Raw genomic sequence first — 68,177 nt, 5'->3', positions numbered from 1 at the left:
GGGAGGGGAGATGAGTAGATAGAAATTCCATCCTTCCTCTTTCTTTTTGCTTCCATGGGGACCAGATCTACTTGGACCAGTGTAGGATGCCGAACAGGCGCAGGTCAGACACCTGGATACAGGTCTGGCTGGGCCAGTGAGTGCTCAAAGGTGGGTCTGCAGAGAGAAGAAAGCCACTTCCCATCCTCCTCATCCTAGAGATTGGGAGTTCTCTTAAGACAGCCCCCCCCCCCAAGCCTGAGCGCTTGGTGCAGAAAGAACGGAGGGGGCTGAGAGTTCAATCCTTTGTTTAGGGCCAAGCTCCCAATCACATAAACAGACACTGCTCAGCTAGGCTTGCTGCTTCCTAGGCCAGAGGCTTGCAGGTTCTGACCATAGAACAGGATAGGCAGGAGCAGAGGCCAGGCTATGGCTGGGGCTATGGCTGTGCTCATAGATACAGACCTCACAGGAGCTCTGTGTTTTCTGTTCAAATGTTTGCACGTGCATAGAATGGTCCTTAGCCTCTGCCTTCCCTCTAAAGCTCCATGTCTGTTTTATCATTCAGGCTCCTTCATTCCTCCTTGCTCTCTCACAGGCTGTTCTAATTCAGATACCCACTTGAGGTTCAATTTTCAGACTCATCTATCCTTATCCAGAGCTGTGGAACTCCCTATTTACCCACCACCGCCGCCAAGGAGCCAGTTGTTCAACAGCTTTTAAAGTGTGTCTCCTTGCTGCCGCCCCTCTGGCCTTGACTTTGCCCCTGTGAGGACTTGGAGGGTTTTGGCAATGTCGTCCTCACCTCTCTCCGCCATTCCGGAGCTCCAAGCACCTCACTCAGTCTACCTCCTTGGAGCACCTCTATGTGCTTTGGGCGCTGTGGTAGTGTTGGCTTCCCCAGGGTGCACTATGATCATAAAATGTATAAGAATATCACATGATGATGGAGCCTGATGAGTTGGGAGACTGTGTGTGTGTGTGTGTGTGTGTGTATTGAGGGACCTGGGAAATGGTCAGAAAATGCAATATGACAGCAGGAACATCAGCACATTATGTCAGGTGCAGTAATTGTTTGCACTATAGAAACCAGATGCCCTAGATGTAGCCTTGAAGTCAACCAGAAGCCAGTCTGCAGAAAGGTGCTTTGAAAGGAGGGCACCCCACAGTGTTCCTGAGAATCAGCTAGAATGAGGACCGTTAATATGAAGGGGAAGGGAGCTGCTGTGGGGACCTCTGTTCCCAGGCCAGTGTCCAGGAGACAGCCAGCCCTCAATACATGATAGCCAGATGTCAACCAGAACTGAAGTTAGCATCTTGACAAATGGGGGAGGACAAAAATGTGCAGGCTATTACTTCCTGACAGTGATGAGAGATTTGATTTCCCTTTTTAGTTCTCAGAGCAATGCTTTTCGGTAGGGAAAGTGGGGAGAGAGTCTTGCTTCAGCTCTCACTCAGGATTCATTACATGAGGGCTCAGATGTGGCACACTCTTCAGAGAAGGAACAGAGGCATGGCTTCAGTGGGGGGGGGCTAGCACACCAGCATGAGCATTGAGCAGGGAAGGGGGGGGCTGTCTCAGAGATTAAGTGCATATTGGGGGAAGGCTGTGCCTCAGGTGTCAGAACGTAACAAAGGCTCCATGTGGGGACCAGAGATTGCCACTTTCTCTTACCCACCTGCAACATAAAGAAATTGGCAAGCCAAGCTGGAAACCTGGAGGTGAGGGAAACCAGGCCACTCCATTTGTAACATGTCAATTAACTGATTGTATTTGAGACATGCCGGTGTACACCTGTATATTCCGTGACAAGATTTTCCTCAGGGCTCGAGGGGGAAGAGCGTCAAACGGCAAAGGAAAGATCTGCTGTGACTGGCCTGGAAAACAGATTCCATTATGACATGTTGTGCTGTAGTAGCATTTAGTTCAAAGTGTGCCCAGCATTTTTAGGAAGACTTGACATTTCCAAAAGCCATTCAAATACCCTGTGCTAAGTAGATCAAAATTGAACGTATTGGGTTAAGTCAGTCTGGTGAGTGAGCAGTTGGGAGATAAGACGCTTTCGAAACTGCTTAGTGTGCGTTCTTTGTTTGGACAAGTGAATGAACGTTTAATAACTAAATTTTAGTCCGTTTGGAACAAGGAGAAGAGAAACATTTATATCTTTTTAATCAGCTGTTTATGGCTTAGCTTACTTCCTTGTGTGTGGAGCTAATTTGGTTTTGGGCAAACTACGTGTGTTTTCTCTTAACAACACTCTGTTGAACTGGCCCTCAATTTGAGTCCAGGAACCATTCAGAGTATCCAATCATTTAAGAGAAAAACTGCCAGAATCTCAGAAATGAGGGGGGAATTTTCTAAGAACTGGTCAGTGTTGAAACAGAGAAAGAATAAGGATGGAAATTAATTACCAGCTGTGTTTTTATAACAGTGACTCGCTAAGCATTTAAAGTGGATATTCTGGTGATCACCACCTATTATTAACACAAATAATAATAACACCATTAATAGCCAAAGCTAACCGGTTGAATATTCACCATATTCCCATATTCCAGAACCACATTACGCTTTACAATGATCATTTTATTTATCCTTGTGGCAATTCTTCCAGTGACAGTATTATTATTCCAATAGTCATTCAAAGAAACCAGAGAACAAGGAGGGTTCCTAACTTGTTGAAGGTCACACAGCTGGTGATTCTCAGAGCTGAGGTTTGTCTGGTTCTCTGACTCGAGTTGAACTCCTCCTGAGTCTCCTAGTAATTTGATTTTACAAAAGATACTATGTTCTGTATGCAGTTAAATTTACTGATAATTGTGGAGTTAGTATTTTAAAAAAAGGTTTATTTTGCTGTCTTTTATTTCTCAAAATAGCATTCTATTCATGACAATAAAAGCAATGCCCACTTAAGTCCAAGACAGGAGGGTTATTATTTTGAAGCCATTCTGGGATGCATATTAAGTTTTAGGCTAGTTTGAATGACATAGCAAGACCTTCTCCAAACAAAACATACAAACAAACATTTAAAAATATAAGTTTAAATTAAAAAATTCCTGCTCAGACTATTGTCATTGCTCCTGATTTCCCACTGTAAGTTGATGGTAGGACCCTATCGCGGAAGGCAGGACACACTTCAGTTGTGGCACACAAGCAAAGAGAGCGGGAATTAACCCGGAAATCCCTTTCCTATGGACTGTCATAATACCAAAAGGTGATATTCAGGCCAGTGGGGAAGAAAAGTCACCAATGGACTTACCCAATGGTGGACACTGCATGCTGCAATACCAACCCACAAGTCAAGATGTGCTCATGGGTACTAATGGCGTGATTGTTATGGGGTGACCAGCTACATTCCGACTGGATTTCAGTCCTGCTCCACAGAAGGGAAACTGTGCCTGCTACCTCAAACCCGGTCAAACTCCCATGACTGAGGAGGTCATAGGCCTTGGAGTGGGGACATACTATTGTTGTTTTTCTAAACAGACATGTTGTCAAACTGTTCCCTAATATGTATGTTTGAACCCATAGACTAGTGCTGCTCTTACACTTAATCAGAGAAACTGAAATGGCCGATAGTCAATACAGACTCAAACTGTAGAGAAAGAAGTGACTACTGAGGGCTCATCCCTAAATGAGACATCTGTTTCAAACCCCAAGGCTCAGAGCACATTTCAGAAGAGGGGGCAAAGAGAATGTAAGTGAGAGGATGGGGAGGAGGGTTTCCTGATACCTTTTGGACATGAAATGGCTGCTGCACCTATGAGCTCACTATGGCTGTGGGCTACCTGCACTGATGAAAATCAAGCCGGTCAATAATTCTGGAATGGGTTGGGGAAGAATTCGTGAGACTCCATCCCTAGCTGAGGAGTTATTTGATGGCTGTTGAGAGTGAGCCATCTTTCTTCAGGGGCGTGGCCTCTAGTAGGCTGTCCATGCTCATGCACGCGGCACTAAGTGGACTCAGTGTGTGGTGATGATGATGATGCATAGCAGTAGTAATAGTAGCAGGGGTAGTAGGAATAGTTAGCAGGAGAAAAAGGAGAAGGAGAAGGAGGGGGAGGAGATGTTGGAGAAAGCCTAGGGGAAAGGAAAGGGAGAGTTAGAGTAGATGTTATCGAGGAATAAATGCAGAATATTTTTAAAAAGGTAAACATGCAATTCCCACTTAAACTAGTTCCCTTGTGTTGTTACTGAGAATGGGATAGTCACCTCTTAGGAAAATGCTAATAAATGCTAATAATGCTATAAAATGGCAGTATATGAAAGTCAAAGGAACCTCAGGACTTACCAGCTTCACTCTTGGATATAAACCCAACAGATCTGACCTCTTACATTCATCAAAAGAGTCTACTGGTGGACATAAACACACAAATGCTCGGAGTGTCATTATTTGAAATAAAGTATAGAAAAGAACCTGTAGTCTATAGTGGGATACTACTCAAACATGAAGAAGAGCAATGCAGCTGGGCACAGCCGTGATGTCACGGTGTTGAAGGAAGGAGCCAGCCACGAAGGAGAAAGCAATGCCTGGAGTCGCTCGCAGCAAATTGAAAAGCGAGTAAGGTTAATAAAAAAAGAATGTTGGTTGGTGGGATGGCACTGCGCACTGTGGAGGGACTCTGAGGACTTTTGAGGTGCCAGAAATGTTGCAAATCTTGATCTAAGTGACAGCTGCCCATCAAGCTGCACTTAAGATCTATGTCTTTCATTGTATTAATACACTGTACCTTTTAGCTTTTGTATGTGTGTATGCATGTTTGCACGTGCATGGCCCATGTGCACATACATGAAGGAGACCAAAGCTGATGGTGTCTTCCTCCATTACTTCCTCTGTACTTTGTTTACTGAGTCGGGATCTTCTAATCCAGCCTAGAGTTTTGAAGATCAACCAGACTAACTACTCTGCTTATTCCAGTTAGCTCCTATCCTTATGTTAGCTGGGGTTGTGGGTGGCCACCACTCCTGCCCACATATTTATGTGGGTTCTAGAGATTGATCCCCAGTCTTCATGCTTTTGTGCAGAAGTACTTTATCCACTAAGTCACCCCCTCCCCAATCCCATACCTCAACTTTAAAAATGGAAAAATAATCCTCGGGCCTGGATGTAGTGGTGCGTGCCTTGGATTAATCCCAGCACTCTAGAGGCAGAGACAGGTGGATCTTTGTGAGTTTGAGGCCAGCCTGGTCTTCACAGCAAGTTCTAGGCCTTCCAGGGTTATGCGGTGAGAACCCCCTGTCTCAACGAAAAATGAAACAAAATGTAAACATAGTTACTTGTGCTCATTTTTGCTCTAGCCAGTCCAAGAGAGCGCCATCAGCCACTGGTAGCTGTTTTTAGCTTTTGGTTAGTTAAAATTAAATATGATCAAAATGTCAGCAACAAAATGTCAGCAACAGCTACATGTGGCCAGTGGCTACTGTGCTTTGACAGAAGGGATAGAGAAAGCTCATGAAATACACAAAAAAATTATTAAAAATAAATTATGATTTCCCCCGCCAATAAAAGCCGCAGTTAACACTTTACATTTCTGCTAGACTCCTTCTAAGCCATTTTATTGTATTGCATGAGTGCCATCTGAATACATTTTTGTCATGAAATAGTTAACACCACTACCCCACCTCATGTGGTTCCATTCAGTCTCCCCACGTGCACCCAAAAGCAGCTTCATCCCACCAGGTTCCTGGGGATTCTCTCTTCCTCATCTCTAGCTGCAGCGGTCCTAGGATACTGTGAGACAAAGCAGATGGGGAGCAAACAGAACTGACAGGCGAAACTCTTACTGAGTGTCCCACAGCAAGGTACCAGCTGTAAACCCAGCAGAGCTATTTTACGGCCTTCCTTTTGTCCTCTAAGACGAGATCTCACTCGGTAAACTAGACTAGCCCCAAGCTTTCTGCTCCCTAAACGCTGAAGTCTCAGGCATGCTCAACCGCGCCTTGCCCCACCAGTCACTGCTCTGTGAAGACTATCGGGAGTCAGCCTGTGGCTCAGGGTCAGACAGAAGACCCAAAGGAGGCGGTGTGTAAGAGGCTCAACTAGCTCCCACTGGGTAGGGTTAGAGGTCCTTGGTGACCTTCGTGAATGCCACAGTAAAAATCTGGAGGCTACTGACTCCTGTTGTGCCCATGTGGCAATTCTCTCTGAGGTTGGCACTGCATAGACAAAAGACAAACGCTGTCTGGTCAGTTCATCCTCCTCTTCTTGTTTACCTTTTGAGTTTGGTTTTTAATTCATGAATTTTTAAGCTTTCTTCACCTTAATATACATGTGTGTAGCTATTAATGCCCTCTTAAGCACTATTCCTACAAGCCCCTAAGTTTTGATAGCTACTGTTTGCATTGTCATTCAGTCTTAAATATTTCATTCCTGCAAGATTTGCTCTTGGGATCATGAATAATTTAGATACATGCTTTTACATTTTTAAGTGTATAGTTTTTCTGTCATTTTAAAATCATGTCTTTAATACTAATTTCAATGCACTTCAATGCACTGTTGTCAGAGAATAGAGGTTGCGTGTTGCAACCTCTATTTGGTTGGTGATTGTTAGAACCTATTCCAAAGGGATGATACATAGCCAGTTTCTATAAATGTTCATTCAGCTTTGAAAAGGATGTGTTTGTCTTGGCCCTGGGAAGATAGCTAAGTCCCTAAAATGTTTGGCATGCAAACATGAATACTTGAGTTCAATCCCAGAGCCCACATACAAAAGCCAGGCACGGTAGTGTGCCTTTATGATTCTGTTATGCTGGGAAGGCAGACAGCAGCCTGCGCCTGTCACTATCTATCCACTGGAGAGCTAGTCTAATGGTTCTGTGTTATTTTGCACTGTCAGATCTCAAGGTCCTTTCATAAGGCTCATTGTTTCTTAGACCAGTATAATGTACAGAAAACGAAACAAAACAAAAAAAACCAAAGCATCAAAAGACAAACAAACATAAAACATTGCCACAAAAAGAAAAATATGCAAAGCTGTCAGAAATAAGCTGACCTGGCCCAGGCCGCTCTCACCTTCCTTGATCTACTTCCCTCCTCACTCCCTAACTCTGCCCTGCTGGCCCTTGGCCTGTACTGAAACTTTATGGAGTGGAATTCCAGGCTCTTCGTCCAGCTTTCATTGTACAGCCTTCACTTCATGGGATTCACATGGATCTTCCACACTTGCTGTTCATTTCCTCACCCTGTTGTTGACAGACATTTGTGTTGTTTCCTGTTTGGGGCTACTACAAATAACACTGCAATGAGTGTTCTATTTGCGGCTTTGGGGAGTCTATGCGTTTCTGTAGGAGGAGAATGTCGAAGCTGTATGATGCATCTATGCTCAGCTTCGGCAGAAACTCCCAGTTTTAACTCGCTGTAGCTCCTGTCTGCTCTGAGCTTTAGGCATTCTGATGGGTTGGCAACAGCACGGGGTCGTGATTCTAACTGGTATCAGCTGATGTGAGGCCTCTGCTTGCTATCTATCCTGTTAGGAAATGTGCCCACTGTAGCTTCAAGGCCAGCCAGAACTATTTAGCAGCATTCTGTCTCAAACAACCAGAAATCAAAAATGTTTAGAAAGTTCCTCTCTCCCTTTGTTATTGGGTTGTATCTTTCTTTCTTTTTTTATTTTCTTTTACACTTACTGATCACATGCATGTGCTTTGGAGCACATATGAGTATCAGGGGACAACTTGTGGGGGGCACGACTCCTTCCACCACGGGAGTTCTGGAGATCAAAGTCACATTATCAGGTATGGCCACAGGCTTTTCCTTGCCTGAGGAATACTCTTACTAGGGCCATCTTTCTTTTTTCTTTCTTCAGACAGGGCTTCATGTCTTACCGGTTAGCTAGAGTTCCTGAAGCAGCCTTACAGCTCTGCTCTTCCTGTCTTCAGCTCACTCACCCCCCAAGCACTAGGGTTGCAGGCATGGACCACCACACTGTTTGGTGCTGAGGATGGAACCGCTGTGATGCAGAGTTTGGTGCACAGTGGGAAAGCACTCGACCGACTCAGCCACCTCTCCAGCCCCTGCCTACCTTTTTCTTGCTGTAGGAGTCAGTTACACACCCTGGTTATAAGTCCTTTGAATTTAAAATGCCTTCTTTCTGCCTCTGGTTTCTCTTCTCACTCTTTTATGATGTCTTCTATGGAGCTGCCTTCCATTTTAATGTATTCTAATTTGACCATTTTTCTCCTGTGGTTTTCCTCCTTTTCAGCCTGTATTTAGGAGATCTTTGTCTAAGGTCTTTAAAATATTCTCTTATTTTATCCTAAAAGCATTATTTGACATTCATGCTTACAGCCCATCTGGAAGTTGTTTGGTGTGTGGAGTGAAAGGAGCCAACCCCCCTCCCCGCCCTGCCCCGCCCCGCCCCCGCCCCTCCCCCGCAGTGAGAATCTCAAGGTGGGCCAGCCATTTTTATCACAAAGACCTCTTTTCCCCACTCTTAACCCTTTCACAAGTTTTTGGAATTAAGACAGATATCTTTGTTGGCTTGCTGTTTGTTGAGAAAGGGTCTTCTGTACCACTTTTAAGCTAAGGGCAGCTTTGAACTCCTGATTCTTTTGCTTCCACCTCCCAAGTGCTGAGGTCACGAGCAAGTACCACCATGTTTTGCTTTGTTGTTTGAGGCAGGATCTCACTGTGTAGCCGAGGCTGTAGTCAAGGCTTGCTTCAGCTCTGTGATGTTCCTGAGTGCTGAGATTACAGGTGTGACTCACCACACTTGGTGAAGACTTGCGCATCTTTGAAGGGTCGCTGCTACTCCCGAGGAGTGAACATGATCCGGTTTCTCCGCATTGCCATCGTTATTTTTATCATTAGTCCAATATTGCCATTATTTTTATTATCAGGCATTTTGGCAGGCGTGTACCAGAACCTCACTGTGGTTTTGGGTTTCATTTCTCTAGTGGCTCAAGCTGTTAGACAGCCCTTTAGTGTCATGGTATGGGCTTATAATCCTCGGTGCTAAGGCGGCTTAGGCAAGAGGATCTAGATTTCAAGGCCAGCCTAGGCTATAAAACAAGACCCTGTCATTTTAATAATAAAAAAAGTCTTGTTGTGTGTATGTTGTATGTTTATTTCTGTGTGTTTGAGTGTGCACACTGTGGCATGCACATGGAGGCCAGAGGACAACTTGCAGGAAATGATTCTGTCAGCTTGCCGCAGAAGAGCTGTACTTGGTGAGGTATCTCTCTGGATCGGAAGTCTTAAAATAAGATGTGCATACGCTTGCAGTCGTTTTCTGATGAGATCGTTAATGATGTGTTCAGCCTTGAACGTGGAGAGCACTTTACAAATCCCAGCCACACGCCAGTTAGATATGCCGTTTGCAAATCTCTCCTCCCATTCAGTAGCTTGTCTTTCGATCCCCTTTGCCCAGTCTTTCACAGGATAAACCCCTTTACTTTTTGTGAGATCCAATTGACCAAGTTTCCTTGTTTCTGCTGTTACATCTGAGAAGTCTTTGCCTAGATCTAGATCCTAAAGATTTTCCCTTCTGTGTTTTTTCCCCCCAATAAAGCTTTAAAGTTATAGGTTTTATCTATCTCCCAGTCCATTTCCAGTTGGTTTTTGCGTGAGGCGTGCAGCGTGGTGGAAAGCACTCCTATTGAAAGGCTGTCTCTCTCCAGCAAGCTGCCATGTGTCTTTGTTAGAAATCAGTTGGGCTGGTGTGGGTGGGTCAGCTTCCGGGTTCTTCGGTCTGGCCTCGGAGCTCTGTATGTAATCCTCCACACTGTATTGATTGCTGTGGAAAGTAAACTCAAATGTCAGGTGCAGCGATGCCTCCCACTTTATTTTGCCTGCCATGAGGCTATTTTAGCTACTCTGAAGGCTGTGTCTGCCTTTATGCACTGTAGAACAAGCCGTCTGTTTACGTAAGGCCTTGCTGAGACTTGCACAGAACTGCGTAAACCCACAGACTTCTTTACCAGCATGAACCTCGGCATCCACAAGCATGATATTGTCTTTCCCTTTCTTGAAAACAACTTTGATTTTGTAATTTGTCATTCTTAAAGACTCCGAATATAGTTTCAATGTGCACACACACGCGCGTTTTAGTCTCCACATGTTTCTTATTAGTATATAAAAGTATGCTTATTTTTGCATGTTGATTCTATATCTTACAACTTTGCTGCACTCACTAATAGTTCTAAAAATGTTCTTTCCTTGATTTTCTAAGCTATTTTTAATTCTATAATATTGGATATTATTATTACTATTTTACTTTTGAGATAGTGTCTTGCTGTGTAGCCCAGGCTAGCCTTGAACTCTGCTCCTCAGTGCTAAGATTAAAGGCACATGCCACCATGCTCAGCTTTTGTTTCTTTTCTTGTTTTGTTTTCATTTCTGAGGCAGAATCCCGGCAATATTTCATATTAGAGACAGAGTCTCACCCTGTAGCCCAGGCTGGCCTTGAATTCACTATGTGGCTCATACCAATCCCAAGCTCACGGAAGTCCTTCCTCGGCCATCCAAGTGCTGGGATTACAGGCAGGGGCCACTGTGTTTAACTTAAATTTAGTTGTAAAGACAACTCTTGTTTAGTTTTTGAGACAGAAATCTCATAATGTAGACTAACCAGCCCTTGACAGCATTCAGTGCTTCCGTGTTGTCTTCCTGAGAGAGAGCTGGGCTTACCGGGAGAGCCATCACCTGGGCTGATTCTGACTTGACTCACCCATGGGCCCACGTGCTCATCGTTTCTCCTGATGTTCTTCATTCATATTTGCTCTCTCTTGCTTTTTTTTTTTTTAATTAAAAAAGATCCTCATGTTGTAGACTGTTCAAAAGACCCAACTTTTGTGTTTGACAATCAGTTGTATTCCTTACCTAGTTTATCAATGTCTGGCTTTTATCTTTGTCAGTATTTTCCTTTCTATTTCCTTTGAGTTTATTGTTTCTCTCTCTCTCTCTCTCTCTCTCTCACACACACACACACACTCTCTCTCTTTCTCAGTTCCTTGAGAATTCAGTTACTTATAAAAACTTTTATTGTTTTGGACTTTTGTGTTATTTCTTTTTAAAAAAGATTCTATTTTATTATTTTTAATGATGTGTAGGTGTGTGTATCTGCTTGTGGGTCTGTGCATAGGAGAGCAGGAGAGAAGGTGCCCAAGGAAGCCAGAGGTATTGGATTCCTTGATCTGAGGTACAGATGTTCGTGAACTGCCTGACATGGGTTCTGGGAACCAGACTCTCGTCCTGTAGAAGAGCAGCAAGTGATTTTAACATTCTACATATTATTTTAGTAGTTTGTTGAAGTTTTACTTGTAATGTTTTAAGTCTTCTTTCAAAAAGTCTGCATTTTAGTATGTGGTAACTGATAAAGAAGACAGCTGTTCTGAAGACAGCTGGAATTTGTCTATCAAAGAGGTTAAATTTTTACTTCATGTGCATTGCTCAAGGCTAAAGATTCCATGTGAGCCTTTGAAATAATTGGATGTTAGTGATTTAGACTCTAAGTAAAGTGCAGTATCTGGAAAATTATCTCATGTATGTTTTACTACAAAGAGTTTATCATTTGAGTTTGAATTTCCTCCTGAGGCCAAGATTGTTTTTAGGTTCTGTTTTATGTTTAATTATGTGCTTGTGTGTGGCTATGTGCATTTGTGTGGGTGCCCTTGAAGGCCAGAGGCGTGAGATCCCCTGGAGCTGGAGCCACAGGTGGTTGTGAGCCGCCTCATCTGTGTGCGGAGCTGAACTCAGGTCCTCTGCAAGAACACTGTGCACTTCAAAATATTTCATATGTGTAGCTGCGTGCATGTCTGCACAGTATGTGTCCTCAGGAGTCAGAAGAGGGCTGTGGATCCCCAGAACTATAGCTAAAGATGGTGCTAGCCACCAAGCGGGTGCTGGGAACTGCACCCAGGTCACCTGCAAAAGCAATAAGTGCTCTTAGTCTCTGAGCCATCTCTCCACCTCCATGTCATGCTCTCTTAACTGATCTACCTCTCCAGGCTCTAAGCCAGTCCCGAAGCCAAGGACTTTTACAAGTATAATTTTTAATTTTTCAGGTGAATGATTTTGTGAACTGTTGTTGCTGGTATACCTTTTAGCTAATCTCCCTTTTTAAAAAGCTAAATGACTTAGTTAATTTGTACGTTGGGGAGCCAGTTCTCTGCCTCTACTATGTGGGTTCCAGGAATTTAACTCAGGTCATCAGCTTTGACAGGAAACACTTTTACTCACTGAGCCATCTTGCTGGCCTTTTTTTGGTTATTCTTTTTTTTTTCTTATAGAAACATTTAATTTTATAATATATGGTTTGTGGGTTTGTTAAAAAAAACACATGTGCTAATTTTTTGTGTGTTTTGAATTTTACTGATTGCTTTTTGTACCAGTTGATTTTTTAAGTGTTTGTTTTAATTTCATGTGTGTTTAAAGAGAATATACACTTTCTAACTATTGAGTAAAATACTTTAGATGACTTTTAAGATCAGGCTACTAAATTATTACTGAATCACTCGAATATTTGCTAATCTCCTATCTAATCTGTGGACTTCTGGGAGATTTATTTAAACCCTTCCACTTTAGCCAGCCTGGTGGTGCAGACCCCAAATCCTAGCTCCCAGCTACTCAGGAGTCTGAGGCAGGCAGATCACAAATTCAAGGTCCCCTGGGCTACAAAACAAGTTCAAAAGCAACGCTGGCAAAAAGAAAAAAAAATTAAATATTGAAGCTGGAGAGAGCTGAGTTGGTGAAGTACCAGCTGTGCAGAGGTGAGGACCGGGGTTTGATCCACAGAACCCCTGTAAAAAGTGAAGCGAGGTGCTGTGTGCCTGCACAGTACCCTAGTACCCAACTCAAGCCAGTGGGAGACCCTGCCTCAAGGAAATCAAAGAGAAGGAAGGGCGTTGCAGAGGTGGCTCAGAGGGTAAGAGCGCTTGCTCTAGCAGAGGACCAGAGGTCAGACACCAGCACACACATGGCCACTCACAACAAACTGGAGTTTGTAACTCCAGTCCAGGGGACCCAACACCCTCTTCTGGAAACATTAATACAAATAAAATAAACATTATTAAATAAAGTAAAATAATACATTTTGTAAGAAAAGCTTTAAAAGGAAAAGGAGGATGACATCTGAGAAGTGACCCTGAAGTCATGGGCACATGCGTTCGCGCGCACCCACACACCCCTATACAAACACACAAACAGACGACACCCACATCTATGCACGCACACACACATCTCTCACTGTGGCTGGAGATGTGCTCTTCTCTCACCTTTCTGCATCGCAAAGCTGAACTGTGGGAATGCGAGGTCTGTGACAGCCCGGGGAGCCACAGTGTCCGTCCACGTGTCATCACCATCGGCTGTGTGTGATTTTACCCCGAATCTGTTCTTTCCTGGTGTTAAGACTGCAGCTCTCATTTCCTCTGTTTTATAACGTATGCCTAATATATCCTTTTCTATTATTAAAATTTATTTTTAATCAAATATTTCTCAAAGGAAAAATCCAGCCCTGTGCCTTTCCTCTGATTCCAGTTCCCCAGGGCAACGATTCTCAACTTTTCCACCTCTGCTATTTCCTACCATATTAAAAAATGACATGATTTCCTGTATTTATTTTTTAAGTTTTGAATGCAAGATACTGGCTTCCTATGGAGGTTGAATTAATTTTCTTTCTCTCTCTCTCTCTCTCTCTCTCACACACACACACACACACAATCTCTCTCTCTCACACACACACTTTCTCTCTCAATGCCGCCTTCCCTCCTTCTAGTATAATTAAATTGCAATTATTGCTTAAATCCGTGTTCAAAGTTGTCATTATGATAATTATGCAAACGTTATTCACAGCTGGTCCATGTAAAAACCTACACTCCTGTTTCTTATACAACCTTCTGTTCTTCTTGAAGTTGGTAGTTACCTTGTTCTTTTTGTTTGCTCATTTTCTTTATTTCTGTTACTGTAACCAGCTTACTGTGGAAGTGAAAATTTCATGGGTGCTGGGTGTCTGATGGACCCAGGTCCTCACACTTATCAGGCAAGTGCGTACCCACCGAGCCATCCCGGCAGCCCCCACTGTCTTTTAATGAAGCAGGTAAGAATCCCAATTTTGTGAGACTAAAAATAGATGTATGTAATTACTGAACAATGAAAAGTAGAAAATTATGCATCACAAAAATATAACCTTAACATGAGTAGGGAAACAACATCAGATTACAAATTTTGAACATGTGCAATGAAAACAAACTACAAATTTTAGAAAATTATCAAGCTGCATGACATACCATTACTATAACTTATATATTTTCCTGAGTCTTAGTTATGTCTCTGATGGCCTCAGAGTTAGTCAAGGTTCAACTAGAAGCAGACCCCACTAGGTGGACATATTCCTGTCCATCTATCTTATCTATTTACCCATCCATCTACCTGTTTCTAGGCTCCGTCCTTTCCAAATCACGGAAGCTGCTTCAGGATGCATTGCAAGGCGTACCCTGGAGCCCAGTGCATGTAGCTCGGTGTGGGAGTGAACGGAGGGTTAGCTGGAACCCAGGGGCACACGCCGGGACCCACAGGACAGACGAGAACTCCCTGGCTTTGACGATACAGGCCTCTTGCTGGAGAAGCTGGTGCTCATGACACATAGCTAAATGCATACCTGGTCCAAGTGTCAGGGTCGCTGAAGAAGGACCCTAGGAGAGAGTGGAGCATTTTCAGACCTGCTGCTGCCTGCACGGAGGAGGTGACCTGGCAAGGAAGCACCCAGCCGGCTGCTACCTCTCTTCCATGGCCTTCCAAAATGTCACCATGCCCACTCCAACTAAAATTATTGCAGAAGAGCTCTGAGAAGCATCTCAGCCTGGTAAGCTGGCAAATCTCAAGGCTGCTTCTTCATGGCAATGACGCTGTCCTGTTTGGTTTTGTTTGGTGTAGCCCAGCCTCAAACTCCCTATGCAGCCAAGGATGACCTGGAACTCCTGATCCTTCCACCTCCAACCCCTGCTCACTGAGATTACAGGTGTGTGCTATCACACAAGACTGTTCGTTTGTTTGTAGACAAGATTCACTGCATAGCCTTGGTTGGTCTGGAACTCTCTATGTAGAGCAGCCTTGCCTCAAACTTACAGTAATCTTTCTCTCTCTGCCTCTCAGGTGCTAGAGTTAGAGGTGTGTCCACCACACCCAGCCACAACTTTGAGAGGTTTTGTGCGTGTGCTTAATTTACTAATTATTTATTTTTATGCATACGAGTGTTTTGCTTGCATATAGTCACGTGTAGCACATGTGTGTCTGTGCCTGCAAGGGCCAGAAGAAAATGTCGGATCCCCTGGAGCTAAGGACAGCTCCAAGACTCTTGTGGGAGCTCAGGTCCTCTGCAAGAGCAGCAAGTTCTCATAACCACTGAAGAAGCTGGCCTTGAACTCTCAGAGTTCTGTCAGCTTCTGCCTCCTGAGCTCTGGGATTAAAGGTGTGTGCCAGCACAAGCTGTGTTTTTGCTACAGTTACAGTGTTGTGTCCCATAGACGCGGAGATTTCATTACCAGCACTATTTCATGTGATCCCCACTTAAAAAGTGCCCTCACATTTAAAATATGGTTGTGGGGGACAATGGGAGTCTAGATTTGAAGCCATGCTCCCTTCGTATCTTAAGGTGTGTGTCATTTAGCAATCTAGAATACATTGTTGATAAATGTACCTGATTGGACTCAGCCTCAGGCAGGACTGAGCACTTTCCTGACAAATTGGCACAACGAAACTCTATACATGGATGCCCAGCAATGCGATCCAGTGGGCAGGGGATCGCTCCCGGGCATCACTTTTTACAAGAGAACAAGTCGCCTATTACCAACGGCCAGTAATGCACTGAGGACATCTGAGACTCTCTGGCCTGCTGACAACAACACTGTGGGCCAGCCTAGCAAGGCCAGCAGAATTTCCTAGATGGCCAGTTCCATAGGATTTCAAAAAGCAATAAACCACTTCTTTGTAAAACACCAAGTTCAGGGAGTATTTGTCAGGTAACGATAAATAGCGAAATACTATGGCACACATCTAACTGAATTCTAGAAATCCAGGGGAAATACCTCTCTTTCCATGGATAACAACAGAGGTTTACTCTGCATAAACATATGTGTGGTTGATTTTGGAATACCTTGAATTTTCTGTCTACCATGTCCCTCCCACCTTTTGAAAATTTTTATTGCAATTTTCCCCATCATGATCTGAATTGCTACAAATCTTGTTTCTGTTCATTCGGCCCTTTCTTATTCAAGGAACAAAGGAATATGTTGGAACTGGTTTCCTCATTTTTCTCTGGCTATTGGATGTGCTTCAGATATAATTAGGTTCATTTTTTCCCCCATCATGAGGGAACTACTGCTGAATGGCCTAGAAAACTATGAAATACAGAATAAAGCAATCAGAATGTCAGCAGGAAGGGAGCCCCATGGGCCTGTCTATAGGTGGGAGTGTGAAAGGACGTCTCCGGAATGAGACTGAGGAACGGTCTATCAGCAGTCACTTTGTCAGCCACCAATCGGACCCTTGCGGAAAGCATCAGCGCCCGATGCTGACCGACCCAGTGTTCACAGCCTCCTGTTTCTCACCGTCTGCTTTGCCTTGACCTTGCTGCATGCAGACTCCTCTCGCACAGGCCCTGCTTTCCTCTAGCCAAAGCAAGCTCGCATAACACAGCTGGTGCTCCTTTCTGCTCACCCTCCTTCGCCCTACAAAGCAAAACCCTTTTCTCATTGGATTTTGGGATGGTCTCGGATTTCTAAGAGGGGGGAGCCCACCGTATTGCAGCAGTCTCTCCTTCTAACAATGTCCTGTTTAAGAATAGATCTGTTTTTAAGTTGACAAATGGTGTTACAGTCACCATTTTCTGGGAATGAAAATGTGGATAACTTCAGAAAGCAACAGCGTCTGACTGAGCCTTATGGTCAGAACTACTACTGGGTCCCCTTCTTTCCTAGAAGTTAACCATGCCGGAGGCAAAGCCAGTGTTTCATATATATATGTTGAAGGAAGGAAGCAAAGAATGAAGGGAGGGAAAGAGAGAGGGAGGGAGGGTAGAAGGAGGGAGGGAAGGAAGGAAGGAAGGAAGGAAGGAAGGAAGGAAGGAAGGAAGAAGGACTTGTTGGATTTAAGAGACAGAGAAGGAAGCTGGGAGAGCTGGTGCCTGGTCCATCCTTGAACAGCTGTTACCGCTGAAGATGCTGGATATATATCCTGCTCTATCAGAAATAAATACAGTCACTAGATGTGCAAACTGACGTTATTTCTGAGCGTCACATCCTTAGAATTCTCTCTGTGTCTGCCTCCCTGTCTGAGTGTCCCTCTCTGTCTCCCTTTCTCTGTGTCTCTGTGTCTGTCTCTCTTGTCTCTCTCTGTCTCTGTGTCTGTCTCTCTTGTCTCTCTCTCTCTCACTAGTACTAGGGACTGGATGAGTATGATGGCCTCACATATGCTAGACAAGTACTTTACCACTGAGCTACATCCCCAATGAACTTGTTAAATTTTATCTCAAAACAATCTCACTAAGTTGCCAAGGCTTGTGGCCTTGAACTCACCCTTAAGCCCAGGCAGGTCTCTGAACTTTCCACCTCTGGCTCACCTTCCGGGTAGCTGGTGTTACAGCTAAAGCAGAGCCCTAACACTTTGCTGCTGCAGCAGCTGGTGACTGCTTGACAGTAACTGGGTCCATATGGCTAACTGTGACAGCATCACATGAAGCTAAAATAACTGCTCAGAAATTATATATATATACATATACTTTGCTGGTGACTCAAGGTTCCTGCCTGCTCATCTTACTTTCTCCATGTCTACTACCTCATCCAGGTTCTTGCCACTGAGTGTGTGTGTGTGTGTGTGTGTGTGTGTGTATGTGTGAGAGAGAGAGAGAGAGAGAGAGAGAGAGAGAGAGATTCTCAGCCCTTGGCTTATCCTGGTGACAGGCAGGAAACTGAACTATAAGCCTCGGCGTTCTTGAAAAAGCTAAGTCAACAAAAATCAAAACTACCCCTCTCTATCTCCTCTCTCCTCCCAGATCCAGTGCTCAGGCTGTTTCCAGCCCTGGCAGCTAGGCTTCATCTTGTTATCTCTTCATCGTTCCTGACCAGCTCTGTTCTATTTCTGGATCCATATCTGCCCTCTGACAAGCCAAGCATCTCTGCTAGCTTCCTGGTTCCCCTAATTCTGCTCCAGAAGCTTGGAAAAATGACATTGCTCAACAGAACCAACATCCCACTTGGGGAAAAAAAAATAACAAAACCAGCCTGGGCAAGGTAAATTGGGCACACATGAACATTACCAGTCAATTGCATCATGTGCCCCAGTCCTGATCCTAGTCTTTTTGGAAAGCTTTCACAAATATTTATGTATCTCTAAGGATTGTTAGAGTGTAATTTTCTTACTACTGATGGGCTCCTCTCCTCTTTGGTTAAGACGTCATTTAAGTCCATTTTTATCGGATTCCCCTTCTCTGTCACACCAACAAGCTAGGACCAATGTAATTATCCAGTCATGGGAGGCATTTCTCTTTCAGCTGGGTGATCTCTGGGGTTTGGGCTACAGGCCAAATATTACTAATATTCCACGGGCTACCCTGTGGCTCGGTGGCCCGTCTTTCCCGGGAAACTTTTCCAAATGCACATTCTGCTTGCTTGTTTCCAGGCTGGTGCAGGGACGACACCCTCAAAGCCTAGCAACTAAACAGACACAGTGGTTCCCGTGGGTAGCTGACGACGGGAGTCAGCAGATCTGTGTGCCCGGCTGAACCCCTCTGCCATGATGTAGGCTGCATGCTAGGAGCTGGATCTGCTTGGCTTCCCCACCCCCACCCCCACCCCCATCCCCACCCCCACCCCCACCCCCACCCCTACCCCCACCCAGACCCAACATGGAGCTTTATGCCTGTGACACCCTGTGGTTACCAGTAGCCTCCAGGACCCCTTTTCTCAGTCACGTGTAAAGCCAGGACCCGGATGATGATTACCTCACCTCCTACTTTCCCATTTGCACGGCTGAATAGCTGTGCATCAGTCTAGAAAAGTCACCCTGAGCGCTAGCTCCAGTTTAGGGAGGTGGCACACCCCTGCTTTGCCCCAAGAGATGCTGGTTTGGCATCCTTGTGGTGGGGTACAGCCTGTGCTGTGTGCTGCAGCCTGGCCTCTGGCAGGGAGAGGCTGCTCTCCAATACAGGAGTGAATTGCTGTCATCTAGGAGGAGATGGTTACATTTAAATCAATCAAGCAGGCTTTAGAATAAATCAAGGATTTTAATTCTGTCATTCAGGAAGGCACTAATGTCCTGTTGAAAACAGCAGCCTTTTTGTTTGGCTGATGTCCTGGGAGGCCTGGTCTTTTCTGGGGATGTATCTAGGAGAGAGGGTAGGTGAGGGGGAACTGGGAAGAGTAGAGGGAGGAGATGCTGCTGTCAGAATGTATCCTATGAGAGAAAAATAAATTTTCTTTGAAAAAAAAGGGGGGAACAGTGGCCCTAGTATCTGAGCACATCACACCAAGGACCTCCCCTTGCTATGTTGCTTCTCTGATGAGCTAGGAAATGGAGTAAAGGTAAAAGGATTCGCAGGGGGATGGAGAGATGGCTCAGTGGTTAAGAACACTGTCTGTTCTTTCACTGGACCTGGGTTCAACTCCCAGCACCCACATGGCAGCTCACAACTGTCCGTAAGCAGTTCCAGGTGGTCTGACACCCTAATGCCAATGCACATAAAATAAAAATTAAATAGATTATATATATAAAGGATTCACAGATTGCAGCTAAAACAGTCTGTGAGGGAACTAACGGGGATGTTTGGGTGATATCTGGGTCCAGCCTCCCCAGGTTGTGTGAGTTATTTCAACAAGTACACATGTTCTAGCAGAGTAAGCAATGGGCTGAATGATGGCAACATGTTTTCCATTGCTCCTGGGTATTTTCATTTGAAAAATACTTTCACATTTGCTGGTTAGTTTTTGTCAGTCTTGATACAAACTGAAGTTACCCGGGAAGATACAATATCAGTTGAGGAATTGCCCCCATGAGTTTGGCCTATGAGCCTATCAGTGGGGAATTTGCAAATTCATGGTGGAGGGTCCAGCTCACTGTGGATGATGCCATCCTCCCAAGAAGGTGGGCCGGGGTTGTACAGGAAAGCAGGCTGAGCAAACCAGACAACAAGCAAGTCAACGGCGTTCCTCCACCATCCAGCTTCAGTTCCTGCCTCCAGGTTTCTGTCCTGACTTCCTTCAATAGTGACTACAAAGTGGTTAATGAAAACCATTTTCTCTCCCACGTTGCTTTTGGTCAGCGTTTTATCACAGTAGGGTCCTCCATACTGCAAAAACTGGCTGCTATGGCACTCATCTGTTATCCCAGCACTTGTGAGGTGGAGGCAGGAACATCAGGAGTTCAAGGCCATCCTTGGTTACCTTGCAAGTTTGAGACCAACCTGAGCTAAGTAAGACCCTGTTTCCAAAAAAAAAAAAAAAAAAAAAAAGGTGACAATTTACTGTAATTCAAGATAGGATATGCTCATCTACCTGCAAGGGATATAAATATAAACCGAAAAACTCAACCCAGTCTGTAGACTGCCACCAAGAAAAATTAAAATCCACCTGCCAGCTATCTGCCACTCCTTTGTTAGCTGTGAGATGATGCGTTGGTACTGTGGTCTGTACCCACTTTTCAGCCTCCCCAAAGCAAGTACGTGGTGAGACTCTTTTGTTTTTTTCTTTATGGAAATGGAATGAGATAGCTTTCTCACACATATGCACACAAGATGTTTTGTAGGAAAGATGCTAAAACACTGGCCTCCTATAAGTCAGCTTTTCAAAGTGTAGAAAAAGGAAAATGTCTTTCTGTAGTGTGGAAACACATGGGGGTGAGACTGGATGGAAAGGTCACTGCCAAATGGAAGTGATGTGCTGTTTCTTCAAGACTGTTTCATCATTTGAGAGGCCAGATAAGAGATAAACTAAGAGCACCCAAAACTCATCTGCTGGTGGGAGGGGTCCTGACTCTTGGAAATAAGACTCCTTTGGAACAAAACGACAACAAATCATCAGAGAAGGGCAGGACTTGCTCAACTTCTTTAGAAAATCTGTATGTATATTTTTTCTAAATCAGGGTATAATGTTAGATGCCATTGTGGCATTTTTAACAATGTGTTTTGGGAGTCTTCTCCTGCCCCCATCTCCCCCATGCCCTTTACCTCTGTTTCTCCCTCTGAGCTGCTGTCAGACTATTTCTCCTTTCATGTCCCAGGAGTCCTTTGCTCCTCTCCCATCTTTTCTCGCTACCCGATAATACCCTCTCTTGCTCGCTTTTCTAGAATTTTCTTTTATAGACTTTACCCCTACTCACACCTATTTAAATATTTACGTTATAGGACAAGATCCCCAAATAAGGGAGAACACCCAGTTTTTTGTCTTTCTGAGTTTGGTTCACCTCATGTGGTGGTTGGAAGGATTATGACCCCACCCCCATAAATCTAGGGCATTTGAATATTTGGTCCCAGTTGGTGGCTGTGTGGGGCTGAGAAGGGGGTGTGGCCTTGTTGGAGAAGGTGTGTCTGATGGTAGGCTTTACCATTCTGTGTTAACTTTGTCTATATCCTGTTTGTGGTTTGAGCTGTGGGCTTTCAGCTGTCCCTGCCACCAGCCTTCACTCCTCCATCATAACTCTAACCTTCTGGACCCATAAGCTCAATAAAGCACTTATTTTTTTTTTTAAAGTTACCTTGGTCATGGTGTTTTAACACAGCAATAGAAAAGTAACTAAGACACCTTATTTAAACTTACATTTTCCAGATCCATCCATTTTTCTTCAAAATTCGTTATTTCATTTTTTTTCTTTACAGCAGAATACAGTCCCATTGTGTATATTTACTGCATCGTCATTATCCAGTCATCTATTGCTGGGCACTAGGATGGTTCCACTTCCTTGTTGTCGTGAACTTAGGAGTGATAAACATGAATGTTTAAGGGTCTCTGTAGTAGATATGGAGACCTTTAGGGTCCCAGAAGCATTCTACCTGGGTCATGTGCTACTCCTAATTATAATTTTCTGAGGAACCTTCATACTGATGTCCATAATGGTTGTACTAGTATGCACTTCCACCAATAGTGGCCAGGAGCTCCTCCTTCCCCACACCCTCTCCAATAATTTTTTTTCTTTTCTTTCTTTTTTTGCCAGAAGAAACCTGTAACTTATTTAGTATGAGCCCATGTTTTATATCCATCTTCCTGAGACCAGAGGCTTGCCTGAGATGATGCCCAGTGTCTTCAAGGCACATGACAAACAGGTTAGACATGGATAGCTTGAATTATGAATTTATGGATACAAAAAAATTCCAGTTGGCCACTGGTCTACTAATGAGGGTTATCTAAAACAAGCCTTTAGCTCCAAAGAGAATAAGCACCATTTATAAAGAGATCAAAATGGGTGGCTAAGAGCATGGTAGATAAAAAAAAAAAAATCCCAGAATTCCATGCTTCAATGCTGTTTTGGGGAGGATATTGGTTTGATGTCATCACACTAGGAATCTGAGCCCTGTGCGCTTGAAAAGACCGGAGCTGCACATGTTAGCGAATTTTATATTTACCTCTAGTTGTGTTCACCACTACATAGAAGACTGATGTCCTGTGTGCCATGGCAATGAAAGAAGTGCTGTTAGACAAGGGACTGGAAAACTAGAACTCTCTTCAAACACACATGTGGTCTTTGTTCATCAAATGCATGTGTTGCTCATTAAATGTAAGATTTGTTCAAACCGTCCCATTATATTTACATTTTTTTTTTTAGAAGTCTCACATTTATGTCTTGTTTTGAGACAGGGTTTCTCCGTATAACTGGACTCGATTTGTAGAGCAGGCCTGCCGGCCTTGAACTCACAGCGATCCTCCTGCCTCTGCCTGCCAAGTGCTGAGACTCAGGACCTGTACTGTCACATGCAGCTTGTATTTTAATATTACAAGAATCAGTCTGTAAAATTTAAATATCCAGAAGGAGTTGGAAAAAGATAAAATGAATTGCTATAGAGAACAGAAACAATATCAAAATACAGTATTTTTCTGGGTTTGAGAGAGGGTTCAAGCAGTTACGAGCACCAGCTGCTCACACAGAGGACCTGGCCTTGGTTTCCAGCATTTAACATGGTGGCTTGCCCCGAGAACCCGCTGACCCTTAAGAGCAGATGATGGACATTTGTGGTTCCTAGTGTTGATGACTAGGAATATGCTATTATATGTATGTGTATACAGGTTTTTGTGTGTGTAAACATGAGTTTTTATTTTTCTTGAATTCTAAGAGTCGATTTAGTGGGTTGCATGGTTAGTATGTGCTTTATTTTGTGCAAATCTCCCGCATTATTTTCTGAGGTAGCTAGACCATTTTGCAGTCCCACCAGCAGTGAACAAGTAGCCCTGACATCTGGTTATTTCAGAGTTTGTATGTTTCTTTAGTTGTTCTTAGAGCCTTGCACAGTCATTTTGATGGGCACTCACAACTGTCTGTCTCCCAGGGACCCGAGACATAAGGAAAACAAGAAAAGAAAATTCTTCCCATGAAACTGAAGAATAGGAACAGGTGTGGAAAAGATCCGAGGAATGTGCGTGACATCAGGCAGAGTCGGCTTCGTCTGGGCGACAGTGTGGTGATGACAGACACCCACTCTCTCCTCTCCTCCAGAAGCTCCTACCAGGGCCCTCAGAACTCCCTTGTGTTTCAAAAAGAAAAGAGGGGATTTGGGGGGACTCCTTCTGGGAAAGTTCTTCTCAGGGGGCAACAAGCTCTGTGAAGGCAGCGGCACCCCTGCCCCCACTCCCTCCCCTCCCCCTCTCCCTCCCCTGCCCTGGGAACCCACTGACCCCTTAAGAGCAGCCCACAGGTGTTTGTGGAATGCCCACTCAAGTAGGAGGCTGTGGAAGCTCCATGCCCTTATCACCCTTTAGTGGCAATCACCGCGCTCCTCTCTCAGCCTGGAAAGTCCCTTTTCAGTGCTCACCTGGTCATAGTGTTAGCGCTTTTCTCCACACACAGCTTTCCCCCTCTGTCTCCAACATCTCTCCTTCTTACAGTCCTTTCCCGCCTCCTCCAAGCCCCCACCCCTTCTCACTTTCTATCTGCATTGGAGGACGGATTCCTAAACTCTAGCTCTTATCCCACATCCAAGCGCCAGCATCTTCTCCTAGACATACACAAGAGAAAAGCCATCAGACTGTCTGGCATTCTGGCTTCCCAGCTTGGGATTTGGATCAAGTTTTATGTCCTTGATCCTGCCCTTTCTAGCAGACAGCGACCCAATCTAACGTGTGGGGTTCCTCTTCAGCATGGTGGGACAAGAGCTTGAGAATCAGAGACATGACTTTGGGTGCTCGTCCCTATTTCTTTCATTTTTAAAAATAATGTTTTTGTTTATTTTTTGAGAATTTCATGCACTGTATTTTGTTCCTATTCTTCCCTCTCCTCAGATCCTTCAGTTTATATTAGCTAGTGTCTTAGTTACCGTTCTACTGCTGTGAGGGAATACCATGACCAAGGCAGTTTATAACAGGAAGCATTTAAGTAGGAGCTTGCTTCCATGACCATCATGGCAGGGAGCAAGGCTACAGGCAGCCAAGCATGGAGCCAGAGCTGTAACTGAGAATTCACATCGATCCACAAGTTGTAGGCAGAAAGAGAGAAAACACTTCTTGGGGTTCTATAACCCGGAAGGCTTTAAAAAGGCACTCCTTTTGGGGTTTCAAAGCACTTCCAGTTGCCTGAGAAGCAAAAATAAACATTTGCAATGTCAGTACAGCAAGCAACTAGGTGACTTTTATACCAGGCGAAGTCAGCACAGGGGCTGTGCACAAAGCCAGGGTTATTTTTAGAATCTGGTGAAGGCTCCTTCATTATTCTTTTGACAATAAGAATAAAGAAAGCAATTAGAACTCCAGGTAACTCAGAAGCTCTTCCGCAGAGGCCGTAGCCCAAATCTAAGGCAAGTGAGGCTCACATACCTCCAAGAAATTGATGGAGCTGCAAGACAACTGAATGCATCTGACCTTGATGGCACCCTGACTCTGGAGCAGGAGAGAAGGAAATGTGATCCTTGGATGGTCCTTGGCTCAGCAGTGGCAAAGACTGTTCTCACATGGACATGAAAATATAATATTGGGCTACTGATTTTAAAAAATCTTTTAGAGTCTGTGAACAAAATGCAACCACTGTACTTAATGATTTTCGTATAAATATTACCATCATTACAATGTACAAGAAAGACAATGAGCAACTTAATTATGGAAGCATAAAAGGGAAGAGAGAAACAAGAGTTTCCCAATGTTTCGAAGTTAAAACAGGAAGTCTGTAGAGTACATCACAGCTTCACGGAGTGGGAAGTCCCGCTGCACGCATTTGTATTACTAAGTGCTCAAGTATAACCGATGTAACCATCAACATTACTTATTTGTGTGAATGTTGGTGTCATGCGTGTGGGTGTGTACTTGACTCCAGTGTGAAGCCATAGGACATCTTGCTGGAATTGGTTCTCACTCTCTACCATGAGGGTTGTAGTAGTTAGACTCAGGTCATCAGGCTTAGCAGCAAGCACCTTTACCTACTGACCTACCTCACCTGCCCCCAGGAATGTTTTAAAGGTTTACAAATTGTTGTTTTATTTTATGTATAAGGGCATTTTGCCTGCCTATATGTGTATGCGCTACATACATGCCTGGTACCCTCAGAGATTAGAAGAGCGTGTCTGATCCTCTTGAACTGGAGTTGTAGACAGTTGTGAGCCACCATGTGGGTCCTGGGAATTGAACTTTAGTCACCTGGAAGGACAGCCGGTATTTTTTTTTTTTAAGTTTTATTTATTTATTTATTTATTTTATTATGTATACTGTGTTCTGCTGCCATGTATACCTGCATGCCACAAGAGGGCACTAGAATTCATTATTGATGGTTGTGAGCCACTGTGTGGTTGCTGGGAATTGAACTCAGGACCTTTGGAAGAGCAGCCAGTGCTCTTATCCTCTGAGCCATTTCTCTAGTGCTCTTAACCACTGAACTGTCTCTCCAGCCCCCCTGCCCCAAGAATATTTTAACTAGCAAAGAGATAAGGGTTAGGATGTGAAAGCTGACTCTTTCGTGGAGCGTTTTCCACAATGATAGACCCAAAACTAGGTGACTTAAACAACAGAAATATACTGTATTACAGGCCTGAATGCAAGGGCTATGCAGACAGGAAGTCCCCAGGGCTAGTTCCTTCCATGGGCCGTGCTTTCTTCTTCTCCTTGGGGTCTGTGGGCTGGTGGCCATTTTAGGGGTTTCTTCACTCGTAGATGCACCCCTCTACAGCTGCCTCCTCTTCATTTACCGCCCTCTGCCCCACTGTCTCCGCACTGTCTTCCTACTCCAGTCAAATGTCCCCTTTTGCAAGGGCTAAGCTTGAACTTGGTCCTCTAGGTGGTGGAGGAGGAGTATTGTCAAGGGGGCAGCTTGCAGGTATGTAACATACATGCATTCATAGCATGTGAGCCTCCCACTGTTGCCCTGCCAGAGCTCTGGAAGTGTTCTGTATAGGGCTGTGGCAGGTGACCGCAGGAGAAGCAAAAAAAGACACCATGGGAAGCCAGCGCCCCGAAGGAGGTTCACAGTGAACCTTTCACAGAGGCCACCTAAGACACTGGAAAACACAGGTATTTACACTGCTGTTCATGACAGTAGCAAAATCAAGAACTAGCAGGGAGAATACTTTTATTGTTGGGGTCACCACAACCTGAAGAAGACTGAGAACCACCACCTTAGGAAGGAGAGAGGGGCCAGGAGGGATGAGAAATAAGCCGGAGGGGGGGGGTGTCAGTTGTAAGCATCTGTTTGGTTTCTCTTTTAACATTAGCACGTTTTTCCTTAAAAATTAGAGACATTGTTGAAGCTACCGTGTTCTTCCTTCTCTGAACTCACTCAGTGGTGGCGAGACAGGCCACCCTGCCCTGGGGTGCCACCTTGAAGTCTCCGCAGCCTGTGCCACCTCCCCAGGCAGACTGGACACCATCTTCCTTCTCCACCTCAAGTTCCCTTGGGCTGACGTCAGCACAGCTTGCTGCCCTCCCCTGCCCTCCCCCAGCCGCCTCAACCAGATCCCCTCCTCCTCCTGTCCATCTGCCTCGAGCTCAGTGCCCTGTTCCTCTCTACCCCGCAGAACAAGTTTATGTCACTTGCCCTGTACCTCCTCGTAGCTACCCAGGTTGAGAGAGAGCAAACCCTGCCTTCAGGAGTGTCCGGTTGCTCACGGGAAACAGTGCTGCATGGAAGCAGACCACAGCCTGACCTGTTAATGATGTGCATTCGCCAGCTCTACCACACGGCCCTCTGCTGTCAGCGAGAGGCTGGCCTTCCGCCCAGCTGTCCCCAGCCTTTGCCATCACAGGGCTGTTTCCGTGTCTCCCCAGTCGGGCTCTGTCCCCAGTCTCCTCTCTCTTCCTCTCCCTCTCTCTGCACTGTCCCCAAACCTCTATCCATCAAATTCATTCTACTTTCAACCCAGCAGATGGTCTGTCTGTTTCTACTCTCTGATTCCAGACTTGGATTAACCCGCAAAGCTAAACTGTCACTCTCGCCTACATATAATCCTGGTGGTTTCTGTTTATCCCTAACAAACCGGTATAAAGATCAGAAGACCCCTTGCAGGAGTCAGTTCCCTCCTTCCACCAGGGAGGTTCTGGAGCTCAAATTCAGGTTGTTAAGTCTAAGGCAGCTTTATCCACTGAACCATCCTGTGAGCCCCTAGGCCTATGTTCTTGAAGTCTTTAGGACCAATATGGTATCTTAGTTAGGGTTTCTCTTACTGTGATACAACACCATGACCATAAACAACGTGGGGAGAAAAGGATTCATTTCAGTTCGTAACACTCAGGTCACATTTCATTGCTGAGGGAAGTCAGAGCTGGAACTCAAACATGGCAGTAATACGGAGGCAAGAGCTGATGCAGAAGCCATGGAGGAGTATGCTCAATGGCTTGTTTATCATGGCCTGCTCAGTCTGCTTTCTTACAGCACCAGAACTGTGAGCCCAGGGGTGGCACCATCGATAGTGATCTGGGCTCTCCTACATCAGCCATCAACCAAGAAGATGCCCCCACCTGGTTACCCAGAGGCCAAACTGGTGGGGCATTCTCTCAGCTGAGGTTCCTTCCGGCTGTGTCAAGGTGACATAAATCCAGCCAGCACAGGAGGGAGGGACACAAAGATTCGTGTAAAGTGTGTTCCTGTGTGCTGGACTGCTCACAACATCCCTGAGGACTGCAGAGAAGGTCAGAGGCAAGTGAGCATAGGACCAGGGGCAGACAGGGACAAGGAAGGCTGTGGGACAAAAGAGTTAGGCTGAGGAGCTCCCAGTGGCAGAAGAGGTCTGGAGAAAGGCTTCCCACTAGAGACTGGAGGGAAGTCTTCACTCTGTCTCTGACCATCTTCTAAATGATGAGCCCGTGCCAAGCCCCGAACAACAGCAGTGAACAGACTCACACCCCATCCATGCAGGGCTCACCCTTAGACTGGGGAGATAGAAAGAAACACATAGAAAAGGTTAGTAGGGAAAGATCGGGAAGGACAGACGAACCACAGTGACAAAAGGCTGTGTGTGTAAGGGGGTCTGGAGGGGCCTTTCTGGGAGCTTGCAGTTGAACCAACCTCAAAAGACAAGAAGATCTGTAACTGAAGTGTGAAATGGCTGAGAGTGCTGGTGAGGCCACAGCAGTAGCTGGGAGCTCAACAAGCGCAGGCCCACGGCTTCCGAGGGACCCTGAAACCAAAAACTCGAGCTGTGGGGAAAGTGTGTGGACAAGGCTGCCTCATGCAGTCAGGCTTGGCTAGAAGAGCCGAATGGGGGCCATGGGAGTCTCCAGGGAGAGGCAAAGGCAGCAGAGAAAACCAAGCATGCCCTACTTCCCCATCTGCAGTCTGGAGTGTGCACAGCATGTGCTCATGCTGGCTCTAGCATGTTCTCACACACAAGCACACAGGAGCAGGCAGACAGAGGCTCACCTTTCCCATGCATGCCGACTGAAAGAGCCCAGGGTTCTGTCCATACCCCATCTTTGCCCCCCCAGGAGACCAATCGGTGAAAAAAATTCCAGGGAGCATGAGCCAGCCTCCTCCCATGGATTCCTCCAAGCCATGTGGAGGACATTTGGTGTGGGTCAGACAGCATGACTGCCCTTTGCGGGTCAGTTCAGTGTTCACTGTTTCTATTTCAGACTCGAGCCCCTTCTTCATCTCTTTCCTGGCCTGCCTCCTTCTGGCTTCCTCTCTCCACCTCTGGGTGGCTGCCACCCCCACCCCCGCCCCCACCCTCACACACATACCCCATCCCTCACCCTACGGTCCCCTCCAATCTCACTGGCCATGACTTTCTGTTACCCTTCTCTCTCTCCAAGACAGTTCCATTCCTGTTTCTGTTTCTCTCCAGCATTCTCTCCCTGCTGGCTCTGACATGCTGCCCCCCCCCCCACACACACACATACACGCACCTCCATGTTCTCTTTGGGATCGTTTTTTCCGCCTTCCAGGAAAAGCTGACGTGGCCTGGCGTGGTGCAGAGGCCCCTACAGGCCTCCTTGGGGTGGGGGTTTCCGGCTGAGCAGCCGCAGCTGGTGTGGGACTGGCTGCCTTAGTTGGAGGTGGCAGGACAGGAGGAAAGGGGGAGAGAGAGGGAGGAGAGAAGGCTGAGTCTGCAGAATGAGCAAAGAAAAGCTATGGGGGGAAGCGAGCGCCAGCCCCTCTGAGGGAGGCCAACTGTCATCATCTACCGAGCCAGTTTAGATGCAGCCGTGGGGGTCTTTCATCTTAGAAGGGCCAGCAGGCAATGCAGGGCAGTTGGCTGACCACTCTGCAAGCTGTCAGAGAACTCTGGGAGCTGGGACCAGGGTTGGCAGAAGGGGGGGTTCCTCTCTCCTTTCCTCGGTGTTCCTCCTTTGAGGGCTGCTGAAGACTAAGACGGCACACAGGCCTTGAGGATCTGAGAAAGGCTCTCCAGCCTTGGGCCTCTGGGTGACAGTCAAGGTCTCTCATATTCTCCCGAAGCCCGCTCTGATCTGGGCAAGGGTGGTCCCAGTGGCGGCTAGCGAGCTAGCAACAGATTGGGAGGAGAATAGGAGCTGCATTGCATCCGCTGGAGTGGGCTTTGCAGAAGGAGCTTCATCTGGGATCATCAGAGGAACAGGAAACAGTTGCTTGAACAGCTTGCATCCTGGAACAGCTATGAACTGCTCTTAGTGCCCTGCGGGGGGCGGGGGTAGCCCACTTGCCCCATAGTGAAAATGCAAGGAAGGTCCCATGGAGGCACCCTGCGCTGTCTAGTCACTGAAGGCCCTAGTCACCTCTGCGCTGTCTGCCTCAGTTTTACCTCGGCTAACACAGAGAATTACCAGTGACTGCACATACAGTCTCTTTTCTTGGGTGGACCATCCCCACTTGTTTTTCCTGCCCTCAGGCTCTGGGGATGGGGTTTGGCTACCATCAAGAGCTTTGCTGATGGGGCTGAGGAGGCCAGGCCTACTGTTCCTGGGACAGCTAGTGGTGGTCCCCCATCCATGGGAAGTGCGAGTCCCTTGCATTGTACACAACCTTCTCTGAAACATCTTCATTGTGAGGAACTTTCCTTGGGCATGTCCCTCCCATCTGGCCTAGAGACCCCATTTGTGCCACAGGAAGAGAACAGATGAACCGTAAAACACTTGTGTGTGTGTGTGTGTGCGTGTGTGTGCGTGTGTGTGTGTGTGTGCGTGTGTGTGTGTGTGTGTGTGCGTGTGTCATCTGATAATCCAATAACTCATTCGTTCACCCAAGGGCTTCTGGGTATCAGTTTCAACAGCAGCCTGCAAAGTATCTACACATGGAAGAACAAATGACTGCAGATCATAGCAAGAGTGGGGAAAGGAAGGTGGGGACCTAAGGGGTGGGGGTCAATTAAGACAATTAGTGAGGAAGACAACCACAGACTACAGACTTCAGAAGGCTGCACGGTGAGGTAGTCTCTTTCTTTTCCTCTCTTCTTCTTCTTCTTCTTCTTCTTCTTCTTCTTCTTCTTCTTCTTCTTCTTCTTCTTCTTTTAATTTTTTTTGAGACAAAATCTCCCTCTACACAGCCCTGGCTGTCCTGGAACTATGTAGACAAGGCTGGCCTTGAACTCACAGAGAACCCGCTGCCTCTACCTCCCGAGTGCTGAGAATAAAGTGAACCACTTGATTTCTCTCCTCTATGCCAGAAGGAAGCAGCCACAACAAAAGGGGTTGAGGGGTAGAGAGGGTAGGATAGGGACTGGGGCTCCTTGGCGAGTCCTGCAGGTGGGGCGAGTAGCAGGGGCTTTGTGTGGTGAGAGTGTGTGCAGCTGTGTTCTGAGAAACCCACGAAGGCCCTAGTCACCAGTAAGTTGCCCCTGACAGTGTGGTCAGATTCTGCCTGCTTTGCTCAGTCTCTATACGTAGGCCTCAGCCCTCTGCTCATCCCACCCAATTGCCCCAAACTCTCCCCACAATTAGCAAGGAGCAAGAGAAGGCTTCCTGGGGGCAAGGCAGGGCTGGCACATCTAAAGGAGTCTGTGAGAACTTCCCTAGCTTCAGGCTCGGTGTCTGTGGCCAGCACTCCGGGGTCTTCCATAGCTTCGTGACAGGCAGGGGTTGTGAGAAACTGGGGTGGGCTTCTTGTATACTTTCAGTCAACCACAGTACCCACTTCCCTGGCCTTGCTGAGAGGGTAAGCAGAAATCTACCAGGTTAACAGACAAGAAGAGGAAGCACAGGTGAGCTATTAGGAGGAGGATAGGTATATTCTGTGAGGGCAGAGCGTGAAATGCTAGGTTTGTTTTTTTGTTTGTTTGTTTGTTTGTTTTTTGTTTTTTTTTTTCCTGACTTTCTGTCTTTCAGGTCTCCTCCAGCTTCTTCGGTTTGGGCCTCTTCCTCACTCCATTCCTACCCACAGTCCTTCCTATTTGGAGAGAAAGGTCTAACCTCCTGCCCCTTTCACACCACATGGCATGGTGGCTTTCAGAAGTCCCAAAGCTCACCACATTGTCTAGCGTCCGTGAGCAGACAAGACTTGAGCACCATGAGGACTGAGCCACACAGACTATTCCTGAAACAAGGCCCCTCAACACTGCTCTGAGTGCTGGGTCCTGGACCATGGAACCTCTTTGTCTGCAAGCCAGAGTGTTCAGAATCCCCAGCCAGTGACGCCTCTGCAAAGGCTGATTTCTGCTCTCTGTCGAGCATGCTGTCATCTCTGTCATCCTGCCTGCACACACACCCAGTGTGGGGCTGGGCTGGGGCTTGGAACTCCCTGCCCAACAGCCCCAGCTTGCAGGATATATTTACTTAAAAAAAAAAAATCAAAAAACAGGCCTAACATTTTGGCTTCTTACCCAGGGGCTGGAGGCCAATGGCTGTTTCCTACACTTTGACTCTTACAGTTTTTTGTAGAGACACCCCAGCACACGTGCACACACACACACACAGACACCAAGAGAGACTCACAGGAATATACTCTCACAAGGAGACTAATTCACAACCATATAGAAACACACAAACACACACACACGAGTATCCTCAGACAGTCTCAGACTCTCATGAACAGTGTCTGTTATTGTATGTCCCTAACATACTGACTCATCCACGCACGGTAACATTTACTCTACCCCCACCAGCACACACTCGGCACACAAACACCAGCACAGCCAGCCAGGGAGGAAGGGGCTGTTTCTTTTTTCCTTGTTGGAAACAAGGTTAGAAATTTCCCACTTTCCATGAGATCCAGTTTCTCACCCTTCCCCCATTTAAAAAAAAAATCCCTTTCTGGCCTCATCTTTTCTTGGGTCCTGCCCAGATAGTGCTGTGACTTTAAGAAAGTTGGAGCTTGAGACAGACAGAGAGAGAGAGAGGAAAGAGAGAGAGAAACACACATGAACAACCCCAAATTTGGCCTCTTTTCCCCTCTAGTGTCTAGTGACATTTGTGAGGCAGGGTCCCTGTTGCTAAAACTCATTTTTGTTTTGTTGAAAGGAGTCTAGGCTGCACAGACCTTCCCTGCAGCCCCTGCTCAGAGCTGTCCCAGGCACGGTGTTCAGCAGGGTGTGCAAAACAGCCAGCCCCCTCTTCCAGCATCCAGGTCCTGCCCCAGAAATCCTGGTCCTGTGGACTTGCAAGCAATCCAGTCCTTTGGTGCTCTGGTTCCATCTTAAAAGAGGCTCAGCTTGACTTCAGAAGAACAGTTTGGAGGTAAGTCAGGAAAGAAGGGGCCCTCACAGCTGGGGGTGAGGGAGTTGGGGCTCCTTTGTCCTTAGCACATCCCTGTGGGTTTGAGGGACTTGGAACAGGCTCTTACACAGAGTCATCCAAAGATCATCTGCCTGGACCGTCTCAACCCCAGAGCTCCCAGCTGCACTTGGGCTGAGCCTCCGGCCCCCCTGCCTTAGTTGAGAGGTCCTAGCTGGTTTATTTAGGCAGCTGCCTGGGGTAGTTTGAACAGAACAGGCCACGGAGTGGGAGGGGTGGAGGGGGGGTGTGCATCGCAAAAGGGGCCTTGTCTGGACCGGGGCAGCAAAACATACCTATGGGGGCTCCAGTGGGAGGGGCTGTAACCAGGATGTGGGAGGGCAGAAGGGAGGTTCTGTGAAGTGCTCGGGGAGGGGGTGGCTGGAAAACAGATTTCAAGTCATAAAGTCAGCTAGGAACAGGCCGAGGCAGAAAGAGCTCTGTGCAAAGGAGAAGACTCCCACCCTGCCTTTACCCTGCCTGCCTACAAGACCTTGGCAAGTCCCAGCCCTCCTCTGGGCCTGTTTTCTCTCCCGTGGGGTGGGGGTTGTGGGTTAGGTGGTGCTGGATTCTGGCTGGATTATGTGGAAGAGGGCCTTCTGGTGGGGAGAGTTTGGGCTGGGGTCCGAGGAGGGACAAGCTCTTTTTGTGAATCCTTAGGCTCACCTGGATGGCATGCCCTTCCCCATAGGAGGTACCATGCGGGCACTGTGCCTGCTTTGCTGGGCTGTTCTCCTGAACCTGGTGCAAGCTTGTCCAGATCCTTGTGACTGTGGGGAGAAGTATGGCTTCCAGATTGCAGACTGTGCCTACCGTGACCTAGAGGGTGTGCCACCGGGCTTCCCGGCCAACGTGACCACGCTGAGCCTGTCCGCCAACAGGCTGCCAGGCTTGCCGGAGGGAGCCTTCAGGGAGGTGCCCCTCCTGCAGTCGCTGTGGCTGGCACACAACGAGATCCGCTCGGTGGCTGTTGGTGCTCTGGCCCCTCTGGGTCAGCTCAAGAGTCTGGACCTCAGTCACAACCTCATCTCTGAGTTTGCCTGGAGTGACCTGCATAATCTCAGTGCTTTGCAGCTGCTCAAGATGGACAGCAACGAGTTGTCTTTCATCCCCCGAGACGCCTTCCGCAGCCTCCATGCCCTGCGCTCTCTGCAGCTCAACCACAACCGCCTGCACGCTCTGGCCGAGGGCACCTTTGCACCGCTCACTGCACTGTCCCACTTGCAGATCAATGACAACCCTTTTGACTGCACCTGCGGCATTGTGTGGTTTAAGACCTGGGCCCTGGCCACTGCAGTTTCCATTCCAGAGCAGGACAACATTGCCTGTACTTCGCCCCATGTGCTAAAGGGCACCCCGCTGAGCCGCCTGCCACCCCTGCCCTGCTCAGCACCCTCAGTGCAGCTAAGCTACCAGCCCAGCCAGGACGGGGCAGAGCTGCGGCCTGGTTTCGTGCTGGCTCTTCACTGTGACGTGGATGGACAGCCAGTCCCCCAGCTTCACTGGCATGTCCACACCCCCGGTGGCACCGTGGAGATCACCAGTCCTAACGTAGGCACCGATGGACGTGCCCTGCCTGGTGCCCTTGCGGCCAGTGGGCGGCCACGCTTCCAAGCCTTTGCCAACGGCAGCCTGCTTATCCCTGACTTCGGCAAGCTGGAGGAGGGCACTTATAGCTGCCTGGCCACCAATGAACTAGGCAGTGCTGAGAGCTCTGTGAATGTGGCACTGGCCACTCCAGGTGAGGGAGGAGAGGATGTAGTGGGGCGCAAGTTCCACAGCAAAGCAGTGGAGGGCAAGGGCTGCTACACGGTTGACAATGAGGTACAGCCATCCGGACCCGAGGACAATGTGGTCATCATCTATCTCAGCCGTGCTGGGCCCCCAGAGGCTGCAATAGCCGCGGAGGGGAAGCCTGCACAGCAGCTCTCAGGCATGCTATTGCTAGGCCAAAGCCTGCTTGTTCTCTTCCTTGCCTGCTTCTAACCACACCCTGCCCCGGCTGGCTCGAGCAGCCCCAGGGCCTTCCTAACTCCCCCTGACCATGTTCCTGCCAATGTTCCTACTAATGAGGTCTGGAATTAGTGAGGCCTGAGGTTGGCCTGGGGACTGCACATTTTCCTACCTCCCTTTCTAAGCTCTTCCAGGCCACTCATTGCTCCAACTTGCTGATCTGCTCAGAGGGCAACTGGTACAGAACTGTATCCCAGAACTCTTTGTCTCTGGTGCTAATTGCTGCTAATAGTATTGCCTATGCTCCTATCGGGGCAGCATGCTAACAGGGCAACAATGATGCCCTAACCTGACCCACTTTGAGAGTTCTAGGCACTGAGATAAGGAGCTTGGGGAGGCCACCAAGGTTGCACTGGGGCTGGGCTGGAAGGGAACCTGGAATGGCCAGTATAGGATCTGGAAAAGAGATACCACAGGCAAGGGCTAGGAAAGCTAAAAGCTCTCCCTGTCCTCCGAATGCTCTCTATTGAGATGTGGAAATTGTGCCTGGCTGTGCCTCTCTCTCCCCTCTCACCCCAAACCCCACAGTTTCTGCCTGTCTCTTGAGACACTTGCTCTTCCTTTCTTTCCAAGTATGCACCAGTAGCCTGTCCCTCCAGAGAAGCTAGCCAGTCTGAAATAAACATAAGAAATGAGCAGAAGAAATAAACAGCATTTCTGATGCTCCCTTTTGTCTGCTTGGAATTCTGTTGGGATCAAAGAGTCTTTATCAGAGGATGGGATGGCCACGTGTGAGAGTCGTGCCAACAGGAGACGTAGGCGCACGGTGTTTCAGGTAGCATGGGAGGGGAGCCAGGACTCACCACTGAGCCCCAACATGAGCCAAGCTGCACATTTTCTGTCTTCACACTAGCCCATGGGAACAGTGAGATGGGAACCTGAGCAGTGCGTTTTACATTTTTTGAAAAGGGTAAGGTGATGGGAAGGCCTGGGCTGTAGCCCCAAGAAGAGAGTTACGGATAGAGGAGAATATTGTTGGAGACAGATGGGGGAAAAGGAGGGAAGGGGACTGAAGGAAGGATGGGGAAGTAGGGGACAGAGGACAAGGAAGAAACTGAAGACAGCTTGGAAGAAGGAGAAACACTGCTCTCAGGCTTTCTCTCTAGAAAAGGAAATGGGCTCAGAAGGGATGCTCCAGCAGAGGAGAAGCTCTGGCCTAAGGTAGGACTGGGAGCTGGGGCCTAGCCACAGTGGTGAGGTTGTAGATGGTTCTGCCAGTGGAGGTACCGCAGAACTCCAGCCCGTGCTGGGTCAGAGGTGTCACCCTGGCCCCCACCTCTAAAGATTGGATGTGTGCTCACAGGGATGGTGACCTTCGGGGGAAGGCCTGGACCTCTTTCCTGAGCCCTGGGACTGCTGAGCTCAGCAGAATGAAAATGGGAGGTTGAGTCTGGAACAGCAGCTGTGAGCTTGGCAGCTGGCCAGCCCCTCCCCCATACCGGGGTCCACATGTAGGGCCTCCTTTCTCCCTCATCCAACTTGCAGCTCATGTTGAGTCCTTGTCAGCATCAATCAGCCAGGGTCAAGAATGTCCTAACATACGAGAGAAAGCACCAGGATGGAGCCAGATTCCGTATGCTGTGTTCCTTTGGGCAAGTTACTGCCCTTCTCTGGGCTTCAGGCATGTCAGAGATCAAATGACAAAAGGCTGGGAATGTAGCTGAGTTTTCACATGAATGTAGCATGCATGAGCGCCTGGAGCAGCGGTGCCTGTAATCTCAACGGTCGGGAGGTGGGCACTCAGGAAATAAAGTCAGGAAGAGCAGGTACTACACAGCAAATCTGAGGTCAGCCTGGGCTGCGTGAGAGCCTGCCTCTCCAAAGCACAAAGACAAGGACATTTTCAAAGGTCCAGTTGACTTGACAGTTCTGACTTGGAGCCCAGCATCCCCGCTCCACTCACCACTGAAGATCCATCTAGCCCTGGGTTCTAGCACCTGACACTCCCACTCGAGGCCGAGCAGACGGTAGCTACCGTACTGAGTGATCTAGCTGCTCCTTTGCTTTTGCCTTTTGGGGCTCCCACTGTCCTTAGGATATAACGGGAATTTCCCAGTCAGCCATGGACCCTCTGACTGACTCCCCCGTGTGGTCCACCCCTATCTGCACCTTCTTCCTTCCCCTGTGAGACTATGTCATCTTCATCTTTACATCCCCTGTGCCCACCTTTCCCCCAATATACCCTTTTCCTGGTCTTCATGTGGCTGCTGCAGTTTTCTACATCACCTCCTCCAGGAAGTTTTCTTGGATCCTCTTTCACCTTCAGTGTGAATCAGGCCCCTTCCTTCGACCCACACTGCCTTAAGTACCCTAGACAGGTTATATTCTCTTGTGACTGTCTCCTTGGTAAGGGCAGAGCAGAATCGGAGTGGTTCTCCTGTGACTGCATGGGTTACTGATACCCCACATAGAAGGCGTTTTGCAGTGGGCTAAAGGGGACTTAGAACATGCTTTCTTTGGCCTCTGGGCAGGCCGGATCATGTGTTTAAAGGGGCAGGAGGCACCTCTGGTGAGCTGTGTATGTGTTTGATGCATGATTTTGAGGCTCCCTCCTCCAAACGGGGTGGGGAAGCACTGTGACCCATATCTCAAGCATCCCTCTGAGGCATGCACGTGCCATCTTCTCCCAGACCCCACCGTGTCTGCATCTCCACCGGCCCCTGCACACATAGTCCACGACATTAGCCTCCTCAGCTTTCGTGTCTCGCTGCTCTCCACTCCTTTCCCTAGAGCCTCTACCATTCTTGCACCCTCTTCTCCCCAGATCCTGCCCGTTCTTTAAAACCCTAAAGCCCAACATTTATACTCACTGCCCAGGAATGGTATTGTCGGGTCCCCAGTCAGACCACCCCAAACCAGGGTCTCTCTCTGCCTTCACCCAGTGTCCAGCCCAACGCTTTGTCAGAATACCTCCAGTGCTCCCTACTCTGCCAAATGGAGCTCAGGTTAGATTTACGGACAGTGTAGGCGGTTCCCCTGAGAGCCCTTCCCCAGTAAGGAGGAATGTTCCTCAGGGGCACATTTATTACTGGGAGCACACTAACTTCTTTCATGACAACTAACGGCATTAAAACTACAAAAATATCTGCTTCTTGGAGTGGACAGCTCGGCGAGGCCTCTTAGAGTCTGACTTGGCTACACAAGAAGGGGCGGGTAGTGGTAGAGAGAAAGAGGAAAGAGAAAGCTGGGGCAGGGAGGAAGCCGCACAGGCTCCACCTTCGTGGTGGGAGGGCTGGGACTGAGGTGGGGCCAGCTGGGATGGGAGATACTCAGGCCTTTCATCACGGAACAGGGAGTGACAGGGGCCTCAGTGAGGCTGGCAAGCTGATGGCAGAGCCAGGTTGGGGAGGAGAGGCCCAAACGTGGCCACCCCTGTTCTTCCAGTTCCAAAACAAAGAGCCCGTCAGCTGTTTTCTCTAGAGCCCTAGCCTGGTGGACGAGCACAGTCCAAAATCCTCTTGAGGCTGGTGGTGTAGACACAGTGACTCCAGTCCCCTGATCCCACAGGGATCTGCTGGCTGGCAGGGCTACTGCTGGGGGAGGGGGTTGCTGACATGGATGGAGGGAGGATGGTAGACAGGAATGCGCATTAGCACATAAGAGCAGGGTGGTGTGGTTTTCCTCACCCTCAGGGCTGGGTGCCATTGGCTTTGGCACTAGTCAGGGCTGCCTTCCGGAAGGCCTGCAGGCTAGGGTTGTGTAGCAGCGTGTAGGCCAGACCCCAGCGGGCCCTGCTCTGGCTGCCTTTCGGTCCTGCTCCTTTGGCCATCAGGTCCTTGGTCTGTAGCAATTGCATCCCTGAGAGAAAGGGGGCAGAGGGAGAGAAAAGAGGAGGAGAGGAGACCTTCTGTAAGTCCCGGCCAATCCTCCACAGGCCACAGACCTGAGAAGGGTTTAAAGCCCCACGCAGAGCCAGGGTTCCAGCTGCTAGCTGGGACACAAAGCCAGGCTACAGAAGCATGTCACACTGCTGGTGGAAGAGGAGGGAGGGGATAAGGTCAAGGAACTAGAGGCTGTCAGGATAGACCGAGGAAGGGGCATGGGGTAGGGGGGCCCGAGGAAGTGAGGGCTGCCTAGCATCTGCTCCCATAGACCTCCTGGGCAGAAGGAGGAAGCAGGGAGGGGTATCAAGACAGCCAGTCCATTCTCTGTGCATACATAAGATGCATGTGTGTGTGACAAAATGACCCTGAGACCCAGTCGGGAGGATGACAACAGGGCACTGAGGACAGAGGGTGAGAGACTTCCTGCCTCGCTGTCTTGGAAGCGGCCCTCCTGAGAAACTGGGAGCCTCTATGCTGAGCCCAGGTGGCAAAGTACCTTCTTCTACTGCTGCTCCGAGGCTGTCCTGGGGGGCCAGTGGGGGCTGGGGCTGTGGACTCGGCGCGTGAAGAAGCAGGGTGCAGAAGGCCAGGACTCCTGGATGCGACTGGCTAGCCTCGATCCTCAGGAAGTTCCGGTATGTGTGATAGCCTAGGATGGGACAGAATGCTGAGGCCTGAGGGACCCATGGAAGACCAGAGGTACTCAGAAACAGCAAAAGGCTTCCGTGGAGTTTGTGTACACACTGCCGTCAGACCAAGCATGGGGCGCACACCCTGTGCACAGGCACTTGGCACCCTTGCCAGAACACGCCAGAGCCACCCTGCCACACATGCTTGTCTGGCCTTTCTCGGCAGACACACTGCACACACCTGTGGAGCCCTGGCAGTGCACATACAGTGCACACACATGCCTCACGCCACAGAGCCTTGACAGTGCTCACACACCTGCTACACGTGGACACAGAGGCCTACCTGTGCAGGTCAGCCCAGAGGTCGGGGGGGGCAGTTGCTTGAACAGCTCAGCCCCCAGTCCCTGCTCAGTGACCTTACCTGGATCCAGGGAGGCAGCTCTCTGTGGCAGCAGGCTGAGGTCCATCTGGCCAAGGTGAACAGCGTTGTAGAGGGAAGACAGAAGCACCCGCCAGAGAGCCGCTACAGCTCCCACCAACATGTTGATGGGGAAGAGAAGAAAGGTGGCCACGCAGAGCATGCGCCTGGGGGTAGGGAGGAGACAGGCTGAGGCTGGCCTCCCCCGGAGTCCTGTGCCAGGCCAGCATCACACCTCATGCCCTTGGCATGTGCCACTGTGCCCAACTTTTTATGTGGGGGCTGAAGATCAGCTAAACTCAGGTCCTCATGGTTGCATGGCAAGCATTTTACCAGCCGAGCCATCCCCTCAACTCTCAACCTGTATCTGTATGACCCCCACGTTCCCACCTCCCTCCTCGGGTCCCCTGTCTACAAAGTACAAACTCCTCTTGGGAGCCAACATTTTCCCACACTCTTGTTCCAAGGTGAGAGGTTTAAGGGAATAGGACGTCAGTGATCCTCAAAGCAAAAAAGACTTCTGACAGCTGGGCTAACAGCTCAGTGTTAGAGTGTGTGTCTGCCATGCACTAGGCCCTGGGTTTGCAAAGCTGTGGGTTCTCAGCACCCCAAAATCTCCTGGAAGAAGAGTGAGTCTGTGACAGGTAAGACAGAGACATTTTTAGAGTGCAAAATCTACAGAAAGAGAGGAGTCTGGGTTCTGAGGGAACCATTAACTCGGGGGCCATCTTACCGGTTGGTCAGCTCTGGATATCCATGGTGAGTGTCTAAGAAGACCCAGTTGGCTGCTGTGTTCTGTGTGAGTACAGCCAAGGCCAGAGTCAGCCAGAAGGGCCTGTGTGTAGGTAGGATGAGGAAAGGGGTGCTGTTACTGGGCCCTTTGGAAAGTCCTAGAGCCCCACTCTTTGCCTCACTCACCATGTGGATTCCAGGGATCGGAGGAGCAGGAGGTTCCTGCCATGGATCAGAGGCACAAACACCAGGAAGGCCAGGGCTGTCGTCCCCAAGAAGAAGATGACCTGCTGCACCAGGAGCCCTGCAGGGGGCAGAAGGGACAAGGGGACAGACAAGAGGTTCTGTGGGAGCCAGCTTAATCCTGTGCTCTAGGGAGTCAAGGGCTTCTATGCTATTTCCACTCCATGTCACTGCCTGAGCATTGGTTTATTCTTCTATAAAATAAGGATCGTAGTCCCTTGGAGAGCTGTTGTAATACTTCAGGAGCCTCAGACTCCATGTATTGCCCTAAAATTGATCTGAGTTCTCGGGCATAATTACCATTTAAATGAGCATGTGTGTGACTGTGAATCAGGGCTTTAGCACCTGTGGTCCTGGGTGTAGCTATGAAAACCATTGGGCCACACAGTCACCTGGGATGATATATACAGAAGGTCTTGGGAGGCCTATGGTTGACCAAGATGGGAAGCACTTTTAGTTCTACTATTTTCTCCATCCCCCACCACCTTTCCTTCTCCCCCGGGTACTAACGGGAGCTCTGAAGGCCAGGTCTGGCCTTCGGACTTGCAGGAGAGGCCGAGTCCCTCAGAGTTCAGGTGTGTTGTGCACTATGGTATCTAGGAGGAGAACTTGAGACATAGTCTAGAAGAGTCCTTGAGGGTCATCTGACCAGACTGTTTCAGGGAGCACCCCTATGCAGTCCTCACACGCCCGAGGAAACTTGTTTGCCTCCTCCAGGAATGAGAAGCTCTACCTCGAGGCAGCTCACTACGGCCACCCTTCTCTTACAGAAGCATCCGTGTGCCACCTTGAAGGTGCTGCAGCCAGACCCAGGTTCTCCTGCCCACAACTACCCAGAAACCCCTTCATATGAAGGGCCTCCCTTTCTAGGGGCTCCCACGCTAACATCCCGAGCAAGCTTCCTGAGAGTAAGGGAGGCAGCAGATTCCTTCTACGACTCTTGCCCTTTGTAGCCCAGGAAAACCTTTGCCAGGTACCCATCCCTCCCACCAGGGCCCAGCTCTAGGGACACAGCAAGGGAGCTCACCAAGGCAGGTGAAGGCCGTCTGATAGGCACTGAAGCTCATCCAGCAGACTATGGCTTGGCGAGAGGGGTGAGTACTCTGGAGAGGAGGACCCAGGTCCAGGGTAGCCCCTCGGTGCAGTGCTTGAAGATTGGCCCTGGGTTGAGAACAAACAGTGACCTTAGGGAACAACACAACACCCTTAAATAGTAGCCCAGGGCAAGCATCTGGCCATTACCAGGGAACCTCAGGGCTTTAGGAGCCTGGAGGTTAACTCAATCCAGGGTGCTCCTCCTGAGGAGGCGAGGTAGGTAGAGTCTTGGAAGACTCCAGACAGAGGACACATCCTGAAGCACCACAGGGAATGGAATTGGTACCCAGCTGGACCACCAGGAAGGAAGGCAAGGCAGAGGGTCTTAATGCCAGGTCAAACAGGGCCATCTCTGTAGTCTAGAGTCCCTGAATAGGAACTCTGAGGCCTTGCAAGTACCCCAGCCTCTTCGTCCTTTGGAACTGGATTCTTTATTACCAGCCCTCCGAAGGTCCCTTCTTACAGACAGACTTCCCAGCAATGTATTGTGGTCTCTCCCACCCCTCAAAGACCTTGAGAACAACCAGAAACACCCCTGGGGCAGGCAAGCTCCACCTTCTCCTCCCATCTGGAGGTGGGGAATGTGCTCTCTGTGGCAGCCTGGCCTCAGAGGCTTCTCCACTCCTGCATTGGGGTCCCTCAAGTGTTCAGGTCTTGGATCCTTGCCCTATATCTGTACCGGAGTGCCATGGCCTGTCACTGACCTGTGTGTCCCCAGAGAGCGGAGCAGGAGCAGGAAGGTTAATGAGCAGGACAAGACCAGAGCTGAGATGTAACATGCTGGATGGGAGAGAGAGAGCCGGGGAGGTCAAGGGCTAGAGGATCTTCTAGAACCTCAGACCCCTGGACTCCACTGTAAGGGAAAACCACTGAGCCCCTGAGCCAGTTCTTGGGTCCAACATTGACCTGACATCCTCTATGGCCCCATCTTCCCCAGTAACATATGATAGCCAATAGAGGGAAAGGGCAGCTTTGACCTCCCCAGGAACATATGACAACCAATAGACGGAGAGGGCCGCTTTGAGCCTCGGCATGGCCTTCACCTAGGTTTTGTTGCTATGACCCACTGTAATGAGAGACTCCTTCCTACCTGGCATCTGCCCGCAGCTCCTCTCTTCCTGCCCATGTGGCTGGCCCTCAAGAGAGCCTTGTAACAATCACAAACTTCACTCTATGGCCATGAGGTATGGCCCACCTCCCAGATGACCCTGGCCATAAACCCATCCCCGCTTGTATTAGTGGCTTTGTTCAGGCCTCAGAGAGTTGCGCCCCACCGTCCACCATAATGAAGGAGGCGGTAGCTGTTACTTATCTCCTCTGGGTGAGGCCCTCCTCCTCTCTCTCTGCCTCACAACCCTGACCACACACACAGTGGGACAGTCAGATCCACAGTCCCTGTCATGGTGGGTAGAAAGCTCTGAATAGATGTAAAAGAACATTGTGAGTGCAGCTGACATGCTCCGAGCCCACATGCCAGCCTGCCTCACCCCAGACCCTCAAGCAAGCCCACAAGGTCTCTCAGAGGAATTGCTCTGGGAAAGCTTCACAGCTCATGCCTCTGTACACTCCACTCTGCCCTACACGGCCAGCCCACCCTGGCCGGCGGGACAAGGCTGGTGTCAGGAAAACATGCAAACACCTCCATCAACCATTGCATGCTCTTCCCCCAAAGCCAGAATGCTCATTTCAACAAGGGAACCTCCAATGGGGCAATGGTCCAGGTGCCATGAGTCACGACTATCAGGCTTTGTGATAAGGTGGAAGGGGCCTTAACTTGGGCTTCAAGGATCTAATTCTATCTACTGTACCCTGTTGCACAACCTGAGGCCAGCCCCTCCGTATGTGTCCCCCACAAGGCTAGAAGATGGGTAGGAGGTAGCTTTAAGGTATATCAGACCACTGAAGGAGGCAGCTGGTGTTTCCAGGCCTGAGGCTTGTTTCATGGGAGGCGTGGAGAGGGCAACAGTCCAGATAAATAAGTATTGGAAAGAGAAATCAGGGGCCCTGCCAGACTGCAGCCTGGGCCAAAAGGATTACCCATAAATCCCAGGGTCCATCCACCTACTAGTCATTTCTTCCTTCCCCACCCTGAAGTCATGGGCTTCTCCATCACAACAGCTAGAGAGTTGGTCAAAGACACTGGGGCTGGGGGAGAGGAAGATGTCGCAAGGGTTGGTAAGGGTCATAGGCTGAAGAGATATGGAAGCTCCAACTGGCCCCTACTTTGAGATGAGTGGAGACCCAGAGCAGGAAGGCATCCTGTGTGTTTGCGGCAGGCTATAACCAGGTCCAGTGGCCTGTCTCCCGTGCCTGCAATGACCTTTAGGGACACCGAGCAATCTCACCTTCCACAGCCCATAAGTGATGCTTCACCAGCTCTACCACCTCCTGCCTGTCTTCAGAGAGCACGATCCCAAAGCCAGCCAGCAGGTAGGAGACATCCGTGGTGATCCCCGCCCTCACCTTCTGCACGGTAGGCACCACGCTCACCAGCAGCAGCAGGGCCACCTGGAAAAGCCCCACCATGAGGGTGGCGGGGACCAGAGTATTACACCAGGCTCTGCCACCCTGAAAAGGTGGCCAGCTGCAGCCACATGCCCCTACACTGCCCTGAGAGCGAGTTGTTCTGCCTTCAAGCAGAATGTGACGTGAATGTGTATATGGCTTTAGCCCAACAGGCCAAAGACGGGGCTGTCGTAGCTATTTCTTTACCTCTACTTGTCTATCTAAGCTTCAGAATATAAACATTTCCAATTTGGGGTCGGGTGATAATTTAGTCAGTAAAGTGCTTGGTATGCCAGTGTGAACCTGAATTCTGTTTCCCAGAACCCAGGTAAAAAACTGGATATGGTGGCTCCCGCTTATAATCCCAGCACTGGGGAGGCAGAGACAGGCAGATGCCTGGTGCTTGCTTAACCAGCCAGCCTGGCCTACGTGGCAAGCTCCAGGCCAGGGAGAGATCCTGTCTGAAAATACAAGGTGGATCAGCAACTAAGGAATGATCCTGGGGGACACACACACACATGGGTGGGTGTGAGAGAGAGATTCCAACTTTTCCATGGTAAAGAAAACAATTGAGTATGAAAGCTAGACATTCCTGGTTCAATTTTTGGCTGCCCTGGCATATTAGCTGTAAGAATATCTTGGCTGAGTCAGCTATTCTACGACTAATTTCCCCTATTTGTAAAATGAAGAGAAACCAGACCTACATCATGCCAGGAGTTTGTTTGTTTGTTGTTGTTGTTGCTTGTTTGTTTTCTGAGACAGGGTCTCCTCTAGCCCAAGCTGGCCTCAAACTCGCTTTGTTGCTCGCTGGGGATGATCCTGCACTTCTGAGCTTTGTGTCTCTACCTCTTAAGTGCTGGGATTACAGGCTTATGCTTATGTGGTGCTAGCATTAACCTAGGGCTCCATGTATCCTAGGCACTCCCTCTATCAGCTAAGCCATGGCCCGAGCCCCTGGGTGTCTGACCTGGTTTTGAGTTATGCTAAAGGTGCTGGTGATTTATCAAACACGGCAACTCACAAAGTCCTCCCAATGCGGAAAACGGATTTTATTTCTTCTATTTTACAGATGAGCTAGGTTCATGAAGGTGGAAAAACTTGGCCAAGGTCTCCCAGGAGGCGAACAACGGAGGTAGAATTTTAAGTCCGTGTTGAAGTGACTTTGTGACTTGTGAGTCATTATGTGAACCTGCTGAGGGCTGGCATCCCTCCCACAGGGTAAACTAGTGTTTCCAAGAGGCAGAACAACTGATTGGGTGGGTGGGGCACCTGAGGATCTGATTTAGGCCTGAGCTGTCCCAGGTTTTGGAGCCTGAGGACAGGGATTAAGGGACAATGGGCACTAGAAACTGCAGGACACACCTGGTAAGTGGCTGTTCCTGTCAGAGTGGCCGAGATCACCAGCTTCAAGGGCAGGCGGACTCCTGCAGTCACCAGAAGAAGGCACATAGAGAGCAATGTGACCCAGCCTCTGCCCCATCCCTTCCAGGCCAGGCCAGTGTGTCCCCTGACCAGAACTGGCTGCTGCCCTTACATAGGATGAGGGTTCTGGAATGAGCTGACCCTTCCCACCAGCTTCTCTGGGCGAAGGCTCAACCTAATCCTGGCCCTCCACTGTGCCACGTACCTGGCTGTGGAGTGTAGAGGGAGTGTTGGGAGCAGGCCCAGGCCCGAGACAGGAGGCTATGCTTGGAGGCAGGGCGGGAGCTGCAGACAGATCCAGGTAGGCTGAGCCTCAGGAGAGAGGCCTCTGCTCAAGGCCTCCTCCACACTGGGTCACTCTTTATCTTTCCCAACACCATGCCACTAACATGAACCTCTTCCACAGCCCTCATCCAGTCCCACCCTCCCACACATTGTTCCTGAGCCCCATCCCCCCGCCTACTGAGGTATGCCCAGACCTTACCATCTCTCCAGCTTCTTTGGGCAAAGGAGGGTCCTTAGATACTTCTCGGAGTAGCTGGTCTGCAGCCCCTGTGTGGACAAGTGTTGAAGTGTGTAAGACCTGCCACCAGTGGCCAGCAGTCCTTGGAACCCTGGCCTAGGATACTGGATAAATGAATGAATGGATGCCAAGTGGTTTTTGCAATGCTTCCTGATTAGGACAGTGGTGGTGGAGTGTGGGGAGGCTGACCTATGACCTATGGGGAAAAGGGTCACACCCTGGAAAGCTACATTCTCCGAAAATAAAGACCAGCCAAATTCCTACCATGGAGCCTGAAATGCTGGGAAGTTCTTTCCTAGGTCCCCTCTTAGTCAAGTCTCAGTTCTCTGGCCCCTTCTAGCCAGGACTCTCGGCCAAGGGAAGCCTGGGCCCCATGGGCTCACACTGCTCAGGACACAAGATGGTGCCAGTCTAGGGCATATACACTTGGCTCCCCTCCTGCCACAGCTTACTCCAGGGAGATCACAGGGTAATGGCATTTACCCAAGCCACATTCCAGGCCTTAAGCTGCCTGCAGTGGCAGAGGCCCGTGGGAAGGGGGATGAATCTCTGTCTCGCTCAGTGGGAAAATACAGCACAGGGTCACCTGTTGCCAAGGCAACTTGGGGACCCAGGGCAGGGGTGGGACAGCTCAAAGCTTAGCTAATTCCCCTGTGGCTTAGATCTTTCTGACTAATATCCAAAAGGATTTAATATCTTTGGAAATTTGGAGGAGAGGTTTGCCATGGAGAGGAGGTGGAGCAGGGAAAACCCTGGGAGGTGAAGGGGTCTCTAGATACATGTCCCTGGGCTACTGTGTCCTCTGAGGGACCCTAGACTTCACAGAGAGAATGTAACTATCAGAAGGGCACAAGTGGTGAGCACTTGGGAGCCTGCTGCGTGTGGATAGCACATCTGGAGCCTAACCAAGAGGCAGAGGCCTCCTGGACCAGGTAGGCCTCCTGAGGCCACAGGCTCCCCCTCTTCATACTCTTCATTTCTCCTTAGATCTAGCTCAGTGCCTACCAAAACCTCTGCTGATCTGTGACCCCAGCAGGATGCATCCAAAGGAGTAGCATCTTGGGTGGTCCTGCTCCTCAGCTTCCTGCCCTAGGTCAGCAGGCAGGCAGGGGAGCTGTTTTGTTCAAGTCCATGCTTGTGCCCAGAGAAACTCAGCCAGGCTGGGTTGCAGGGGTGTCTCACTCATCTCTCTGCCCTTGCTTTTTCCCTCCAGCCTGGGCCTTACTCACCCCACCAGGGGCCTCACACTGAAACCCTCACTCCCTAGGACATCTTGTGAGCTCTGCATCTACATTCCTATGGCTACAAACTCACTGGGTTTGCTGTTGTGTCCATCTCCCTGCCAGGCAGGGTATTCCACACGTAGGAAGTCCAAGCCAGGGGATTCTGAAGTCCCAGCACCCAGCCAGTGCCTGACATATGGGAGAGGCTTAAGAAGCCTTCTTGATAAGTTCTTAGTATTTTCAAAAATGCTCTCTCGTCATGAGCATTTAGAGCGCCCATCCCTCCAAACAACTCAACAATACTTTCTTTTTTAAAGTCATTATCTTTTGTATCCTAGGCTGGCCTTGAACTTCTCGTTCTCCTGCCTCTACCTCCCAAGTTCTGGGAGCCGCTGTGCCCAGCTTACTTGGTGCTCAGGGTCAAACCCAAGGTCTTAAGCATGATAAGCAAGCCCTCTTCCAACAGACCTCAGCCTTGTAGAGCATTTCCTATGGGCTCCATTCTGCCCCAGGCACAAGTGTGTGGGCATGAACAGCACAGCCTTACCGCTTCCATCCAGCTCTTTCCTTTGTCCACTCTTCTGCTACTCTAGCTCCTCCCTGTCCTTCAGACTCTCCCTGAACTCTGCCTCCTCCAGGAAGCCTCTTCCACTATTCACCCCCCCCCCACACACACACACAGAGCCTTGCATCTGACATCATTCAACAGTTCAGTTCAGTTCAGTTCAGAGTGAGCTTCCTGGACCAGCCCAACATCTGCAGAACTCTGCAGTCACAGGACTCTTGAATAGCTCATTGCTCCAACCCTCAGGAGTTTCAAAGAAGTGAATCCCTGAATTCAGTTCTGCTTTGCTGAGCCCCCACTCTGTACACAGCCCAATACCTTGGGGATCCAGAGTATCACACACACACACACACACACACACAGAGAGAGAGAGAGAGAGAGAGAGAGAGAGAGAGAGAGAGAGAGAGAGAGAGAAGGGAGAGAAGGGAGAGAGAGGGAGAGGGAGAGAGGTGTAATTTTAATAGACATGAGAAGGCAAGCATTAGAGCAGCCTTGGCCCACGCCCTTACCTGGGAGCCTACTCCTGTCTGATGATGGATAGTCTGTACCAGCTGCACTGGGTACCAAATGCTCAGGAATCCAAGCCCCAGAAGCAGAGGCAGGGAGGCCAGCAAGGAGTAGTACTTGTAGATCTGGACAGACAGACACTCAATCAGACCTGCCTTCTGCCTTCTTCCAGGATCCATTCCCACCCCACACAGGGCCCTGGGGATGGCCCAGGAGCCACAGTATGCCTCTGGTTCTTGGGCTTGCAGACTAGGCCACTTCCCATCTTATGCCCCAGTGGCCAAAGCAGAACCCAAAGAAGGTGGCAAAAGCTCTTCCTGGACCTCCATGGGCTCCAGTGAGGCCTGCAATCAGCCACCCACTTTCTCAGTTTCTGCAGCACACTACCAAAAACTAGACAAAAGGGGGGCTGAAGATTGCTCAGTGATTAAGACTATTGGCTGCTCTTCTAGGGGATCTGGATTTGGTTCTTAGCCCTGCATGGCAGCTGATAACTGTCCGCAACTGCAGTTCTGAGGATCTGGTGCCCACTTCTGGCCTCCACAGGTGCTGCATGGATATGATATACATACATACATACGCATGTTTGTGTGTATATATATATATGAATATATATTCGTACATTCCGACAAACACTCAAACACATTTTAAAAAATAAAAGTTAAATTTAAAAATAAACTAGACAAAGGCTCTGAAAACTTGTCTTGTGCATGCCCTAGCACCCATGTGAGAACTACCTGAGTTGGCTTCTTCCATATTCATTCATTTGATTTTTAATTCAGTGTGTTGTTCTTGAGAATTTAACATATGCCAAGCTCTAAGTGCTGAGCAATATCCAAGGCCCTTGGCAAAGGAGCTTCTTAGGTTTTGGTGTTTTGGAGGGGTGGACTTTGAGACAAGGTCGAGCTATGTAGCCCAAGTTAGCCTCAAGCTAGTAATCCCCCTGCCTCAGCATCCCAAGCACTGGTATTACAGGTGGGATCCATGATGCTTGGCTTTAAAGAAAATTCCTAATTTTCACCTTCCTGGAGAGATTGGTGCTACCAACTCCACTTGACAGGTGGGGACACTGAGTTTCAGACAAGCGACACTTCTCCCAGAGCACTTAGCACTAGGTAATAGCACCTTGCTTGTGTATTGTGTCTCTGCTTCTAGAAGCACAGCTCCCAGAAGGCATGGGCTTAACTTTAGTTTGTCCACAGGCCTGGAAATGTTTGCTGAATGAACAAAGTAGTGATTGAATGAATGAAGTGGTGAAGCTTCAAAGCCGGGTTGTCTGGCTAGAAAACCGATACACCACTGATTTTTGGTCTGGACTGAGGAGCCTCATAAACCCACCCAGTAGCCAGGGAAGCTAGTTCTGGGGTTCTGGAACTCTCCTTTGGACCCTGAGGCTATTTCCTCACTCAGCACTTGCCTCTATCTATTCTTCCTGCCCAGAGAAAAACCCAGAAACCAGGGGAGGGGTGTTGTAGCCATTGCCTTCCTTCATTCTGCCCTCCCAGGCTGAAAGCTGCTGGGGACAGGGCCCAGATCCCTGCCCCAGGCCTCAACCCCAGAGCAACCAAGCTTGACACAGGCGTAGGTTGAAAGGCATGCGATCCCAAGAATAATGGAGGGAAGCAGGGAAGCTTAGAGTGTGGACAAAGGGGAGAAGAGACCGGCAGAGTCACCCTTCTGCCCTAGATCACTGTGAGTCAGGGTTACCTTGAGGTCCTGAGGACACTCTACTCTCTGCCAGACCTGAGCACCGAAGTGGGCCCAAGACAGCACGGTACCCAATAAGTATGCAGCCTGGTGCCCTGCCGTGGCACAAGCAGCCAGAGGGTAGTAGAGGGCTGGATAGTAGAGCAGGGCCAGGAGCTTCCAGGGCCCTAGAAAGTGAAACAAATGAGAGACGCTAGAGAGAGAGAGACTCAGGACCCAGCCCGTACCCACCAGACCCTCTCCTCTCCAAGCCCCTCAGCTGTTCCAGTGCAGAAGAGCTCACTTTGCGTGGGTCTAAGCAAAGGCTCTCTGAGCCTAGCCATGTTACCTTTTGACCTCTCCATCTCTCCATCTGTGAAAAGGAAGGAACCACACAGTGTTTTAGCAAAGGCAAACCAAGAAGTGCTTACTGTGGTGCCGGAGTAAGTACTCCATGAACGAAGTACTGTTTTATCACTGCTTTCTTCTTTGACCCTTAGTTCTCTCTACTGTAAACTAGATCTATTAATATATTCCACCCTTTGTGGAGTCTGTTGATCTAAAGAGGTCATTCTTCGGCCAGCGGTACCCCCTACTGACAGCTGTTCCTGTTGCCATCACCCCCCCAGCCAACCTTAATAAACCAGGACCCCACCCTGCCCTGTCCAACCCCAGGACCTCATGCTGGATACCTGGAATGGATGCTTCGCTGAGGCTCAGGAAAGGCAGAGGGTCCTCATCAGGGAGCAACAGGCACAGATTGCTGAAGAGGACCACAAAGACAGCAGTGGACACTGTCCAGGATCGGTCCCTAGCTAAGAAATCCACGGGGCTGCCGTAGACAAGGACAGGATACCAGGAAAGCAGTCAGTCCCTGAGCCTTCACCCCCTCCACACTGTGCTCCCCAAACTGTCAAGTAGTCACTCTCCCGCCCAGAGGGTAGAGTGGAAGCCTCTTCACCATCCGTTCACTCGCTGCCAGCATGCTTGGGGAGGGCCTAGCCCCCCTCCTGAGCTGGGCACTGGGGCGAAAGGTGGTGAGAACAAGCTCTAGGTGCGCCACCCCCCGGGGGAGCTCCAGGAAACAGCCGCCTCCTCGGGAATAGATCTGTCAGTCTGCGCTGGCAGATCTTCAGAGAACACACAAAGTCATAACATCCTTGTGCAACGCCCGCCTCCCTGAGCTGGGTGTGGACCAGGGCAGAGGGCAGACAGCGGGCACGGCAGTCCCAGGCTTGCGTTCTCTGCTTCTCTACTCTGGCTCATCCTGGTGCTCTGACAGCCCCACCCTGCTTCATTCTGCTCCCCCAGCAGAGCAGACTTCTCCCTGCACCAGACTGCATCAGGCTGCTTCCACAGCAGTCCCCAGTTCCCATGGGGCTTGTGCTTGCCACCTTTTCCAATGCTTGCTGTCTCCCTCTCCATCGAGCCCACTCCTGCCTCCTCAGGATGGCACCTGGCACACTCTCTGGAGTTACAAAGCCAAAGGAAAAGAAAGCCACAGCCATGGAGGCTCTGCCGGGCGAGCAGATGATCCCGGGATAGTCCCAAGGGAAACGACTGAGCAAGCTCCTAGCTCTGCTCTACTATCCCGGGGGTGATGGCCACCCTAACTCAGGACCTGCATTCCCTTACAATCCCTTTCCCCATGTCCTGAACACTCCAGCGGGTGGATGGAGCAGCCCCTCTACCTCCTTCTGCTATACCTGCCAACCTAAGCCAAGAAAGTTGGACTGGGAGGGTTCCAGGTGGGATGTAGGTTGGGGGAAAGAGCTGTTTCTGAAATCAGAGCTGGCTCTAAAGCATCTAAGAAGTCACCTACTTCCCTTGAGGAGCTTTGTCAGCTGGGCCTCAAGTGGGGCTTTCCAGAGCCTAGCACAAACCTGGGCAGTCCAGGCCTGCGGTGAGCACAGTGTGACCAAAGCCTGCGGCGCCTCACCAGTAAGGCCAACAGCAGCAGAGCCAGGAGCTGGAGGAAGAGAGAAGAGCAGGGCTTGGGTGTCAGGCTTCCTGCACATCTGATTCCCAAGATTTGTCCTTGTAAGTCTTGAAACGCTCCTCACCCACCCAATGCAGGTGACATCTTGGGGACTGGCTAAGAGATAGCAGTCTGGGAGATTGGACTTGGTTAGCCCTTCTGGTTTGAGATCCCTGTGGGGAGAATTCCCAGATAACCATCCCCAGGGGCACTAGGTCTCCAGCACCATCCCAAACAGGAGCATGAATCCCTCTACCTGGACTGGCAGCATGTGGAAAGGCAGGTCGGACTTACCGACAGTGAGGCCAGGCAGGCATGGTACAGGACAGGCGGTACACTAGGCCGGCAAGGGGGATCCACCCTGTGGGGCAAACGATCCACAGGTTTAGCTGGATCTAGGGTTCAAGGCGTTTCCTCATGAGGAAGCCTCACCAGCATCCCCCTCAGCCCCTATCCAGCCTGCTCAGTTCTACTTTTCAGGGTCAGTCTGACCCCCATACTCCCGAATTGTGCTGGCTCTGGGGCGAGAGGCAGGAAACTCTTGGGAGTGTGCAACTTGATCTGAATATCCTTGCTCACAATTCCTATCCTCCAAGGTCCTCATCCATCCACCTTTGGGGAACTCCCATCTGCTTCTAGCCCCACAGACCCCTTTGCGAAGCAGAGGATGAACACACCACCTGAATCAAGCAATCTAGCGTTTAGTCCTGTCTGATTTGCTTCCGGTGCCTGATTCATCCGGGATTGGAAGGGTCCTTTCTCTCTTCCCATTCCACCTCATTGAGAGTGTTAGTGTAGAGAGAAACAGGTTGCACACGGCACAGGGACGCTTGGCCAAGAAAATAAATGTGGTCAGAAATCCAGGCCATAGAGTTCTCCATGTCCTGTGCCTGCTGAGCTGAACACACTAAATGAAGTATCCCTTTTCCTAATCACCACAGAGGCTCCCTGGGGGCTGGCAGAGGTCCTACTCTGAAGGTAGTTCAGAAGGAAGCCAGTGGAAACAAAGGGTTCAATGAGGGCCACAAAAGAGGAGGCTTCCACCATTGGGTCATGTGGCAGAGAAAGCCTGAGACTAAAGATGGGTTAGCAAATAGGCTGGGTGCCAGGGCTGATGGTTTTCTAGCCTGCTCAGCTTGGATCTGAGAGCTGGAGGGAGGTTTTATGTGAGTGAAGCCTGGGAAGATGGGAGTGTGGTGTGTGGGAGGGAGAGCTGTGGGAGGAGAGTGGAGTTGGGGGTGGGGAGTAGGGAAAGGCTGAAACTGAAAGAGGTCTATGCCATGGCTTGGTTTTCCTTGCCAGGAAGCTAAGCCACCCTCCTCCTAAGCACCTGCCTGCTGTATAGCAGAGAGCACCAAAGGTGTGTGCAGAGCCCTGGGATCAGCTGTGTCAGCCTCCCCGCTCCGTCTGTCTTTCTCTCAGGACTTCCTGAGCTCAACAGTGAGGTGGAGGGGTCAAGTGGGTCTTTCCTGTACCATCTCTAGCTCCAGCAAAGCTGCTCCCATAGCCAACATGCCTGCCATGCAGGAGTGTAGGGGATGGAGATCCTGTGTGAACTTGGGTCTTGCTGCCTCCCACACCCAAGCGCAGTGTGTGGGATGGGTGGGGCTCTGACCAGCCCCAGGGCTTTGGGAGGCCCACTCAAGTCCCTGAACCCTTCTCAGTGTCTAGTTCCTGCTCAGCCCAGGGCTTCCATCCTTGCCAGGATGGGGACACAGCACACTGTCCCTGGAGTAGCTTGGGCTATTTTCTCATAAGCCCACATCAAACTAGAAGCCACTTCAACCCTGGAAACCTTACTTACAGCCCTTTCTGAGGAAACTCTGGTCCTCACTGAACATAGGCTCCTGGCTGACACCTTAGTTTAGTGTGTTCACTGGTGATGAGCGAGGACTCAGGCTTTGTGTCATTGGCCAGGAAGAATAACATAGCCCTTACCGTGGGTAGGGCAAAGAACTCCCTCAGGAGAGATACGGGCGCTAAAGAGTGTAGAGAGGAGAGAAAGTTCTACCAGGCTTCTGAGAAATAGTTGAGAGGAGGGCAAGTCTTCATTGTCAGCTTGACTGCAGTAAGAAATGCCTAGGGATCAGTGAGGCACTCTCTTGGTATGTCTGAGGTTGTTCCAGAGGAAATGAACAGAGGGGAACAGGCCCTTCCTGAATGTGGACAGTATCACCCCCTGGGCAGAGCATTAGCATTCATCTGGCTCTGTTTCCCTATTGCCCAGATGTGAGCAGCACCTACTGCCTTGCCCCTGCTGCCATGGATGGACTGTGTGCTCTCCAATCAGGAGCCAAGCAATCCCTCTCTCCCTAAAGTTGGAGAGTGTGCAACTTGTGCTTCTTGTGGGGTATCGGATTCGAGCAGTGAAAAGGTACGCTTTCCGGGGCTTTGGGGCTTCAGTTGGACAGGTCAGCCTCTCCACAGGAAAAGAAGGGAAGAGGCAGTCCTGGAGTGTGGGAAGGGTCCAGGTAGTAAGAAAGCAGTATGGCTGGCACCAGACAAGTCTTTCCGGAGGAAGACCGTGGCAAAACTAAAGCTGGCGTGGGTAGACACTGAGACGCTGTAGAGCCCATCTGCACAAGGCAAGCAGGGGCCTCAAGCTTGGAAGCCTGTGGCTGAGTGCAGTCCGACCCTGGCCCCACCCGAGCTCTGCCCTAGCATGCAGGGGCGCACTAAGGTACAGAAAGTCTGCGTCCTGGAACACTTCAAAGCTTTGATGTCGCACACCCCTGGAGTGTCTGACTCACATGGAGAGGTGAAGCCGAGTTCATCTAGAGAATCCCCTGTACTCAGCTTCCCCTTCTCATCTTTGGGGGAGGAGGGAAAGAAGTGGGGTGGGTGGCTAGACTGTTTTTTTTTTCCTAAATAAGTAGATTCTGATAATCCCCTTCTCACTACCGGCTGACCTCTCCCCAGACGCAGTCCCCACCATACACGCACCTTATTCTGAGATTACACACAGATCCCCAGCAACCCAGCTGGTTCCAGGCACCTGGCCTCCAGCCTGTGCCCAGCTTGGTCCCTGACCCTCACAAGGACACAATTTCTGATTGGGTCCTTACCCCAAGTTAGGAGCAAGGTTTCCTTGGAGAGCCTAGGCCCCTCCTCTAGTCCCTGTCTGCATAGCTTAACTTGGGAGCCTGGGGGAGGGAGAGCCACAGCCTTGCTGACCACAGGCTTCTGCAGGTGGCCAGAAGCCTAAGTCCTCCAAACAACAGCTTTTTCCCTCAGGCCAGGGTGGGGCCTCAGTCCCTGCTGGGTGACCCCAACCAAGCCAGGCTGCAGTCCTGTCCTCTGGGGAAGGACTTGAGCATTTTTCCTTCTCCAGTTTCAAATTTTAATGGTGAACAGATGTGCACACATCTGGCTTAGTACCACCCTTCCACCCCATCTCACCCCACCCCCACCCCTCTCCCTCACCTTCCTGCTCTTCAAACCCTCCAATGGAGCAGAAGCCGGGAACAATAATGGAGAGCTGAGCTCCAGGTCACAAGAGGCAGCTGGCCCTAGAGCAGAGGAGTACTACGCCACAGAAAACCCCAGCTCCTCTGCCAAGGTGCCCAGACTAAACACACATAGGAAGGGTCTAGGCCAAGAATTCTCAGGACAGTCATGGGGTGAGGGTGAGCTGAACTGCCTGCACACCCTCCCTGGGCTGGCCTGTGCACTTGCTCCAACAAGACCTCCTATCCCTCCACACCTCCCTAAACTGCACTCAGAGTGGTCCAGAGATAACGGTGGGCCACAGTCTCTCTCAGCGACTCCTCAGGTTTTTCTGACTCTCCCCTCTTACAAAGCCCTGCGTATAAACCCTATACCAGTCACCAAAGAGGTCTGTGACCCCCTCACTGCTCCCCATCCTGGCTGGCTATGGGCCAGATGGCCTCAAGCCCTTCCTAATAATGGCTCAAGAACTGTTGTCCTCAAAAAGTCTGAAGCCCAGAGAGGTTGTGCCCTGCCTCACCTCACACAGCAGATAAACAGGAGTGCCAGTCTCAGACACTAGCCCAGAGTGTCTCTGCCTCTATCCTGGCAACCTCTCTACCATAACCCGCTCTGATGGCTGACTGAGCCAAATGCCACACTTACCCTTCTGGCTGCACCTCCTCAGGCTCCTCTATGTACCAGTTGCTGTCATAATCTGTCACCCCAGAGGAGGTCTGGCTTCCATTCTCGGCTGCCTGGGACGCCATGCTCCAGCTCTTCTTCCTTGACCCCAGACAAGGGTGAGACAGAAAGAAAAAACAAAGGGCATACAAATGTGAAAAGAGGCTTAAAAGAAAAAAAAAAAAAAGGAAGAAAGAAAAAGAAAGAAACCCTGAAACAAAGGAACATTTCTTTTTAATCCTAAAAGTTACTTTTTTGCTTTTAGCTCTCTGGGAAAAGTTGTCTGGGACCGCAGGTCAGGGGAGGGCTGGGAAAGGGGTGCACAAAGGAGCCTCCTCTTGAACCCCCTCCCGGTCTTGCTCAGTCTGGCAGTATCCTCCCGCACCCCTGGAGTTTCAGGTTCTCGCTGGGGCACCTAGTGGGCCAACTGACCTGTTACCACTTTCCAAGATTTCCCTCGTGCAAACTGCCCATAGAGACCCCTTCCTTCCCTGTCTCAAGCCCACCCAGATGGACCCATGGACAGAATAGAAAGGGGGACCAAGGAGGAAGGAGCCGCAGAGATGAAAGGGTGGGCGGGCTGTGGCCGGCTCCACTTGGTCTGTCCCACAGCTGGGCTCCCCACCCCTCCAGCTCTGGGGTCCAGCCCAAGCCCTCCCCGTTTTGCCAAAGCTCCCCTGAGACCATCCCCCCAGGCTCCCCTTTGCCCTGGCCAGCCCCTTTACCTTTTCAGCCTCAGTGCTGGGAACACACCATAATTCTTGATGAGACCCCACAGATGGAAGGCTGCTAACCATGTCTACCTCTAGCACCTGCCCCAAGCTCTCCTGCGTAGGCAAAGCCCCTCTGCAGAAGCCAGCATCGTGGCATTTCGGGAAACACCCTCCTGGGGCTGGCCACAGAGGCAGGGAGGGAACCTATCCACATGGTCTCCTAAGTATGTATGAGAGAGAACACACGTGTTGCACTAGTAAAACCTTTTTGTTCTTAAGACTTGATTTCACAAGAAGATAACTCACCCCACAGGCGGAAATGAGTCCTTCAAACTCAAACCAGACCTGCGAGAAGATGAGCCTCGCCTGCCTGCTGCCGTTCGTTCGTGCTCCAGCCCTGGCGAAGGGGTGAGGGTTTTCCTATCCTCCCAGAGGAACTAGACCCCTGGCTGCCCCCTCCCTTCCCTGACCCAGCCTGTAGGGAGGAGCAAGAGGCAGACAAAGCAGAGAGCCCTTCTCAGCTCAACCTGACACTCAGAGGCTCTCAGTCCTCAGTACTCCACAGGGGACTTGGGCCACAGCCTTGCCCAGATAGGCTTTAAAAGCGTTTTTATTACGTTTATTTATTTAGTGTGTGTGTGTGTGTGTGTGTGTGTGTGTGTGTGTGTGTGTGTAGTTGGGGGCTCAGCATATGCCACGGCAGAAGACAAGTTACAAGAATTGAGTCTCTCTGTCTCCATCATGTGGGTCCTGGGGAGGACAGAATACAGGTCACTGGGCCCTGGTGGCAAACACCTTTACCCCTGGACCCCCCCCACCTTCTTTTAAAGACACATTCATTCATTTATTCTTTCAAACAGAAACTTACTAACCACCTACTAGGTGCCAGTACTGCTATGGATTCTGGGACTAGAGGAAGCACGGTTCAGAGGACTTAGCCTACTAACATGTTTAAAAAACCTTCAGAGCCTGAGGGTCGCAGTGGGGAGGCATAGGCGAGCTGTGGGAGTAAGGAGGATTCCTGAGGAAAATCACCTTTGGGTGGAGCTCTGAAAGACACCAGCTAGTCACCACACAGCCAAGAGGAGCTTGCTTGTTCTCTATAGAAGGAAACTCCAGAGTGAATGCCCAGGGTAGACAGAGCCTCAGCCTCACAAGCTCCCCTCTGTGCCACTAGCCAGGGATAGGGCCTAACTATCCCATGAACCTTCACTGCCTCCTTCCCAAATGTCCTGTCTTCCTGGAAGAAGGCTCTGACTTCCCACTCATCCCACAGAGGAATTGCTGAGATGGAGCTTTCTCAGACACAGCTCAGGAGCCAACACCGAACCATCTGATCTCAGGGTTGAGGCAGATGCTGCCCCTCAGGCCTTCAGTAAGCTCCCCGGGGACAGGGCCCTACCTCTCTCTCTCCCTCCCCTGCTCTCTCTCTTTCCCTTAGGACAGTGCCTGGCTCCAAGATCACAGAGACTGTAGGAACCAGCTGGCAAAAACACTCTTTGCTTTAGTGGCTCTTCTTTACTCATGGTCCTGTGTCCTAGGTTGCAATGTGCCAGGCTTGCTCGAGCCCTCTGCTCCAGTGACAGAGCCTAGCATGCCCTTCACCTCTCAAGGGTCACAGACACTCAGCCTAGAGAGCAGTCGACCCCTGTGTGATACCTTTAACAAAGAGAGCTTGGTGCTAGGTGGTGGCCAGCTGCCTGAACGAGACAGACACTCCTGATTGGACACCTCTACCTCCAGCCTTAGAGGCGTTCCCTGCTACCTCCCAAGTCTTGTTAATTCACTCATTCCAATATCTTATGTGGTAGTTCTGTCATCATGCTGATGACATAGGGTCATCTTGTGAGATTTAACACAGAGAGGTAGAAAGGGACAGTTTACCATGAACCATCAGAGCTGAACAGAAAACACAGTGGGGAAAGGAAAGAGAGAGACAGGCAGTAAGGAGCCAGCTAGCTCTACACAGACTAAACCTGAAGGGAGGGGGGATAGGGACCATATCAGGCTGCCTGAAGAAGCCTCTGTCCACTCAAGGATGAACCCATGTAGATAGCCCCTTGCCAAAGCCAGGCATGGTGGTTACCCCACCTCTCTGTACCAAATCTGCTCCCCAAGAGAACTTTCTACAATTGCTGCCCCGTATCTCAAAACACCACCTCCCTTTTCCCTAGGGAGGCGCAGTGGCCACCTTGGTGGCAGCCCTACCTTTCTGGCAGGGATTAGTAAAGTATGAACTTGGTCTCTCTCTATTGGCATGCACCCAGAATCGGCACTCGGGTCAGGGCCTGCGGCAGAGCAGCACTAGCAGAGGAAGCAGGACAGGTTCCCACATGGCAGCGGGTAGGAAAGGTTCAGGAGAGGCAGTCTAGCTGTGCTCAAGTGTTGCTTCTGCCCCCGAGGCCTTGAGTGGAGCTTTAACCCCTTGGGCCTTAGCCCCACCTCTGCGACACCCAGCCTACAGATTCTTCTATTGTGGCTTCTCCCCCAAGACTGTCTTCAGTGACTTCATGGCCTGAGAATGTGGAGGCACCACACTAGACTTTGTTGTAGCAAGCATATCAAAACATATCAAAGCCACAGAGCCTGGCTCTGGCTAGTCAGCAGGCCTCCGCCCCACGCCTTCTATCTATCCTCTGGTTCTACTCCGGTGGGGCCGGAGGAAAATCAATGGGTAATGGGTGACCATGTGCCTCCAGCTAAAGACAAACCCACTTCTTAAACCCAAGGTTCTTCCTCAGCCTGAAACAGGAACAGAGTGGTCCTCCCACCTGCAAACCAGAGGACTGCGCTGAGAAATTTAAAAAAAATATACATATCATCTAGCCACGCAGGCGAGCTGATAAGGAGAATGGCTGGGAGCCTAGGATGCTAAGATGCCCTTGAAGGATTTCAGCAAAGTCCTGGGCAATAGGCTCCTAGGAGCTGGCTCCCTAGTGGCCCATGCACGCAGAACAGCAGCAGCTCTTCTGCCCTCAGGATGCGGTGCTGGAGAGAAGAGGCAATTGGAAGAAAGAACTGTAGAGACCAGAGGAGAATGGAGAGGAAGGGAGGAAAAGGCCATCTTAGGAGCTTCCTGGCTGAGGGGATATGGAATAGGGCCCTGAGGTCAGAGACGTCAGTCTAGGCATGGCCTCAAGAACAAAGTGTCTTAGGAAGCTAAGAAAGGGAATGCAAGAGACAAAAAGAGCACAGAGCGAGGGAGGGTAAAGCACCCTCCTACTAGAGCCTGTATGAGCCTTGGTGACTGAGATGAGACTGATGCCAAAGTGCCAAGACCTCATCCAGATAACTCCATTGTCCATCTGGGCCTGGTGGGGAGAAACCTTGGAATGGAGCTGGTCCTTGAAAGCTTTGGGTTAAGGCTTCCTTCCTCTTGGTGTTTTTGTTCAAGTTGATTAAACCTGAGGAATGTTTGTGTCCAGGAATAGAGGCTCACGTGGGTGCCTGTGGTTATCAAAATCTTCAAAGGACAAAGTGCTAAGCCCAGAAGGAGCCAACAGCAACCTTCAAGGAATGAGGGCAGCAGCATCCTCAGAACCCCGAAAGGACCCCCAGAACTCTAAGGGCCTGCCAAGATCTCAGCAATATCTCTTACATGTTAGGAACTCCACAATAAACCCCAGAACACCAATACTTCCTGTGGGGACCCTCAGAAACTCACAGGCACACAGACTCACTGAAAACAAACAAACAAACCCAGGACTTCAGCCTGGGGAGGAGTAGGAAGAAGGTCCAATCCCTGTGAGCAGCAGCCAGAGCCCACAGACCCCCAACACCTGCCATCTTCCTATCCCTTGTACTCTAAACCCAGCAACATGCTCCAAGTCCTACAGCACCCAAAACTCAGCTACACCCCAATCCCACAGAAAGATACAGGGCCCATGGGGTACTTCATTCTATTATGGAGCTGGCTGATGTCCACACCCCCAGAGATCGTGCAGGTAAGCAGAAAGGCTTCTGCAGCCCCAAGAAAGCAGGGCATTAGGGGTCTGCCCATCTGTACAGATGTACATACACACACACACACACACACACACACACACACACACATACACACATCAAACAAACCCAGAACTCGCAGCACACACAGGGGCCAAACTATCTTGGCTCCACAGAGTGAGCTGAGAAGCAGACTTGTTGGTTGCCAAGCTTGAAAGAAGGTAAGTGTGGGTGTTCTTTCTCTTTCTTCCTCTGCCAAACAGGAGGGTCAGAGCATCATGGGATGCCTCCCGGAATTCTGTGCCTCCTCACCTATAGCACCTCTTGCTAGGTGGGGCAGAGCAGGCTAGCTGGATGTTCCAGCGGAGGGGCCTGCCCTCCCTCTCCCAGAAGGAGAGGAAGGTTGGGGCAGACCATGGGTGACGATGGAGAGCTCAATCTGCTCAGGGCAAAGACAACTTTCTTACTCTGAGGAAATAATGAGCCTCCCTTTAGGCGAGACAATGCTGGCGGCATCTAGTGCTACACAGGCTTCAGATTTGGAGTGACACAAATACCATGAAGACTGCACGGCTGTAAGGGCATAGGAGTCTGCTTTGCCGTATGTCCTCCCTGGGTGACACCACCACGGTGAGGCCTTGAGAAGCAGGCTTAGAGCTTTGTGCTGGCAGAACTCCTACCTGCCACAGGACAGAAATTGGGTCCTGCTCTGAAGTGACTTTTGAGACATGGTCTCTCTCTCTCTTCAAGCTCCCATTCACTTCCCAGTCCCCTGCCATGCCAACGGTTGCAATCTGGTCCCTCCCGAAAAGAATGGCCCACCCTCTGTTTTCACCCCTCATACCTCCACCAGTCTACCTAACTTTCCAGCTTGGCTCCAGCCCACTTCACCTTGAAAGCTTCCTTGATTTCCCCTTCTGTACCTCTTCCACTTCCTCGACTGATCTGGGGAGACACAGAGTTCTCCTGGCCAACTAGAGCCTTTTTTGCTGAGTCTCAGCCCTGCTAGATCTGGGATCCCTGAGACTAGCTGGTTATGAGACCACAGTAGCTCTCCGGAGCAGGGTCCCCACACCTGCCTTAAGAGCCACTGTTTGATCTCCCAGAAAGCAGCCCCTTCCCAGCCCTAGACGTACCCGCCCCTTCATGCCCCCAGACCTCTTTCCTGCAGTGCTGGGATCAGAGGGGCCAACCCCTTCTGTCCAGCTCAGCTCTGTGCCCCTGAGCTGCTGGGGCCCCACACAACACACAAGGCAGCAAGTCTCCTGTGTTGGAGTTTCTCCGCCCCTAAACCATTTGCCTGAAACTTGATCCCCTTGGCCCTCAGAATCACCCCCACTGGAAAAACCAGGGCTTTGATGGCTGAGTTTCCCCAGCTGCAGCTATGGGTAGCTCAGGGACCCCCCCCCCCACCTACCCTCATTTGTCATCATCCATCACTCCCAGGAGGCCATCGCCTGATGAATTGTACTGAGCCCAGCCACCAGCTCAGCTTTTAATAACTGATCAGCGTCCTGCTGCTGCCCAGCTGGGCTGAGGGCCCTAACCATGGGGTAGGGAGGAGGGGGACCACACTTTGATGGAGCTGGAATTTCTGGTATGAGCCATTCTAAGGGGAAGCCGAAGAGACCCTCCTCTTCCACACATCACAAAGAGGCTGCAGCTCTGTGTCACTCTTGTCATCCTAGCACATTTCTACACACTCCCAAGGCAATGGGGACACCACCAGATCCCCAGTACTTGTACCCCGCTCACTATACTTATCTTTAAAAGGTGCCCTGCAGGGAAGCAGCTGCCTGGGGCCCAGAAAAAAGTGCCTAGGAGTTGCCAATCCCTTTCCTGGGGCAGGTTGAGTAAGGAAAGAACAGATGAGAGCTAGGACAAGAAAGAGTCCTGCTTCTCAGGAGGAAGACCTAGAGAGCTTGAAAATGAAAGTTGTTGCAGTCAGTCAGGGTGGGCGGCCTGGGGACAATAGGCTCTCAGTGGCCCCAGGAGAAGAGAGCAGGAGTGTGGACGATACCCAAGGGTGAGGTACACAGCTGCCTAGCAGGAGAGAGGCAGAGAAGGAACACAAACAGCCAAGGCTGGGACTGGGCGCTGACGGCCCCTTCTTGGGGAGACCTGTTGGTAGGTAGACAGGATTAAGCCATCTGCCAAAAGAATCGCCTTTGCCAGCCTTACTTTCAGGGAATGTGAAGCAGCTTTCGCAGATATGCAGACAAGAAGCCCAACACTGTTTACAACACAGAAAACTAAACTAAACTAAACTAAACTAAAAGCAGTAAGCCCGGTATCCATCATAATGCTTTGATAGTCTACAGTAATGGACAATTTCACTGTGATGAAGAATGTTCTTCCCAATACGGCAGATTCCAAGACACACTGCCCAGTAGTTGGTGACAGAGCCATACAGAAATCACCAGTGTACTTGGCTGAGGTCATAAAAGGTGAATCTGGCAGGCATACAGCAAACTGTTCAGAGTGGTCACACTGCTGCCATGTGATACAGGCAGGCTCTTGGTCTCCTGGATAAAGGAATTTTTAAAAAGACACAGAGGTAACTTGAGGACTATTTGTTAGAATCAGGGAAAAAGAGAGCCTGAAAGCCTGATCTTAGCAGCTGGGGGTGGGAGTGGGGGGTGGGAAAGAGAAGGGAGTAGAGAGGCTGGGTGTTGAGAATTTAGAGATCAGAAAGCCAAAAGGTTCAGCTATGAGTCTGAACTTCAGCATGGAGGGGGGTGGGGCTTTGAGGTGTAGAAAGATGGGTCTCACTGAGGAACAGTTATGCCCCCATTTCCTTCTCTGTTACCTAAAGGTCTTCCTTAGGTTGAATATAGGATTTTTTTTTTCTTTAACACACGAGAGGTAACAGTCCCAATAGGGGAGGCAGTGGCTGTCTTCCACTGACCACCAAGCAAACCATTTGTAAAGAGAGTTACCAGCCATCAGACATGCCAGTTCAGGTGTCAGAGGATATCCATGTATTGGTGTCATGTGTCCTAAATGGTGCCTGAGAAGCAGATGGCTGCGGGGAGGGGGGCTTTCTTGTTCTGTTTCTTCCTGCATGCTTCACCTTCAATGCATGGGGGAGGGGTGAACCTAACAGAAGGTTTTACTGGTTGAAAATCAATGCTTTAAACTTTTTTCACATGTATAATCTTTTAATAAGTAAAAGGAAAGTGTAAGGATGTGCTGAAGCTTTATGTAGGTAAGAAGCTGGGGCAGCATGTAGCTGCATTGAGTGGACTCCACTCTCAGGCAGTGTTGTTTGATCCCCAGACTCCCTTGCAGCTAGATGCAACCCTAAGACTAACTATTAGTCTATTGAGCATAACCCTTAGGACACGTTCTTAAGAGAGGCTAAAAAAGCTGGATCTCAAAAAGTCTTCTGGGACTGTAAGGCAAACATCATGAGTTAAGTAGAACAGAGCAGTAAGCTGCAAAGATGGAGGCTAAGCTGAGGCTAGACCATAATGTGAATAGTCTGTCATGTGGTTCCATGATCTATCACAGCCAAAGGAGAGTTAACCACAGAGATCACATAATGTGGCAGGTCAGTAACTGAGGGAGAAATTAGGTCAGAGATTCCTACTCAATACCTCCCCATCCCCATTTCCCTTACAGAACACTGCTCCATCCCTGGGAACATCCCTTCCTATAACTTGGGCTTGCTCCGCTCTAGAGTTAGGAGACCCACACCGGGATAAGGGGAAGAGCCCTTCAGTTCAGTAACCCAAGTGGCCAGCAGCTTGTCTGCTCACTGTCTGTCCATCTCTAATAGTAAACTTGTTTTCCTTCTCATTGTCTTACCTGGCTGTCTGTCCCTGTCCATCAGTCCCTCCATCCCATCTTTCTGTCTCTCCTTCCTTCCCTCTGTAAGAAATGCCAGATATGCGTCTTCTCTATCAAACACTACAAAACTTGTATTTATGACAAATAATTCAAGTTTTTTTATCTTCCCACTTTGTAAGACTTCTAGGCAAATGTTTTACTGTCCCATATACACTGTGCAGTAAAATCTTTGTTTACACAAAGGCCAGCTGCTGTATTCCAGGAGTTTGATGGCCTGAAGCAAGTGACTTCCTCCCCTTCCATTATTTCCAGTGTGCCAGTTCTTTTCAGACTAGCCAATTGAATTAAGACTGTGAGGTCAGACCCCAGCCAAAGGGGGAAAGACACAGCCATCACCTGATTAGAATAAAAACCAGTGCACTTCCTGTCTCAATGTGTTTGATCTTCTGAGCTCACCCTCTTGATCAAAAGTACTTTGCTTTGTCCAGACCCTTCAGTTGGAGTGGTGGTCTCCTTCTTTGTTCCCAAACGTATTTCTATCTCCTCTCATCTTTACTTTATTTATAAAATTTGTTCCTCAGGCTGGCCTTGAACTTGCATCAGTCCTCCTGACTGCCTCCTGAGTGCTAGGATTACATGTGTAAGCAATTATGCCTGTTTTAGGATATGTCCTTGTCTTTCCTTTTTTATGTGAATGTGCATGTGTGCATCTCTCCCTCTCCCTCCCTGTCTGTGTGGGTGTTCATGTGTGTATAGGTGTATGCAACTTCAGGTGTCATTGTCAGCACTGCTGCCCACCCCCATGACAGTGCCTGTCATTGGCCTGAAGCTCACAATTAAACTAGGTTTTCAGGGATCTCCCACCTCTGCCTCCCCAGTGCTAGGAGTACTGGTGCATGCCATCACATCCATCATTTTTATGTGGATTCTAAGGATCAAATTCCAGGGCCTCTCTGCAAGACAAGCACTTTACCATGGCCTAGTCCATCATGCCTCACCTCTCTAACCGGTTTTTGCCTCAGTCTGTCTCTAACACACACACACACACACACACACACACACACACACACGCATGCACAGCTCCTCCTTTCCTCCCTATGAAATTTGCTTCTTCCTCCCAAAAGTTTCAGCCCCAACTTGCCTCCATCTGCCCCAGGTCAGGCCAGCTCCCCTGGTAGCCCCCTCCCCCAGCTCCTGCTTAGTTCTGCAGTTTACCTGCTTTGTCTGTCGGGAGTTCCTGGAGGCCTGGAGTCCACAGGGTCCCAGTCTACATTCACAAGCCAGCTAGCCACCACTGGATCCCAGAGCCTGCTTGGCGTCCCAGCAGTCCAGTCAGACTCCCAAAGGCTAGTGCTGCTGAGTTTGCCAATGAGCTTGCCCTCCCCTTCCCCTCCCACCACCCCTGGAACTTTAGCCTTCAGAGGCAAAGCTGATGATGAAGGGGTTTGCAGGGGTGATCTCCAGGGTCCCTGTGAGCCCCAGCTTACTTGCACAGCTCCTATCCTGCTAAAGCCATGGCCAGAGGATTTCAGGAATGTCCATGTCACCCTTGGTTTGCTCAGTGTTGAGCTCAGAGAGAGGGGGGCCTCACTCTGAGGGGAAAAGGCTCACAAGTACCACACAGAAGACAGTTTCCAGGTAGCCAGCCCCTCTGTGGTGGGAATGGACCATGCTTCTATAATAACTGGGCCTTTGCCACCTATTAGCTGAGTGATTATAAGTTCAAACCCTACGAGCTGGGCCTCAGTTTCTCAGTCTGTGATGTGAAGATGGACTAGTTGCCATGCTTTGCTCTGCAGTCCTGATACACTCTGAGCCAGTGACAGACCTGAAGAAAAGAATGGGCTTGAGAAGGAGGAAAGCTTTGGGGGTAGCTGAGGGTGTGTGTGTGTGCAGGATGCAGGCCTATGGGGAGGTGGGGTGATCTAGGGTCCCACAGCCCGGGCATCAGGAGACCTGAGCCCACTCACCTGTCCTCTCTGTCTCGTTTCCTCTGCTGTGGAAGGGGATGAGTATCTCGGCCACAGATTCCAGCAACTTCCAGAGGACTCTCAGATGTGCCTGCTTTTGCTAAGAACTCAGCTCTATGCAGAGGCTGGGAGTGGGTGGGTGGAGAGGGAGTGGGAAGTAGGTGCCTGGAGATGGGGGCCTAAGAGCCCTCAGGAGCCCAGGGGTGCTGGCAGGGAGGCTGAAAAGAATCATTGTGGGAAACAGGAAGAGGCCTTCTGAGGTGGCTAATTACAGACCCAGGCTCCTCCAGACCCCATCGGCCTCTGAGTGCCCATTCTTCTCCAGAAGAAAGGAGAGTCCAGCGCCCCATTAGGGCTTTCGTGCTGGGGCTGCAGAAGGTGCCTTGGAGGCCGGCCTTCTGAGACTACCGGTTCCCTCCACCTTTTTCCACATAAGCAACCCAGGACAGCCTCCCCTGAGGTCTGAACCTTTTGAAAGCTGTCAAGAATGGGAGTCCAGACCTGTCTTTCCATGCATGGTTGGACTCAGTTTCCCCAAGTAAAATGTGGGTGCCCTCCAGTCGTGGTGGCATGCAAGATGCCATGACCACCTCTGCAGAACTGAGGCTAGGGCTCTTCTGAAAAGCCTGAGCCTCAGGAGGTCCTACCCCTGTCCTGCTGCCTAGTCCGTCACAGCTTCCCTCCCTTCTGGGCACAAAAGCTCTTTACTTCTCATAGATGGAACCCAGATGACATAGCCACAAGTAGGAGCTGAGCTCTGTGTACTTTCTTCTCAGTGCTATTACTTAATGTGCCTGGGTGTGTTGACCGCATGTGTGTCTGTGTGTCAAGTGTACGCAGAGCCCACAAAGGCAGAAGAGGGTGTTGGATTCTCTGGGGCTGGAGCTTCAGAGGATTGTGATTCCCATGTGGGTGCTGAGAATCAAACCTGGGTCCTCTGGAACTGCAGCCAGTACTCTTTTTTTTTATTAATTAATTTATTTATTATGTATACAGTGTTCTGCAGGTATACCTGCAGGCCAGAAGACAGCACCAGATCTCATTATAGATAGTTGTGAGCCACCATGTGGTTGCTGGGAATT

General features: G+C 49.7%; 2 protein-coding genes across 9 annotated transcripts; one reads left to right on the top strand and one right to left on the bottom strand.

Moving 5' to 3' along the window:
• The first annotated feature begins 32,824 nt into the window (after positions 1 to 32,824).
• Positions 32,825 to 35,884, top strand: Islr (immunoglobulin superfamily containing leucine rich repeat). 4 transcript variants are annotated; one of them, XM_021647684.2, is made up of 2 exons: positions 32,825 to 33,169; positions 33,897 to 35,884. In XM_021647684.2, the coding sequence occupies exon 2, from the start codon at positions 33,905 to 33,907 to the stop codon at positions 35,189 to 35,191; it is 1,287 nt and encodes a 428-aa protein (XP_021503359.1). In that variant the 5' UTR covers positions 32,825 to 33,169; positions 33,897 to 33,904; the 3' UTR covers positions 35,192 to 35,884. The 4 variants fall into 4 exon arrangements, with proteins under 4 accessions (XP_021503359.1, XP_021503357.1, XP_021503358.1 ...); XM_021647682.2 differs by having other exon boundaries at positions 33,866 to 35,884; XM_021647683.2 differs by lacking the exon at positions 32,825 to 33,169 and adding an exon at positions 33,573 to 33,702.
• Positions 35,875 to 67,193, bottom strand: Stra6 (signaling receptor and transporter of retinol STRA6). Of its 5 annotated transcripts, none has more exons than XM_021647668.2 (19): positions 67,096 to 67,193; positions 56,661 to 56,780; positions 52,863 to 52,929; positions 52,474 to 52,559; positions 51,283 to 51,422; positions 50,940 to 50,963; positions 50,612 to 50,778; positions 48,907 to 49,029; positions 46,571 to 46,638; positions 46,292 to 46,371; positions 46,027 to 46,088; positions 44,505 to 44,667; positions 42,864 to 42,939; positions 42,092 to 42,225; positions 41,008 to 41,125; positions 40,823 to 40,924; positions 40,093 to 40,256; positions 39,539 to 39,691; positions 35,875 to 39,016 (listed from the first exon to the last, which is right to left on the bottom strand). In XM_021647668.2, exons 2-19 carry the CDS (start codon positions 56,762 to 56,764, stop codon positions 38,847 to 38,849), a joined length of 2,001 nt encoding a protein of 666 aa, XP_021503343.1. In that variant the 5' UTR covers positions 56,765 to 56,780; positions 67,096 to 67,193; the 3' UTR covers positions 35,875 to 38,846. The 5 variants fall into 5 exon arrangements, with proteins under 5 accessions (XP_021503343.1, XP_021503344.1, XP_021503341.1 ...); XM_021647669.2 differs by lacking the exon at positions 67,096 to 67,193 and adding an exon at positions 57,698 to 57,806; XM_021647666.2 differs by lacking the exon at positions 67,096 to 67,193 and adding an exon at positions 57,404 to 57,769.
• Between the last annotated feature and the right edge of the window lie 984 nt (positions 67,194 to 68,177).

Source organism: Meriones unguiculatus, chromosome 1 (assembly GCF_030254825.1).
Source record: "Meriones unguiculatus strain TT.TT164.6M chromosome 1, Bangor_MerUng_6.1, whole genome shotgun sequence".
NCBI classification, from domain to species: domain Eukaryota; kingdom Metazoa; phylum Chordata; class Mammalia; order Rodentia; family Muridae; genus Meriones; species Meriones unguiculatus.
The sequence above is the reverse complement of the archived record's forward strand: the minus strand, read 5'-3'. Positions and strand labels throughout refer to the sequence as shown.

Bases quoted from the DNA above. Each gene is read 5' to 3' on its own strand.
- Islr (XM_021647682.2), top strand. From the start codon at position 33,881: ATGCCCTTCCCCATAGGAGGTACCATGCGGGCACTGTGCCTGCTTTGC.
- Stra6 (XM_021647668.2), bottom strand. From the start codon at position 56,764: ATGGCGTCCCAGGCAGCCGAGAATGGAAGCCAGACCTCCTCTGGGGTG. The intron at 50,964-51,282 runs GTATCCAGCATG...TCCTTTTCACAG, and splicing joins CAGCGAAGCATCCATTCCAG to ATGGAGAGATGGAGAGGTCA. The intron at 41,126-42,091 runs GTGAGCTCCCTT...TGCCCCCTGCAG, and splicing joins GACGGCCTTCACCTGCCTTG to GGCTCCTGGTGCAGCAGGTC.